Source organism: Thunnus albacares, chromosome 6, assembly GCF_914725855.1.
Source record: "Thunnus albacares chromosome 6, fThuAlb1.1, whole genome shotgun sequence".
NCBI classification, from domain to species: Eukaryota; Metazoa; Chordata; class Actinopteri; order Scombriformes; family Scombridae; genus Thunnus; species Thunnus albacares.
Window position 1 is genome coordinate 33,954,120 of NC_058111.1, and position 72,089 is coordinate 34,026,208.

The 72,089-nt window shown below is 39.2% G+C and overlaps 3 long non-coding RNA genes across 5 annotated transcripts; 1 reads left to right on the top strand and 2 right to left on the bottom strand.

Annotated features, from left to right (window-relative positions):
• Window positions 1-14,183: 14,183 nt before the first annotated feature.
• Window positions 14,184-21,417, bottom strand: LOC122983394. Its single transcript, XR_006403670.1, has 2 exons — window positions 21,178-21,417; window positions 14,184-15,016 (listed from the first exon to the last, which is right to left on the bottom strand). It is a non-coding gene; the product is annotated as an uncharacterized LOC122983394 (long non-coding RNA).
• LOC122983393 lies at window positions 20,439-31,315 on the top strand. The gene is made up of 3 exons (XR_006403669.1): window positions 20,439-20,449; window positions 22,813-22,814; window positions 30,837-31,315. It is a non-coding gene; the product is annotated as an uncharacterized LOC122983393 (long non-coding RNA).
• Window positions 31,316-33,517: 2,202 nt separating this feature from the next.
• Window positions 33,518-40,137, bottom strand: LOC122983388. 3 transcript variants are annotated; one of them, XR_006403668.1, is made up of 4 exons: window positions 39,536-40,137; window positions 35,778-35,935; window positions 35,411-35,460; window positions 33,518-34,536 (listed from the first exon to the last, which is right to left on the bottom strand). It is a non-coding gene; the product is annotated as an uncharacterized LOC122983388 (long non-coding RNA). The 3 variants fall into 3 exon arrangements; XR_006403666.1 differs by having other exon boundaries at window positions 35,411-35,589; XR_006403667.1 differs by lacking the exon at window positions 33,518-34,536 and having other exon boundaries at window positions 34,905-35,589.
• Window positions 40,138-72,089: the final 31,952 nt, after the last annotated feature.

Consider the following 72,089-nt stretch of genomic DNA (forward strand, 5'->3'; position numbering starts at 1 on the left):
ACATAGAGTCAGAGCTGGATGAGGTGAAAAGCCTCTAAACTGTAATGCTTGTTTCTGTCCCCAAGAATATCTGAATGACTAACCTCACACTGCTTCACAAAGGGTACTAACACCCACATAATAGTGCAAAGACTCTCAATTAGGATTAGAATAATACATTTTTGAAGATGAGTACTCTCACTGATATACTAATGCTGACAATAGTCACTATCTTGAGATAAAACATTATGTATTGATTTCTATTCTCTGCAGCATTTACACTATCTTGTAACACTCTAGAATATTATGAACGCTATGAACCTTATGTACACCAATATCCCTTTATTCCGAGATCAGTTTACTCCCAAAAATGGCACATACCAACAAACCAGGGGTGTAATATAAACTACTATTTGTATGTTTCTCTTTATTTTGCAAAAATACCTGTATTTATTAGTCATACAAAGAGCTGAAGTCATGACGTCACATCCGGACTAGCCTTTTCCACTAGCTTCTATAATCCAGTGCAATCTCTCATTTAGCATTTCTTTCATCTGTCTTTCTGAAGAAAAGAAAAGAAAAGAAAAGAAAAGAAAAGAAAAGAAAAGAAAAGAAAAGGTGTGTCTCTGGGGTTTGGGTTTACTTTCCATATTAAGACATATCAGTATCCTACAACACTTGCATGAAACCTTCGTCATTTTGATCAAATTAAACAATTATTTTGCAAGCACACAAAAAAAACTACAAGTCCCATGAAAATGTACTTTTCATTAGCAGTTACAACATGTAAAAATTCTGAGAAAGGCTCTGTTCCAGGGCTGGATTTTTAGTTATTTTTGTTACTATTGTCAGTGGAATCTTGAATATTAGAACTCATACTTCATTTTCAGTGTTAAATTGTTTTCTACTGCCAGTTATACTCATCATAGTATATGTACTGTATGTTCAGCTGCCAACAAAACAAACAAAATGATCTGGTGAAAACTGAAAAGCTTTTTCAAAGTTATTTAGGATGAACCTCACTGAATGCATCATCCATGCTGCACCATGCAAAGTCATGCTAGTTTTGACAAGTTTAGACAACCACCTGTGTTACTTTCAAACTGTGGAAAAAATCTGAATTTGATGATTACGTGGTGGTTGTAAGGGACATCTTTTTTAACAGATTTATGGAGGTTTATCCTCCATGGACATCAAGACTCTGTCACCACTGAGAGCAGTTTGACTGAGTTATGACTCTGAGAAGAAGTATGCTGTTCAGAGCACATTATGTTCATATTTGAATCATGTATTCATATTTGTTCACATCCCTACAACAGACATGGGATGTCAAGATTGAAACTCTGCCATTTTATCCCGTGTTTTTTGTCTTATTGGATGCAGGGCTCCAGACTAACTTTTTTCCCGGAACCATCCTGAAAAACAGTTTTAACCGTCCCACAGTGAATGTAAACTGTTCCAAAATCAAAATGTTGTTTCTTTATTTTGTAAAGCAGGATAGTTTGCAAAAATCACTAAATCTGCCACTGTTGATGTGAGTGTTTTCTTTAGATGCTGCTTTCACTAATTGTAAATGTTTCCATGGTGAACTGTGCCTTTGCAAAAGTTTCATATTTATGTAGCCTACTATGTCTGCTTCCTGCTGTGGTCCCATTCCTGCTCTTGATAAACCATGCAGTCTTGATTGGAGCATGCTGAGTGCACCAATTTCTCCAGCAATCTGTCTTGTATAATTGTAGAAATAATTGTTAATAGCATCTGTATATTTCTTAGTATTCCCTGTTAGTTTGCTTAGTTGTGAGTCAGTAATTTGTGCCTGACGAAAAATGAAGTTGTCCGCAAGTGAAGCGGACCGCAACTCTGCTCTGCTCTCTGCTATGTTCACATTTCAGAGAATGTAATTAATATTTTCCTCATTAATGATTTATTATTTCACCACCTACGACCCATCCGCTATTAATCAGACTGTTAATTTTTTATGACCTTACCCGCTCGATCTGCGGATTAAGCGCGGTGCCTGCGGATATTACTGCAATCCGCGGACTACTGTCCACATACAAGCTATGTTTAATCAACCCAGTCGCCAGAAGAAAACGTTGGCATTGAACGTTTCTGCAAACCACAGAAACATTGAATACATACGTTTCAACACGTGAATTACGTATCATATCAACATTTCTACAAACATAACATATTAACATTTCTACCCATTAAATAATGATGTTTTATGGTGTGACAACGCTGTGGTTAAAGTCTAGTTAGGTTTAGGCACAAAGACCACTTGGTTAGGGTTAGGGGAAAGATCATGGTTTGGGTTAAAATAAAAATTAAAAATAAAATAAAAACGGCTGATGTCTCACCAAAAAAAGCTGGTTTTCTCACCAGAAAAACGGCTACAAATGTCCTGACGTCTCGCTAAAAACACCCGCTTTTGACGGTTGAAACGGGAAGCGGACAAGCCAAGAAATTTACTAACCATCCACCTACCCCTCCTCCTCCTATATAGGAAAGATCAACTCATATAGATCACATGTGAACTACGTCACTTTAGAAATGTTGAGATGATACGTATTTTGGAAATGTTGACATAATATGTTTTGTTGACATTTTCATATGATATGTTTTGTAAAAATGCTAAGATGCTACATATTTCAAGTGTTGAAACGTAGATATTCAACGTTTATGTGGTTTGCAGAAACGTACAGTGCCAATGTTTTATTCTGGCGACCAGACTGCCCGGAGGCATCCTGGGAAAGAAAGAAAGACTAATAATAATAATAATAATAATAATAATAACAGTTATTGACCTCAAAACATAGAAATGCGTTGCGTTGACTTTCTGACACTCTAGGATCACTCTGGTACAGATATTCGTGCGATGAAGGGTATGGCATTGAGGTATGTGTGCGTGTTCCAACAACATATATACTTTCACTCACTTGTTGAGGCCCAGCCTTGAGCCGTAGCCTTCGTGATGGAGCTCTGGAGCTGGAGTCCAGCCTGCTAATCAATAGCAAATCAGCCCACTGGGGAGAGGACAGAAGAAGAATAGAAAAGGACAACAAAGGCATGCCCTGCTCTCTCCATTTCACTCGGCTGCATCTTTCTCCTCTCACCTTGCTCCGTTGACCTCTCGCCCCACGCCGGCTAAAGAAACTTTGTAAATGTCCCTCTGTAAACACAAAGCTACTTGATATTGTATGTTCCTTGACTGTGACAGTGTGTTAGCAGTCCACTGCCCTTCAACCACTCATTATCAACACCAATTCTTAACAAAATCACAATACAAGCTCATGCCACACTCTGCTTTTCACATCACACAAGCTGAGAAACTGCAACCGACGCGGCATTGTTTCCTCTCAAGTGTTCCATGTTTTCAAATCTGCATTCAGCAGATTGTATAAATTTGAGGGTTTTACAATAATCCTTTTGAATTCAACAGCACTTAGGAAGCACATAACTTCTAGTACTGTTGTGTGAATAGGAAAATGGTAGGATATGGCTCACCAAGGACATCATTTGACATGAATGAATGTAACAGCTCTTCAGAATAATATATTCTGCGAAAGAAAAGATGGAGTAAGTGGATAGGGAATGATGTGAACAATGTAAATACAGAAGAGGCATTAATGATGCTAAAGTACAACAGTCCTGCAGTACAACATGGTGCAAAAGACTGAAATAGAGGACAGTAGCCTGTAGGCCTGACCAGTGTTATCTCGCTGATTAATGAATACTGGAGGACAAATGAAAAGTTGAGGGGTTAAGAAGTGAAAACGAAGAGGTCCACTCCTACAGTCAATCAGTGAGATCTCTTTCTCTGTGTAGTGTGCAGTGCATGAGGACAAGCAAACATTCTTATATATAGATATACAGGTAAACCTTAAAGCAAGACTATGTAAGATGTGAAAGAAGAAATGACACATTATTCCTCTGACAAATGAAAAGTTGAATTTATGAGCAATAAAACAAGCCATATTCAACTCAGTACTGTACAAAATTATTCTAAATTATATCTGAATTTATCGTAAAGTATTGGGGCACATAAGGGGGGTAGAACCTGACAAATCCCTCACAAATATTATATATATTTTCTTTGGACCCTCCACTTGAATTAACATGCAGTAATTTAACTTGGGTAAGTTTGGTACAACTCCATCCATTACCATTATTTAACAATTTAAGATGCTGTACTCACTGTAAACCTTATTATCTTAATGGAACAATTATATAGCCATCAAATGTGCACACTAGAAGTGAAATTGGAAATTTCCCCCACTAAAATAAGGTTTGTACAGACTTGTTTGTGTGTTATTTAGGAAGATAATTTAAAAACTCAACTGATTAGATGGAAATATTTCCTTGAACTGCTGCACCTCATTGGCTTAATAAGATCACAGGCAAATGTATCTCATAAATGTTGATCACTGTGTATTTTGATATAGATCAAGATTCAGAAATTCTAAATATTTCATATTAATACATTAGCAAATTAAGAAGATTGTGCAGATAAAGGAAACTACATTATAAACTGTTATCAACAATGGACATCATCATCGATTTTGTCAACATACATATCATACCCATATATTTACTGTGCTTGTCTGACTGTCTGTTGTCTACAGCTATCATGATAAGTTTCCATATGATCATCAAAACATTTAGTGATACAGTGGGCGCAGATGACAGTGTGCACACACAGAGGATGGATGGGAGCACAAAAAGTCCATCCCTGAGGAGCTGAGACATATCCCAGCTGGAGAGCTTTCCCATCAATGCGGCTACAGTACAAGTCCCTCTTTTCTTCACACATCATGAGAATGAACTACTCAGCAGCTAAATATAGAGGTGAGCTTCAGAGTCTGAGTCTCGGGGGTTCTGGAAGAGTCTTATTTGATAATTTGACCTCATTTTACGGCTCCTATATAACCCTGCCTTAGTGGAATTACAAGTTATAGCCACATAGTGAAGGTATGTGTGAGAGGGGGTAAAAGGGTATATACTCTACATATACACACAAATATATATACATATATATATATATATATATATATATATATATATATATATATATATATACATACATATAAATATATATATATATATATATATATATATATATATATATATATATTTGTGTGTGTGTGTGTGTGTGTGTGTGTGTGTGTGTGTGCACAAATGTGTGAGTCCTCACCGCTGTGGCAGCTTCAACCGAGCAAGAAAAACTGGAGCGGATCCCAGTGGTGAGACTATTAGAGCCTGCGAATTATAAAACTATTAACCAGAATGTAGCTCCCAATTAAAAGATGATTCAATATCAAGATCTGATGGCTGAATTTTGATTAAGCAGAGACCCCATTAGGAGCGAAGGGAGATGGACGGCGGTCGGCGACTGGGCCTCCGCTTAAGAAGCAGTGGTCTAATACAGATTTGTCTCTTTTTGGGCAAATTAAGGTTAATTACTTTAAATAACATGGCTGGGAGCGAATGGAGGGAGAGATGTGTTTTAATTCTCTGGACAGTCAGAGGGCAGGTGGAGAAGGTAGACCTGCTTGTCTGCTGGATGATATTGTCAGGCAGGGGTGAATGAGCACACACACACACACACACACACACACACACACACACACACACACACACACACACATTTGTTTTACTATACTTATGAAGACTTTCCATTGACTGTATTCATTTCCCAAATCCCTAAACCTAATTTAAATTTAATCCTTATTCTAATCTTGACCCCAAACCAAACCTTTAACCTTAAATTTACTTTAACCACAGTTTCCACCCTATACCCAGTCCTTATCCTAATCTTAATTCTTTATCCAATCTCTAATCCTGAAGTAGCAGTCGAGTTTGGGTTTAACAAGATTTCTTTGAGAGTCTTTAGTGGGATTAAAAATGTCTTAAGGCAGTTTGGTTTGAGAGTGGTGTTAAAGCAAAGGTCGTTGGCTCGTTCAAATTAAAAGGGTTTATCCCCTTGGGAGCATGAATATGCTGAGTAAATTTAATTTGTGCACATAAAATCACATGGGATTAAACAATAGTTGACATGTTGACATACATATGTTTAAAGCTATGATATGTAACTATTCTGCATTAAAATGTTTAAAAACGACCAGATCTATGTTATATATTTGCTGAGTTGTGTACTTACATTATACCAAATGTTTCCAACAATTTTCAAACCTAGAGAAATCAATCATGTAACGATCCATTTAATTTAGTCACCTGTCAATGGCATCATACCCCTCTACCAAAGAGTATAAGCATACAAGATGGTCATCATCACTAGCATTGTGGTTGTCTGTCACAATGGTGTCTACCAAAGAGTATACACATACAAGATAAAATGTTGGTGTTGTGGTTGTCCGCCAGAAAGTGTCATAGGTAGATAGTGTGATGGGCTAAAGTGTTTTGACCTCAAGGTGGTGTTGGTACAACCAAAGAAGACAATAGTGTGCAAACTCCATATATTAACACTCCTAGTAATGAATCTGTTTGTTTTTCATGTCTTCTTGCTCCATCTCCCATTGGTGTTATGACCAATGATGTCTGCCATTGATTGGTCAAACATGGCAGTGAGGGGCAGAGAGATGGTCACACACTCAAACACACAAACATATACACACAAAAATAAACTGTATTAACAGACAACTGCCAATGTTGATTTTGTTGTGGTCAGTTGTCAGTCTGTTTACATGCTCCCTGGCTACACGCTTTGTTCAGAAGACTCCAAGGCTGTTGATGTTAAACACCTTGAAGGACATCCTTGCCTCCACATTTCTACACCAATAGCAGGCCACAAAAACCAGGCTGTCTTTGAATTAGTGAACCAGTTTATTGACATAGCCACTCCTCTCCTCCTCTCCATCCCCATTGAGTCTGATTTTTTTCTTTTTTTGCCCCCCAGAAACAAAATATCAATGGTTATATACAACAGTAACATTCTAGAGTCTGGCAGGACAAAGTATTAACTGGTATAACTGATGTGAGAAAAATGTATATCATACTGTATATAAAAACTATAAAGTGTAATATAATTCTGATATTATCCTTGTTTCAGCCTGCGGGGACATGGCTTGAGTAAAAAAAATACACCATTACAGCAGTGGCACAACAACTGTAGACCCACATAAACAACTGTAATGTGTTGTGGTCGCCATACACTAATAAGACGTAATAAGCCGTACTTTGTACCAATTAGACCAAAACTAGAAATATGTTCTTTATTATTAAACAAACACAGTTATGCACTAATTAGTAGGGATGTGCAGAAAGCCCAGTATTTGTATTTGTATCTGTATTTGTTGAGGCAGCAAAATTATTTGTATTTGTATTTGAATAAAAGTGGAAAGAGGCTTAAAAATCCTGTTTTTGTTTTTATGATGTTTTTAATTTTAGAAAATTAAAGTGTTACAGTAAGTGTTCATAAATAAAGTACCTTATGAGGGAGGTCCCCACACTGGGTCTTGAACTGGAGTCTCCCAGATAGTCCCAGACAGACCTCTAACTAACAAATATTTTTAAAAATATTTGTATGAAACAAATATTCATAAAAAAAAACATTATTTGTGCTTTGCCAAATAATGTTTTTGTATTTGGGCACACCCCTATTAATTAGACACCTAAATTATGCTGCAATTAGAGACCGCATATGCCGCTGAAAAAATTCACAACCCATGTTAGGGAGACAGACCCCCATCTCACGCTAATATATGTAGTTCCCCGTAAGAGAGCTGAGAATGTACATGCTGCTCGCAACAGGACCAGGAGAACAGAAACGCAGCAGAAATAACACTGTTGGTTAAGTTTGCTTTAATGTTGGCATGTACATTCTATAACACTCATGTTGATGAAGAGTTCAGTGATTTAGAGCTTCTGTTTTCCTCACAGGGTTCAGGCAAGGACTGTCGGCAGCTCCTGGAGTTAGCATTAGCATTAGCCTGCCTCAGTGCCTCGGTGGACACTCGAGCAGAGTGCATCAGATAGTATTAAAAGAGTTAAGAATTCAAAATTGTTGGATCATCTACAAGAAGCTGTACTTTTCCGGCTCAGACAGGACGTTGGTTGGACCATTTTAGCATGTATTTGGCATGTATAGCAGATATGTGATTTCACTTTAGTTTACAGTACAGTTCTGTTGTAATGTGTCACAAATTAGCCTATAAGAAAGTCTAATAAGGGTCTAACAGCAGGAAACAAAGATGCAGTGTCCTAGCAGCATCCATAGCCTGATGTTACTGGGGTTGGATAGTGACATGGCATTAAATGAAAATTCCACGGGATTCCAGAGATTATCCAGGCTACGAGGGACATGTGAAGCAGTGACCAGATGTGACTCGATGTGGTTTGACTTTAGTTTACGGTACAGATTTCTTCTAATGAGCAACAAATGACCCTGTAAGAAAGTGAAATTATAAAGGCCAAATAAATGTATTGTCCTCTGAGCTGTCAGTGTTTTGTCTGACTATTTATAGAGGCTCTTCCCGATATAATATGGCATTGAATTTGTCTAATTACAGCCTGTGTTGTCTAATTAAGCTATCAGAGGGCCATGTTGGTAGTATTATATGTGGTGTCTAATTACAGCATAATTTGGTAGTAAGGGTAGAATAGCATCTAACTGTAGCATATTTTGGATCTGATATGGCATTGTATTTGATTTCTAATTAAACTATGATCTTGTAAAATGGTGTCTAATAGTGTATGATCTCCTATTTGGTTTCTAATTAGAGTATAATTTGGTATAACAGTGTGTAAGTAGGTCTATATTTTGGGTCTAATATTACAGCATAATTTAGGTGTATGGTGTCTTATTAGGGTATAACTGCTTGTTTACGATCTAATAGAAAACATATTTCTAGTTTTTGTCTAGTTTGATACAAAGTACGGCTTATTATTTCTTATTAGTGTACGGTAAAGTAAAGAGCAACCTGTGTTGTAATAGCAACGTTGGTTTGTATGTTGGTTGCTCCACCACTTTGTTCCAGACTGCAATATCTCAAAAACTATTGGTTAAATATCGATGAAATTGACAGTCATTGTCCCCTCGGGATGAATCATAAAAGCTTTGTTGATCCTCTGAATTTCATCTATTACCATCGAGTAATGAAAGTCATGGGGAAAAAAGACAAAGTGTCAGTTAACAAAGCAAGTATTATAGGGGCAATTTAAAATATGAATGTAAAAACAAAAAATTAATAAAGCAAACAGATTCAATTCAATTCAATTCAAATTTTTTATATAGCGCCAAATCATAACATAAGTTATCTCAGGGCCCTTTTCGCATAGGGCAGGTCTAGACCATACTCTTTAATTCATAGAGACTCAACAATTTCCCCATGAGCAAACACTTGATGACAGCGGCAGGAAAAAGTTTACAGGAAGAAACCTCAAGCAGAACCGGGCTCTACGTGGGCGGCCATCTGCCTTGACCGGTTAGGTTGAGAGAGAAAGGAGAGAGGGGGAGAGGGGGGAGAGAGACTCAGAGAAGCATAATAACAACAATAATAACAAAAACAACAATAATAATAATAGAGATATGACTAGTGATAACCATAGCAATAATAGCAATGAAAAGTAAATAGATAAAAAGTAAATAAATAAGAAAAAATAAAAACAGATATAAAAGCATTGGAATCAAGAATTAAAAGCAGCTTTATACAAGTGTGTTTTGAGGAGTGATTTAAAATGTGGCATCAATTTAGCATGCCTGATCTCCTCAGGTAGGGCATTCCAAAGTCTGGGGGCTGTAACAGCAAATGCAGAGTCACCTTTAGTGTTTAGCTGTGACTTTGGAACGGATAATAGAGTTTTGCCTGAGGATCTCAGACAGCGTGTTTGGTCATGAGGGGAGATTAGTTCAAGGATATACAGACAGGGCCAAACCAGACAGGGCCAAAAGTGATTAAAAGTATTTTAAAATCGATTCCAAAAGACAGTCAATGTAAAGAAGCTACAATAGGTGTAACATGGTCACATTTTCTGGAACCAGTTAAGAGTCAAGCTGCAGGATTTTGTCTGAGTTGGAGGCAATGGAGAGACTTTTGGGAGAGACATGTATCAGGAGTTGCAGTAGTCGAGACTTGATGAGGTAAAACGCGTGAATAACCTTCACCAGATCGGTGAAAGACATCAGGTCAAAACTGAAATTCCCATCAGCTGTACTATATGTCTAGTGCTAATTAGCAAAAGTTAGCATGCTAACATGCTAAACTAAGATGATGAACATCATAAACATTAATCCTGCTTAACATCATCACATTTGCATTGTCATTAGCATAACCATTTAGCTCAAAGCACTGATGTAGCCTACCTAACTACAGCCTCACAGAGCCGCTAGCCTGGCTGTGGACCTTACCCACAATGTCCACAGCAAACGTCTGTGACGTGTTCCAGCTCCATCACGGCTGCCAGAGACAATCCACTGCTATTATAGGCAGTGTGTGTACAGTCCCGACGCCAGAGAAAAGTAACTGGCCGGGCATTTGGTTTTTATGGGCAGCCCATAAAAACCAAATGCCTATTGCAGCACCAAATAGAAGTATAAGCCCATGGTGAAGTATATGTATACAATACAGAAATTGCATCACCAAAAGGTATAGGCTGGCTCACTGTAGGCCATCTCTCTTATACATAACGCACACATATGCGCACTTACACACACACACACACACACACTAACAGATGAAACAATCTTTAAAACGTCTTCCTACTGGTTTTATTTGTGGTAAAGTCAAGGGCTCTAACAATGTCACTTTCCAGTGACATCAATGTTAAGTCAAGCATGATTCCATTTTAACTTAACAGGGACCACAGGATCTAACTGCTGGAACAAAGGATTGACGACTTGGAGCAGTACTCCCATGCTGATGACCTTATCATCACTGGGCTGGATACGAAAGATCGCAGCTACGTCAGGCCTGTAGCCGGTGACCGACAAGGGGAGCTCTAGAGCAACATGTGGTTCAATTCCTGACAGCACATTTCAGCCTGTCACGTTCTCCCATGCAAGGACAAAAAAAAAAAACAAGTTCACGATTGTTGTCCAGTTTGCAAGTTGAAAGAATAAGGCTGAAGTGTTGAGACAGTCCAAAAAACCTGAGGGTAGTGGGGTGTATGTAAATGAGCACCTGACGAAGAAAAATGCTGAAGTAGCTAGGAATGACGGTATCCTCAGAAAGCAAAACAAATTTCAAGCATCATGGACAAGGAATGGAAAAGTATTTATAAGGTTAAATGGACCAAGAGAGCAAGCCAAGGTGGTTGTGGTATGGAATCTGAGAGATCTGGATCAATATAAGTGACAATGTGTATAAATGAGGTCAGGTCACAGCATGTTGGGAAATGAACCCTAGCATGGAACGACACAGCATCGTACATAGGACAAAGAATCTTCAAAATCTTTAAATGTGTTTTGGTCATGTCATAGAGGGGAGCATGCCATGTCACAGAATCAGAATATAGCTTGCAGTGGAAATTTCTGCAACTCTTATTACTAAACCACTTTTGTTTTCCTCCATAAAATGACAGATGAAGATTTTTATTTTTCTATTGAAGAAACTGAAAGTAATGATCTTGAGAAAGTTTCTTAGTTGAGAATAGCTGTAACAAGAAAAAGTGTGAGGAGTTATTTCTAAGTTTACTAAATTTAACTGAATGTAAATCATCTAGTTTTGAAAATAAGCATTGATCCTGAGGCAAATTTTTTATAATGATTACAAATCAAATTCTGAATATTATTCTGAGAATCAGTTTAATAACCTTTATTAGGAGGGTTTTTCAATCATACATTTTAATAGCAGAAGCCTCTATACAAATTTTGTTTACAACGTTATCAATCAAAAAGTGGCTCATATTCATAGTCATTACCAAAATGCTGCACTGCAGATAGTCGCTATTTTATAATCATAACATCATCTGACAAAACAAATATAAATCCAGGTTAATGACCACAGGTCTATTGATATTTAAAATCAAACATCAGAAAATGAGGCAAGAAAGGATTGTCATATTCAAATACAGCCACAAGCATTTAAACAAGCTGCAATATATGTATGAAATATGCTGTAAAACAACTCTGAACTATATAATAAATGTGACTGTTAAAGAAAAGATGCTGTGCTTCTCTTTTTTCCCTTTATTTAGTGCAAGATATGTGATTAATACTGATTGAGTGCAGGATAAGTGGTTAACATGAAAATACATGAAACGGGACAGTGCGAACGGGTGAAGATAAGAGAACCAGACAGTAACCCAAACGAAACAATAGCACGAATAAAATAATAAAATAATAAAATAAATACATCAAATTTTGGGCTAATACTAGATGCATGTGGTGTGTGTGTATGTGTTTGTGTGTGTGTGTTAGTGTGTGTAGGTGTTATGTGTGTTTGTGTGTAAGGATATAGAGGGGAGAGAGCAAAGGGAAGAAAAAAGAGCAAGAGAGAGATTTAAAAAAAAGGAAAGCTGCAGTTTCGAGGGGATCTCTGGTTGGGTCCCAGGGACGAAGAGGCACCAGGATGAAACCAGGATGAGTCAGGACAGATTTTTTTTTCTCTCCCCCTCTCCACTCCTATCCAACCACTTCTTTATATAGTTTGTTTGCTTGTCTGTCTGTACTCCCCTTTCTCTCCTCCTCCCCTTCCTTGTTCTCATTGCTCTCACCTGCATTAGGCGACTCCTAGACCTGTAGGAGGTTGCTGGCCTGTTTCAGGTCAGGTCCCCTCTAGAACACTCCGCTTCTCGAACAATGAAACAGTAACGGAGCCACGAGCGAGCTGTGGCGCAGCCAGAACGTGATGTAGGGGAACCCAATGAACATAAGGAGTTAGTTTTGATTTCCTACTTTTAACCTAAAAATTGCAACATTTTCTAAAAACTCTGCTTTCACTGGATGATATGTGTAGAATGATTGCAAAAGTTGTTGAATCCATTTCAAATTAAGCCCTTAACCCTTTATTCCAAGTGCCATCTCAACAGTGTTAGCCACAGTAATCCACCTGTTGAATAATCAATCTACATTTCCCACCCGCTGGATTAATTTGAAGTTTGTAAAATGTGAGAAGCTCCAGCTTTGTCTGAGCTGGTGAGTTAAAACCCGTGGGTACATGGAACCCACACACACACACACACACACACAGCTCCCCATCCCCACCTCAGTGTCTGGTGAAGTGTCGCTATCCCATCATTCTTATGTGTTACTTTTCAATTTCTAGCAGAGAAGCAGAGTCTGGTCACTGCCAGCCCTTTGTGAGGGAGATGAAGAGCAGGAGTGAGAGGAAGATGGGATGGGAGGGTGTGCTGTATAATTGACACTGACAGAGAGCAGTCAGCCTTGATTAGTTCAGCCTTGGTAAGCAGTTCATTAACAGCCTGGGTTGAAGGGGAATGGCAGAGGAGAAGAAAAGATGGAGGCGAGTACAAGATGTGCAGAGACATTCGTGGAAGACACTGTATCTGAGAACCGACTGATAATTAAAGGTGCATGAGGCAATTTTGCACCTTGGTGACCTCAAGTGGTTGGAAAGTGGTACTTTTTTAATTTGTCCATGTGGACATTTAAAGGTTTTCTCAAGGTACCAAAGTATTTCAATATATTTTTCTAAAAATAACTCAAAATCTCATCAATAAACAAGCAGCTCATGTTTAAACCTGGCCAGTCTCTGGCATTTTATATCAGAGGGACAAGTGACCAGAACGATATCAGCTGGACTCACCTATCCAGCTGATATTGCAGTGACATGTTGGGCCAGACATAGCTTGCCATCTCGCTCAACAAACATAGGGAATCTGTAAATACAGTTTTATGAATCAAAGTGAAGCTGCCGGTATGCTTAATCAGAAGTGCTAGTCGGATGGTCGCACATCTTCAGAACCCTTCTGAACAAGTATTGCTTTATGATGGCTGTCTTTTCACCTCGCCTTTGAGTATTTGCATTCAGAACAACCAGGAACACTTTGGCCTTTCAATTGAACTAGCTCTCACAGACTAGCTGGTACGAATTAGCTCTTTTCAAGCACAACAAAGTGGCAACTAGAAGTACCTTAAAGTGCAATGCCACTGACGGCCACTAGATACTCCAACTGACTCCCATTCAAAAAGTGTCAGCTTCTCTCTAGAAATACAAAGTCCATTTTTTTTCAACGAGACCATAATATGATAGCACATACGTATATTAACTGAGACAACAATAATATCCATTTCAGTTAATGAATTTATTTCATTTCCAGCAGTGTTGTCTGTTTATATAAACAGCATGCTCACTTTGACTGAAATCACCAGAATTTGTCGACAGTACATTTCCAAATGGCAGTCCCCCTACTGGCATAGTTCTCTATACACTCCACCACTGATGACATCATGATCCCATCAATGTTTAAATCCAGTGTCCTGTCCTGAATGAATCTACATGTAATGTTATTATTTGAGGTTCAATAAACCAAATTATACAAGTCAGTTACCATCTTGACTTGACCTCAACGGTCTTAGACTCAATTTAATTGGTCCTGATTTCAGCCCTGCAAAGAGAAAACCATTTCATCTTCAAACACAGGCCACTCACAGGATGGTACATGGTCATGGTCAAGACTTCACCAACTTCATCAATGTATGACACAAAGAAATGCAAATAAAGTGCAGCAACATCTTGAGGAGAATCACATCTTAACCCTAACCCTTGAAATGATGCTGCTGCATACAGCAAATCATAAACCTGAGGATACAAAAGGTCTGTTTTTAGTTTTTTTGAGTGTCATCTCAAAAACTTCACCTCATACAAACTTTTTCTCCAAGGTTAGAGGAGCCACTCTCAGCCCATCCCGATGCTGTCTTCAGTTTTTTTTTTCCCTGTGAGAGATCTCTTTCCTCCAGTCAGTGAGAAAGAAGTGAAGAATGATGCTGCTGTTGATGATCATCGTGGTTTCGTTTGCAGTGAGGAACATCTTCATTACCTTTTCTTTTCCCAAAAGAAATGGTGGAGAGAAACAAAATGGAAAACTGGAGGGCTCTCCCTGCCGTGAATGGAAGGCACTAAAAGACAATAGAGGAGAGAATAAATTTCACCCCTGTCTGTTCATGGTAGGCGAGGCAGTGGAGAGATTGCACAAAAGGAGAAACACATCATAATGTTCTCTCAATGGTGGCTGACGTCAACACCTCTATCCTATTATGGTCTATTGAACAGGGTGTGTGGTTGGAGAGGAGAGAGGGGACGATAAGGATTACATTACTGTGTGTGTGTATGTGTGTGTGTGTAAGGAAAGATATTCTGAGTCACTAAAACAAAGGAAGATACAGTAGAGAGGACAAAAACAGCAGGGACAGCAGTGTGTGTGTGTGTGTGTGTGTGTGTGTGAGAGAGAGAGAGAGAGAGAGAGAGAGAGAGAGAGAGAGAGAGAGAGAGAGGGGGAAAGCAGAGGAGATAAGATGGAAGCAAAACATGAAAAGAAGAATATTTAGTGTCATCAGAGGGAGGTAGCTTTGTAAAGAATTACACAGGGGAATTAGGTTTTTGACCACTGTGGGTTTTCGAAGGCCAGTACAATATTTGTGCTGATATTCCAGATCCTGTTTGAGACAAAAATATAATGCAAATGCAAAAGTTTCAGAGAGATAATCCTTGTTTATGTCCCTGTCACCGACCAATTGTTCCACTCTGGTGGATCAGAACTTTTGCAGCATATTTCCTCTGCTGCTACATAACTTATAACTGTAGCAGAATTGTAACTAAAGAGCAATGACTAAAATAGAAAATACAGACTGAAAACTGACAATTATTTTCTTTATTAATCTACCATCATTCAATCTATGAAACATCAGGAAACAATGAAAAATGCCCATCACAGTTTCCTAGCGCCCAAAGTGATGTCATCAAATATCTTGTTCTGTCCAACCAGCAGTTGGAAAAACGGAGGAAGCTATCATATTAGCTGTGCGACACTATCCAATTTTATAGAGCCTTGCTCTGCTGTATGAAACAAAACATCAATAGCTTTCTGCTTCATATCAATCTGGCCACTAAGTCAGCCACAATCAATGGCAGCCACTTTGCAACCCAGAACTAGTCACCACATTTCCAAACTTTAGGACCGCCCATTCCAAATATTGATTAAATATGTATCTTCAATGTGACACATTGAAATAACAAAATGTAGCTACAAAATTTTTCATAAAAAATATGTTTCACAAACTCTTGATCCAAATACTGGAGGCCCTCATTCAAAAATATAAAGCTGATCAGCTTAATTATTATTTATTATGTAATGACAGTTGAACACAACACGAGACAAATGTTTTTCTTGGGAGATGGTGGAGACCAAACCTTAAGCTGAGAGGTAATATGTGGTAATATGTAATATGTGGTGGCTGTGTATCTGTCAACTTGTATTGATCTGCCCCCTAGTGGCCAAAAATAGAATGATGCAGCTTTAAGGTATTTATATTGATCACTAGACAATACAGTCGGCCTGTCAGATCAAACTATGTCCATCATTTCAGAAGTGGATGAAGCTAATTGGCCTATATCTCTCTGATAAAAGAACAGTACTGGCCCTGTATTTTTTAGTAGAGTCATATACTGTATGTCAGCCCAAAGCAGTACACACACACATAATGCATACACATGGTGGTGCTCTGAGACAAACATAACAAAAATCCTCTGAGGCCTGAGCGAGCAGCCGACAAAAGGGCCGTCCCGAACAGTTCCATGATCTAAATCCTAATCAAACATCATTTACAGCTTGTTTTATTTGGGCCCCTGGAGAGACTGTCCCTCCCCGCTTTTCGCCATGGCAACCCGGCTCTCATTTCAGAAGTGTCATGCCACATTATCATCCGGCAGGCTCACATACACTCCCGCCTGACAACTTCACCATGGACCCTGGTGAAAAATAGCCAGCCTTCTTACGCTGCCTCTTCACCTCCCTCCCTCTCTATTTCTGTCTATTTCACTCCCTGCTGTACCTTCACCTATTCGCCTCCTCCTCCTCCTCCTCCTCCTCCTCCTCCTCCTCTTCTGTGCTCCTTTCTCCTCTCTGCAGGTAACCAGTGAAGATTGGATGTGTGATATATACCTCTTCTAATTGGAAACAAGTCCAGGCACTGGCATTGGTAACAGAAATACGATTAGCAAAAAGATGGATTGGACATGTATGGTGTCTAATGTGCATGAAAGTGTAATGATTTTTCATCAAGGTCACACTGAAACGGTTATAATCACACAAACATGCATACAATACAGGGGCTACGCTATGCTGTGGATTCATTAATCAATGCTGGAGAATAAGTAGCCAAGTGCAAGTCTGGTTGGTGTTGTAATATATCAACCTGCTGATCTAATGCAGAACATTTATGAATGAGTACAACACTCACATGCCTGTATTTGTACAGTGATGAAAGAAAATACCTGTGAACCTCCAGCCAAGTATTGTTGTGTGGTTATTTTTTTTAGTTTTACAGTATAGCTAAATGCTTTCAAGGTCCGACTAAAATCACAATAAATCATCACAAAAATCATGCCAAAGTGATTGTTATAAGCTATTGGTTATACTTTCTCATTATTGACAGGAAGAAAACTATTCCAGACTGAGCATCTGAGCGCCAGTGTACGTGTTTCACAGACGGACCGCAGCAGGAGACAATTTAAACAAACTTGCAGAGGGAACAGAATAGCCTACAAGGACAGGCAGCATTTTGTTAGCAGCGGTGTTGAGGAATCCAAACTGACTAGTTTTCTTCATAAATGTTTTAGTCTAATTTTTGTCATGCAGTTGTATTATTTATTTTGAGGCTACAATTGGTGCCATTTCTGTTGTGTACAGTTACCATGGTTTCAGGTGTTGTTCTCATCTGTTGCGAAGTTAGTGGAAAAGGCAGGCAGTGTTTACTTGTTCACACACACACACACAGTGGCCATGTCACCCTGCTCTGCTTCAATACACATAATACACCTGTTCACTAAAAAACTGTTCATTTGTCTCTTCATTTACGTACTTAAGTTTTTACTTGTTGACAAAAACTGCAGTACATTTTCTTGTTTTCAGTGGTTACGTTTTATTTGGTTTCAGTCTTGTTTTTGTTTTCAAAAAGAGGGTCATCCGCAAATATATTTTGTCATAGTTTTCATCGACAAAATTATTATTCAGCTTTATTTACTCAGGAAATCTCTTCTGAACACTGATGCTATTGTAGTAAGATGACAAATGTGTTTAGTCCACTGTAAAAAAAAATTGAATGAAAAGTCAAACAGACAGTCAGTGTGGTCTACATTGTACTAATAGTTCACACAGCCACTGACCCTTTCAGTCGTGTGACGCTTGCCATGCAAGTCATAGCAGTCACTCAACAGTCTCCTAATTGGCTATCTAACCTGCAAACTGACATTAGCAAAGCAAACGTAGATATAGTAAATAGTGATGTTCATTTGGTTGCAACAAGCCAAGGTGCAGGACCAGATGTGTCTGACAGTTATATAAGAATAAAACATTAGCTCTATCTAATGTGATTTATTGCATTGTATTGTATAAAATATTAATCTCTCCCTTTTGAGAACTCATTTTATTTTTGATTTTTTTCAAATGAGAGCAAGATATGTGTACTGTAGCAGAGAGAAACATGCAATTGAATTTTAGTTACAGAAAACATTCAGCTGCCCTAAATCCAACTCAAAAAATCTTGATTTTCTACAGTTTACATAGATTTTCCAGTCCCCAGCTGAAATACAAGGTTTATTTATTGATCAATAATAATAATATCATCACGGCACTGACACCAAGTTTAACAGTGATAGTGAGGCCAGTGATTAGCTGCAATTAGCCAGGCTAATTTACTCATTCAACTCAAACTAATAGCTTGCATGATGCATGTGTCACATAAATAATGAGGAGCACATAAGCTTCTTTTTGTTACATCGTGTTCAATGTCTGTCAGGACTCACAGGATAATCAAGTATTTGGAGCCTTGTGTCACAACATAATGATGAATGAAGACTATGTTAAGATGAAAAGAATGTTCACATGCATGAAAAAGAGCAAAAATTCTTACCAGTTAAAAAATAGGTGGATGAGACACAACAATCAGCAGGTAGTATTTTAGATAGAGAAATAGAGCAGTGAAAATGAATAGTACAAGAGTTTTAGTGCAGTACATTTTTAATTTAACAGATGCTTTACTGATTTAACTAAAGTTTCTGCAATCATCATCTGGAAATAGGATGTCATCTCTATATATTCCTGCTGAGCTGCAATATTCTAATCTTCAAGAAATAGTTCAACATTTTGGGAGGTACACTTATGCACATTAGAGTATTAAGAGTAACATAAGAAGATTGATACCACTTCGGTGTCTGTGTGTTAGCCTAGCTTAGCATAAAGACTGAAAGCAGAAAATTGAAAAAACATATTTCCCAAAATCGCAATATAATTTGTGTCCACATCATTGTCATGTCAGATTTCGGGCTCATTTACTGAGAGTGCCAGTCAAAATACTGCCTGTGTCTGCACATATGTTTTGCTCTGGCATTTTATTTTCACATTTGAAATTTTCTATGTATTATTTTTTGTTCCAAGTCATTAGCATTGTAAAGAATACAGATTAACAAATACTGCTGATAAATTAGCTAAATGTTAGTTTATGGTTTAAAAAATCTACATCTTAGGATTTGTTAGAATTGACTGTCAAGGCAGCAACGGCAAAATTCTCTAAGAAAGGGAAGAAACTTTTAAAAACCTAATTTCTGCTGGGTTTTGTGCAGTGGCATCTACAAAGCATGTCAAGAGAAAATGTAATGCACTCACATTTCTCTGCTTTTACCAAAATTTAAGTCCCCTTCTTCTTAAAAATGTGTTTTCCTTAATGTTCCTTCATTTGGATGTTGTTCTCTTCTCTGTGCAGAATGATGTATGTGCAGTTTGTTTTCACATTCATCTGCTGAAGGAGGAAAGTCTCTTTCTGTCACTTTAAATCTGAGTTTAAGGTGTGTACATAAGTGCATGATTTGTGACATTACAACTATGTTGGAGCCAATTATGGTCCACTATGTAAGTGTGATGTGGAGACTTGAAGCCTCTAGTGAACGTACACTGAGAATGGAGCAGGAGACATGTTGCATTCAGAAGTTCAACTTTTGAAGTGAAAAAATATTTGCATACTCATAGATTCTGAATTTTTCCACGAGGGAGAAGGATTTAAGGATTTTAACCAGGGAATAGAATTTTTTTGTTGAAAAATCATATTGGACACAGATTATTATTCAAAGCAGAGTATTTTTATGTCTTAAAACATGCCAAGAGGGGATCTTTAATGTAATCCAATCAAAAAATAAAAGGGAAGTCAATATGAACTGGTTCAAATTTGAAATATAAATCAGGACTTGGAGAACTTAGCTGCTACTTCCCACTGTGATGTCTCCTCGTGATGAATGCTGATGATGTTGGTGATCCCTTGAGGTTTCTTCTGGCAGGTCAAGTTTTCACTTATAGTATCTAGTGAAAATATTGACATCTACTCAATGGATTGGCACAAAACTTTATACAGACATTTATGGTTGATGTATCATAATGTCTTTGGCCCCTGAGTTTTTCAACTAGCACCATCAGCAGCTGTACATGTTTGGTTCAGAATGAAATGTCTTGATCACTATTGTAAGTTTTGGGAAAATTTAAACTACCATGGTTTATGATCAAATACCTCAAAAACTAATGACATTCCCATCATCCTCAGCTGTTCTTTGCGAGTACAGATAATTACCAAATGTTAGCACGCTAACACAGTAAGCTAAAATTCTGACCATCTGCAATTCTGACCAGCACATTACCTGATAAACATCAACATGTTAATATTGCCATTGTGCATTTTAGCATTAAGCTCACAGCACTGCTGTGCTGTGGTTCAGCTCAAGTAGCAACTACCACAACTTGACGCTGAAGCCAATACAGAAGTACCTTAAAGTGTTGCTAGATGCTCCAACTGACTCCCATTTCGAAAGAAAATATCTCTGTAGAAAAACTAAGTCATCATCATCGTTTTTGTCAACAAGTCAATATGGTCTCAGTCACTAAATTCAGGCCCTCTAATAAGTTGCTGGTGGTCATTTTGGAAATGTTTGCTCCGTTAATAAGATTTGAAGACTTATAGTGGCTTTGATGTCTGCCCTGTGGGTGTTGATTGACAGCTATGATTGACAGTTAGCTTACCTGCTGCTCTCCCTGACTCTGGAACTCGCACTAAGTTGCACTGTTGTTGCACTGTTGTTGCAATATTTCAGTAAGTTTAATGTTACTTGATTATGAAACCTGCCCTGTTAGCACATTTAGCTAAAGTAGCTAACGTTAGCCCACATATGTACCACTCAGTGTTTCTATGGTAGCTGGGGCTGTTTCCAGCAACACATGCACTCCTTATTATGAAGATCCTGGCTCCAAACGTAAAAGATGGCACAGACCGTAAGCTGCAGATGTAGGTTTCAAACCAGCTCAAATGCAAACCAACAGACATCGAACCTCGCTACATCCATCTTTATATCCAGGCTGTGGTTCAGTCTCACAGAGCAGCTAGTGTGGCTGTGAACTCTCAGGCCCCATTAATACTCGATGTTAACATGTGACCTGTTGATAAGTTATTTGGATAGTGACATTTTGTCCATGAGCCTTTGCATTTTGTAAGGGTATTTGTTATCTCCATTGTATCGCTTGTGTTATCTCCATCAATATGCAGATTAGTTGGACTGGGCTAGTGGACTTGTCAACAAACATGACGTGCCCCAGGTCAAGGCAAACAATGCCATGGACTGAAGTAATTCATTTTCGGATCAGATTTTGTGAAGGATGACATGCTAGCTACTACTACAGATTTTTGCTGGGTAGTTTGAGCTAGCAGGAGCAGGTGGAGTTAGTGTACCTTCAACTTACTGGGCAGATTGTTTTCTTGAGAATGTGATTAAGCTGTACTGATTGCAGTTATACCTTGCTGAGATCTGGTCATGCTGCAGATCAGATCACATTCTGATCACAATGCATTCTGTGTATGTTTGCATTAACATGTGTTTTCCCTTACCAGATAGCCTACAGATTACATGTTAATCATCATCTCATTGAAACCAAGCAGAAACCTCCAGGGCTGAAAAATGAAGCCAATGTGGATGTGCCAAAAACCTGCATTCTATCTAATGGCCAGCAGGGGTGACTCAACTGTCTGCAAAAAGAAGTACAATTGTATGGAAGTCTATGAGTAAACTCATAGTAAACTGTTTCCTAATGAGTTTATGGTCTAAATCGCTAGTTTCAGTCTTCTTCAATACATCATGATGCTCATTATGTAAATTATGGCCCCATTTAGAGTAAAATAGATGATAAAGCAGCATATGCTTTAGGGTGTGCATGGCTACGTTGTGATTGACAAGTCGCTACCACAGCAACAACGTTGCTTACGTAATGTAACCATTGCTTATAGGCATAGCTGCTGCTATTTCACAGTGTGTTTTCAGTTCACCAATGTTAATTGTAACATTGTGGTCGCCTAAAAACAGTCTTGTTCAGTGTTTGGTTGTAATAAAAGACCCATCAATGAGTCGGATGATCGTTTTTTCTGGTGAGTACATTTTGTTGTAATGGTTTTAGGCCTGTTTTTTGCTAGCAAAAATTAGCATTAGCATTATCACTGTTAACCATGGATTGTAAATGCACTGTGCTAACCAAACTAGCAGCTGGCGCTATGGTCAGCTCCACCCTCTCGTCCAAATACGGTCAATTCTGGCTCCAAAAATCAAACATGGCGACGGCAAAATACAAGATGGCGATGGGCAAATCGCTACACTCAAGGCTTCAAAACAGCAGTTCACAAACCAATGGGTGACGTCACGGTGACTACGTCCATATTTTTTAAGTCTATGGTTGAAACCAGCTGTATCCACTGTACATCTCACAGCTACAAATGAATTTTGCTGTGCCACTTTCTAGTGTGGTTGTGCTCTTAGATGTTTATTAGACCTTTAATCATGGTACCACTTCTCATGTAGAAAGAGTAAAATAACTACATACTGTGTCGGTTACCAAACCTAATCAAAAAACACCTCAACTCTTCAGCACTACTTTACAAAAACAATGAATTTCATTCACTAAGCTGAACTGAGACAAACCTTAGGGGTGTTTTCTGAATCCCAAATTATATTTCCCATTGCAATACCATGTAGAGCAGCTGGTAGGCCCTCCCTCACTCTGCCTAATCATTCTGATAGGCTGCCTTCACACCAGGCTCTAGCACATATAGCCAGCTGGGATCTCCACTCCAACAATCATCAGAAGTGTCTAACAAAGTGCGCCTGTTTGTGTGCATGTAAATAAATAACCATATTCACTTTCAACTCTTGTATTGGCCCCATGACAAATTTACTGTAAAATCAAGCGAGGATGCTCCCGCGTCGGCCACAATAAAGCTGGCAAATTGCATCGAGATGCAAACATCCCAATAAAAAATCTCATTTCACCCCAAATAAACCACAGGTTCCATTGATTGCAAACCACCACTGTTTTCATATCAAGCAAATCAAAAGATATGACAGCCCCCCTCCCCTCGCTTACAACCAAAACACAGCACGGCCCCTCGGTTAATGGGCCCGGTTCATGCATTTCAGCATGCAATGCAAATTAGGGGAGGGGAGGACAGAGATGGGCTCGCTCTTCCTCTTCTGCTGTTTTCCAGCATCATTGCAGGGTTAGAGCCTGATGAGAGCCAATCACTTTAGCATAATATTTGCTTGCATGTGGATCAACAACACTGTGTACCCCTCTTTCCACAGGCATGGTGCTGAGATGAGGCATGTTAGCATGATGGCCAGCTGGACAACGCCACCCCTCCTTAGGATATAGGCAAGTTCAGGAAAAGGGGAGGGGAAGCAGGACTGGAGGGAAGTGAGGAAAGGGGGATGTTGGGGGAAAAACAGGAGGGGGAAAGGTAAAGGATGGCATAAAAGAGGAGCAAAGGAAAGAGGTTTAGGAGTAAATGAGAGGCAAAGGAGAGAAGATGGTGAAGCAAGGAGGGAAAGAAAAAGTGGATGATAAAGGGAAGAGGGCAGGTAAAGAGGATAAGATAAGGGGGTTCAGGAAATGGAGGATGGAAGGAAGAAAGGAAATGTTGGGGGAAAGCAGGAGGGGGAAAGGGTAAAGGTTGGAGGGCAAGAAGAAAGTGAAGAAAAGAAGAAGATGGGAGGTAAGTAGGGGAAGATAGAGGGAGGTTCAGGAAAGAAAGGAGATGTAGGGTGAGGCAAGAGGTAGGAAGTCCTACCTTGCCTCCCCTCTTTCCTTGTTTCCTTTGCCTCCTTCCTTTGCTCATTTTTTCCCTCCATTCTTTAACTTTTCCCTCTTGCCTCTCATCCTTTCCTCTCTCGAGCCCTGCTTCCTTCACCTTATTCTTTAACATTCCTAACTCTACCTTATTCACCTGCCCTCTTCCCTTTTTCCTACACACCCATCCTTCCCACCTTTCTTCCAACTCATTTTCCTCTCTCTTTGACTTCCTTGTCTCCTTCCTTTTTCCTTTTTTTTCTTTCCTGAACCTCCTTATGTCTCTCCTTCCATCCTTCCCTTCTTCCCTCTTTTCTCTCTTCTTTTTACTTCCTAGCCTCCTTCTTCTGCTTTACTTTCCCTGCATGCCTTACCTCCTTCCTTCCTCCCTACCTTCTCCCCCTTCTCTTCCTTCCCTCCTTCCCTGTCTTCTCTGCATCTTTTCCTCTCTCACCTCTTCTCACTTTCCCCCTCCCTCGCTTCTGCTTCACGCGGTGGCAAAATGAAATTCCCATCATCAGAGGCTGCAATTTTCACAAAACAATGTGAGATCACACGGCACACTGGAGAGCCTCCCTCCCTCCCCTCCTCCTCCACTTCTCACCCCCCCCCCCCACTCACCAGCCCCTGAGGCGACCAGTGCCTATGTAGATTGGAGGATTAATGTTCTTTCTGCATGTGTGAGTGTCAGTGTGTGTGTATGTGTGTATGTGTGTGTGTGTGTGTGTGTGTGTGTAAGACAGAACAACAATGGCAGAAAATTTAGAAGTATTGTAAGAATTGTATGTATATGTACATGTGACACAGTGTGTGTGTGTGTGTGTGTGTGTGTGTGTGTATGGTTAGTTGAAGGAAGCACATACACACACACCTGGACACACACACACCTGCTAACAGGACAGAAGGTTCAGACGGGGTAAATGGAGGGGGTGAGGAGGGCAGCGTCACCGTCTTTCTTCTCAGCATCTCTCTCTTTTAATATCAGTGTTTTCAAAGGATTGAGCTAAGCTGCCAGGGTCCTCTTGAACATGGGAGACACAGATAAGAAATGGGATTGTGGAGCAGAGCAAAGAGAGTCAGAGTGAGAGCGTGACTTTGCCAGGGGAAAGTTTTTCAGATGGAGAAACAAAGGGATGTAGAGGGTGGCATTGCATTTGCAAGACATTAGTCCAGAAGAAAAAAAACCCTTATTGTGTCACTGTGCCATCTACTATATTATGTAGACGCAGGATGGCAATGTGAACATGCTGAACAGCTGTTGCACTAACACCATGAGGGTGTGTCTGCTCGACCAACCTCACAATCTGTGTACAAATAACACAACTTTGCACTTTCAAATTGTGTGCAGTGCATACACCAAAAACCACTTGGATAGGGTTAGGGAAAGATCATGGTTTGGGTTAAAAAAAAGTAAAATGTGGTTAAAATGCCCAACGTGACGTTAAAACTCGCTGGTTAAATTTCCAGAGGTTATGCTAAAACTCTGCAGTTTAAATGCCCAACGTGACGTCAAGGATGTCCGGTTGGTGGTCTCGAAAAGTGCTCTCCTGCTGCTTTTGCAGCTTTTTGACAACAAATTATCTAGCCATCCACACAAGCCACCTCCTACTAATAGGCAAAAAAGTAATCTAATAAAATAAAAGAAAGTTGCATTATATTGACATCACTTCCCTGGGAAGCATGTACATATTACCTGCACAAAGTGGACTTTGGTGTATGCACTGCACGTAATTTGAAAGTGTAAAGTCGTGTTACTTGTATACAGATTGAAGAGACCAGGCTGGCTCAACACTCATCATAACCTTACTTATAACAACTGTCTGTCATGTGGCTCATTCCATTCGTCTCGACAGGGATGGTCTTTTTTTTATATGTAATTTTGTTTATTTAATGATTGAGAAAATGGTCTTCTCAGCTGTTTGGTACTAGATGCCAGATGAGTGAGGAGCTGTGAGAATGCACTTCCCAATCCAGAGATGGCTGCAACATGACACATTCATACCCTTTTTTTTTGAAGATTATTCTTAACACATAGAAACAGGTTATGACAATGACAAGAAAGGTATAAGAGAGAAACTGCTATGATAACAGGCTGGTAATATTTTATGGGAGTTATACTTTTTTTGATGCTGGCAAATGAATCGTTTAACATTTTTAAGTCATGAGGGGTTCAAGTTCTATGATAAAGTACTGTTGTATCTTAGAATGTGGATGTAAAAGAACATGTTTCACTTTTTTAGAAACACAGATGTGTACATTGGTTATTTATGCAAGGGTAAATTGTTTGCTAGTTCTGTTTGGTAGTATACTGGAATTTAAAATGCTCTAGATTTTTCTGTCTCTTAAATACAGAAGGTATAATGTATAAATGAGGTGGCTTTGGAGTTGTTGGAATGCACCTTTTCAGAGCTGGGATGAGTACTGCCACTGCTGGGTAATTAGTGGATTAACATTATTATTTTACCAATGAAAACTATGATTACAATTTCCAATTATCAGTGATCAGTGTTTTGCTTGTGATCATTGGACTTTTGCTTACCCCTGTATCACCATATATACTGTATGTATATAGGAGTATATGCTTGCTGGAATCTTTACACTTTCTGTGTGTGTGTGTGTGTGTGTGTGTGTGTAGTGCAGAGAGCTGGGGGAGTAGGAGCTGCTTCTCGGTCCCTGCTGTAATTTCCTGGAAGGCTGGCAGCAGCGAGGTCGGCCCTGCAGCCAAGCCGAACAGCCCTCACCTCGCTGACCCGAGCTGCTGCTAAGCTTTTCCCACAGCGGGACACTGGGCCTGCACCAAGCACTGTTTCTTTTGTTTCTCACCTCAGGAAGACTGGGAGGGTTTTACCTCAACTCACATGCACTTTTTTTTCTCTTAAACTCACAGGCCCACATACACACACACACATACACACACTCTAAATCTTTGTTTTCAGGTTTGGGAGAGGTGAAAACAAGCACAGAGCACTATATCCTCTGGATGCAGCAGAGGAAAGATTAGTAAGTCTGTTGTTAGGTGGCTGGTTATAGGATGAAACAGTGTACTACCAAATAGTTCTCTTGCAGCAGGGCAAAAAGGATAGTGCTGTTGATAGCTCTGTCTATCCATCACCTCACACCAAAATTTTAGTCCATGAAGAAATATCACAAAATCTATATCCATTATATGTGCTGTGGATATTCATGGTCCACAGAGGATGAAACTTGTGACCTCCCTGACCTTTTCTCTGCTGCTGGAATCAGGCTTTTTTTTCAAACTTTCCTCTTGTATATAAACATATTAAAATCTACTCAGATTTACCGCAGCATGACCTTGCAGGAAAAGCTTTACATTTACAGCTTTCCTGGTAACAGTGTATAATTATTGCTTTACAAATTACACATTTTTACTACAAATAATAATATACATGCTTTTTTAAATCATCAAATTCAAGAGTTGTTCTTCTGGGGAGCATACATCTGCAAACCCTGATCTCTGATCTTCTGAGCTATAGAATAAAGAGTTCATCTTTATTCTGCACCAAGACTCCTCAGGTCTGGCAAACAAGTATTCCACAGTCAGATGGGGGATCATGCTTTCATTGAAAAAGCCTCTAAAAACCCACTGTGTAGACTGGCATTTTTCTAACTCATTTTGTTACATAAAGGGAATTCTGAATATGCTCAACAAATGTCAAAGCCATCAGCCCAGGACATTGTGTGAAATCTCGTTTACAAGTGGAAAATTTGGATCGCTTTACAGAACAGGTAGTTTATCTCTTCACAAGAGCATAAATATCCACAACTAATAAGAGTCATTACATACATTACCTTGTAAATAATGTCAACATTTTGGCCTGAGGGTGCCACAAAAGTGTCCAGTGTGGAAAGGGTTCATCCTCTGGGGAACATGACCATGCTCAGAAAACATTATGACAATCTGTTTTTATATTTGGCCTGATTCATGAGCCAAAAGAAAAGTGAGGTCAGAAAACAACATCAAGATTTTTCCTCTCATTGATTTTTCATGTCTTTATCCACATGTCTTAATACTGTTTTTAGACTGCTTTCAGATTACATGTCTGCATGGCTGGAGCAAAAACGTTTTGTTTTGAATTTTCTTAAAGGGGACATATTATGCACATTTCCAGATCTATATTTTAATCTGGGGGTCACTGGAATATCTTGCATGATTTACAGTTCAAAAACTCCTTATTTATCGCATACTGATCCTTTATGCAGCCTCTCAGTTCAGCTTCTGTCTGAAACAGGCCGTTTTAGCTCCTGTCTCTTTAAGGCCCCCCTTCCGATAAGCCCTCTCTCTTCTGATTGGCCAGCTCTCGGAGGAACCTTGGGAGACTTCTGTCAGCTTCAGAGGCTACGTTAAACCATGAAACAAACTATAGTAGTAGGATGTCACTTCTTTTTCTTGTTCTTTACTCAAAATGTCAACTCCTCAAATACATCCGTACATGTTTAAGCTGAAATTCGATGCAAAATATGAAAGTTGACAACATGAACAACACATGGAAAAACCTTAGCCTTAGCCTTAGCAACGAAGGCTACAGAACGGATGACCGTTTATGGGCATGTACGTCAAGCTGACGTCCACTCCTCAGCAAGATAGAAAGAAACATTGCAAACGAAGCATTCAGAGCCTGGTTTTTGACTGTTAACCTCAAGTTTTAAAACTTTGACCATGTTTAAAATAGATACCAAACATCATAGCAGTATATAAATAATGGAAAATCCCATAAAGTACAATATGTCCCCTTTAATAGGCAGAGTGATTTGATTTATTCATATAATATCTTTTATTTCTCTATTCTGATTCTTTAAATCAGTTAAAAAATACAAAAAAATGGCATGAATGTACTGACAGAGATATACATCACTTTACTGGTGTGGTACACTGTGTATAGAAAGATGGTTAAACTTACATCCCTGTACATCTACAATCATACAGACACACACACACACACACACACATACGTAGCACTCCTATCCAGAAGGTGCCCATCAAACATCAAATTCCACACACCACATTTAGCGAACTCTTGACACCTCAGTTCACTCATAGTGGTTAGAAATTTCATGGCCGCAAATTAGCTAATAACTCATGGGCTGTAATGAACCAAGGGGCTGTCATGTAAAATTTATGCTGTATTTTCAATTGTGTGGGGGGGATATTCATTTAACTCCAGGAGAGAAAGGGAGGGGGCGAGTAGGAGAAATAAAAGGAGCAGAATTGGAAAACCGTTCCTGTCTATGTGCATATTCCTCTGTGAGAACTAAACTAATCATCAGTGACATTTTCTTATAAATAAAGCCATGTTTTGCCTTTATTTATAAGAGCCCATAGAGCATACAGTATATCGCATACTGTATATATAGTGTAGTAGTATATAGTGGTGTAGTATAATATAGTGTTGTTGTTATAAGCCATATGGGCTGACAAACATGGCTGTAGCATATGTGATGTGACCCACAGTTTTCTAAAGGGTTTCTAAAGTTTCTAAAGTACATGTGTCTTCTTACAAATAAAGTTAAATACAAGTGAGAACACAAGCAATAAAACACACCATTACCTAATTTACTACACACACTTTTGCTACTACAGCCTTACTTGGTCTGGTATGACCAGTAGCTTATGGTGGCTAATGTTAGCAAACTTTACATGGTGCTGTCTAACTGACTTTTACTGTATAACAAGAAGTAAACACACCAATACAGCTAGCTACAACAGCTAATCCAGGAGGCTAATTTCTATTTCTTTTTGGTCAGATTCAGAGACAATTGTTTGAAAAGATTTATGTAAAATTGAAGTTTAAAGCTTTAGGAAGCTCACACTGCTTGCTTTGCTTTATTTATATTGCTGGAATCCACGTTTCCTGAACCTAAACAACAATGATGATGAGTGCAAAGTCAGCATGACCCATAGTCAGAATGTACACAATGATGGGAATAAGACCCAGGTTGAAAAATACAGGAAATTGCCTTTAATATCAGGTGATGTCACAGTGTACTGACTTGAGTTCACCTCAGCAGCAAGGCTAAACCACTGGAGATCAGCAAAAACAGGATTTTCAGATTCTAGTAAGTTGCTCTTCAAACACATTTAAACAAGATGAATTGGCTATTGAGTTCGTGCATTTCTGCTTTTTTTGCCTGCAGTTTTGCATAAATTAAGTGAGCAGTGACAGATACCAGGGCGGGAAAACAATGTGACTGCTCTGGTTATATATGATTTTCACATGATCTCTGGGATATGCAGTGCAATACCACAACAGCTGATAAAGATGGGGACCACTGATGGATACAAAAAAAAAGTAGATGTTAGAAAATTTAGTAAAACACCATTTTATACAGTTTCAAGGACTCCAGAAATCTGATTTAAAGGGGCAGTGTGTAGGATTTAGTGGCATCTAGCGGTGAAGTTGCAGATTGCAACCAAATGAATACCTCTTCCCTCCCTCTCCTCTTCATGTAGGAGAACCTGTGGTGGCCGCGAACTTGTGAAAAACACAAAAAGACCTCTCTAGGGCCAGTGTTTGGTTTGTTTGTTCTTGGCTACTGTAGAAACATGGCGGTGTAAGTGGCAGGCTCCATGGAGGGGGACCTGCTCTCTATGTAGATACAAAGGGCTCATTCTAAGGTAACTAAAACATAACGATTCTTATTTTCAGGTGATCATACACTAGTTAAAACATACTTTTAAAATACAACACAATTTTATATGTGGAATACTGATACACTGAATTTTCAGTCATTGGCTTTCTCTGCCGTTTATGTGCATAAAACAGGTTTCTAATTGGCTTTTTGAAATTATTGATGTGGCATAAAAGACTTTACTGACCTGCTGCATGTATACGCAGATTTAGAGTAACTAGGTCACTACAGTGCATGTAAGTGTTCTCTGATTACCTGCGTAACCTGGTTTCACTGAATAACCTGGTTACTGATGTAACCACACTTACGGGAGTTTTCCAAATGCCTTGCACCTATCCATAATGTTTCACGTCCTCCTCCGCTCAAAAAAAAGTTTTTCCTCTTGTTCCTACCTTTGGTTGTTTGAGCTTCACTGTGCAGAATGATGTATGTGCAGAGTTGGATCGATGTTTTCACATTCATCTGCTGAAATTAGAAAGTTTCTCTGTGTTCATTGAAAAATTGATTTTAAGGGGTGGGCCCATGAGCATGATTTGTGACATCACAACTAGTTTGGAAGCCAATCCTGGTCTAGTATTCAATTTACACAAGTGTGATGTGGAAACTTGAAGCCTCCAGTGCACATACACTGAGAATGGACTTTTCAGTGAACTAGACGTCTTCTCCTCTTCTCATCTCCAGCAGTTAAACTTCCAGGTAACACTTTACAATAAGGGTACATTAATTAACATTAGTTAATGCAGTAATAAGCATTAACTAACTATTAATGAACAGTTAACTGGTATGTCTAGTAATCATTTACTAATGGTATTCATGTTAACTAAGTTATTAATTTATCCATTATTCAATGGTTTATAAAGATGCTATTAACATTAGTTAATAGTGTAATAAGCATTAACTAATAGTTAATTAATACAATAAGAATTACGTAACTGTCAACAAATGTCTTGTTAACATTTATTAAGGGTTTACATGTTAATTAATGCACTAACTAATATTAGTAAATGGTTGATAAAGATGTTAATTACCTTGTATGTCATGAAATTCACAGCTAAGCCATTTCATTAAGAGAAAACTGTTTTTTATAAATGTTTATATAAGGGTAATGATTGTCCACTTACTTGTCCATCATCCAACTTATGAATTATTTTTGGTTAATGTTGAGATCAGGGGACACATTCTATGGTCTTCATGTAGAGGTTTGCTTGTTCCTTTATCTTCATATAGAGGTTCCTTAACTTATAGCCTAACCTATCGTGCATGTTATAATGTATAAGTATTACTTAACCATAATTGGCCATTAATGAATGCTCTTTGTGAGTCTTATTGTAAGTTGAAAACATGTATTCCTGAAGTAACACTTCATAAATGCATAATGATGGTGAATAACTTTATGCTACATGAAAGAAAAAAGAAAATGCAATTGTATTTAGAAAATTTAACAATTTTAGTATTCTTTGAAGGGAATAACAAAAAAGTGATTTAAAGGACCAGTGTGTAGGATTTAGGGGGATTTATTGGCAGAAATACTGGCAGAAATGGAATATAATGAGTATGTTTGATAAGTTGTTATATGTTACATGTTGTTAAATGTTATATGTTTTTATTATATGTTATAATAACTATGTATCATAAGTATGTTTTAATTAGTGTATAATCGCCTGAAAATAAGAATTGTTGTATTTTCGTTACTTTAGAATGAGCCCTTTATATCTACACAGGGAGTACATCCTCTTCCACGGCGTCCACCATGTTGCACCACCATGTCTCTACAGTAGCCCAGAACAGACAAACCAAATACTGGCTCTAGAGAGGGCCTTTTGTGTTTTTCATGAGTTTCGTAGCCACCGTAGGTTCTCCTACATGCTTGGAAGGGGAGGGGGGGATATTCAGTTGGTTGTAATCTGCAACCTCACCGCTAAATGCCACTAAATCCTAAATCCTACACACTGGTCCTTTAACAAGTTCACTGTTCTTTGAAAATAACAACATTTTTTTTTTTTTTCACAGATATGCAACTTGCACATTACTTCAAAAATTAAATTTTCAACTAAAATTGAAGAGCCTCCAAGAGGAGTTAAACATGAAAGACATGCTTTTGAGTGGAGGTGACCTCTAAAAATGGGGACCATGTATTTTACCATAAACAGTATGTTCTGCAACATTTATTAAGTAAGACATTACAATTTACAGAGTAAATTAACTGAAACTGTACTGTAAAAGAAAACAATGTTTAATCCCATGATATAACAAAGTCCTTTGCACATCCTTTCATCAAAATGGATGGTTTCCTTTCCCATGCAATATAGACAAACTTGTACAATACGTTCCATAGTGTTACTAAATAAAACATGACATTTTATTAAATAAGTGCGCTGACACAAGAGAACTGTCAAAGAAAGTAACACTTAATGACATGGTAGTTATATTATACTACAAAAGTCTGCTTGTGATGTAAAGATCATAAAATAAACGTGATAATACAATCTAACAATATGTACCAACACAAAGCTTAAATTGTTGTTACCATGTAAATATGTAACAACCATACACTTAATGGAAAATGGGTTCAAAGAGACGAGTTTCTACTGTAGCACCTGTATTCAACTTAGGCTATGATGCTACTTTGTTAACCTAGGCTCTGAAGAGTAAATATGAAAAGGTTAAGTGGTTAACGAAACAGTTAGCAGGTTTATTACAGTGTGTTTGAAAAAATCCACAATGAAAAGAACTGTTGTAACCAAAAATTTAAAAAAATAAAATAAAATATCCTTAGTGTCTCTTTTTTTTCCTGAAATGTCTCCTTTTCTGGGTAGGATGAATTGGCCACATTAGCAGCTGGCCACACCACTTCCATGTTTCCCTCAGAATGTTTCACCACTGGAACTTGCTTGTCATCATGTTCCAGCAAAGAGTTAACTCCAAGCTACAACTCCAGGGCCATCAAAATACCAATCTGCACTTACACTATAGAATAAATCAGATGAATCATCACATAGTCTACTTTCAAATGAGATCACATCCACTTCCTCAAAACTCAATTTTACAATACTATTGTTAAGGGATTTTTCTTATAATTTTATAGTGTTCCACCAAATTTAACTTCATCTAGTATCAGTAAAGCAAGGCATTGCTAATACAAATGAAATACATTTCCCACAGTTCTCATATAACATAAAATTATAATCCCTTTCAACAGGATCTGACAAAACACAATAACTTTTGCAGATTTTAGACTAGCATAACTACATTCAACATATTATCATGAATACAACCAATAAAAATTCATTTGGACACACTGTATACATCAAAATACTTTGTAGTACTGTTCAAAATACTGTTCAAAATACTCTGTTTGGTTTAAGCAGAATTTCACACAAATTTACTGAATTGCTCATATTCTCTTATGCTAGCAAGACGCTACGCTATTAACTAGGCAAGATTCCAGAGTAAGAAAAAAACACCAATGCAATCCCTTGGCATATGTGACAAAACAGTTCTAAACCTTCCAAGAAACAAGACTGATAGACTGCAGTTTCACATGTTTCCCTTTCTCTCTTGATCGGTGGAATCTGGTACTAAATCTGTAATCTGGATGTAGCGTTGGAGGCAAGGCCCTGTTCATTCCTATGAAACAAGCAAACCTCTACATGAAGACCATGGAGTGTGTCTACTGATCTCAACCTTTACTAAAAATAAGTCATTATTTGGAGAATGGACAAGTAAGTGGACAGTCATTACCCTTAAATAAACCTTTATAAAATTAGTTTTCTCTTAATGAAATGGCTTAGCTGTGAACATCATGACAAACATGTTAACATCTTTATCAACCATTTACTAATACTAGTTGGTATCTTAATGAACATGTAAATTAATGACACATTTGTTAACAGTTACTTAATGCTTATTATTATATTATTATAGTTAATGTGTGCTATATTATTACCTTAATGTTAATAGAATCTGTATAAACTATTAATAATGTATAAATTAACCCCTTGGTTAACATGAACACCATTAGTAAATGATTACTAGACACATCAGTTTACTGTTAATTAACTTTTAGTTAATGCTTATTACTGCATTAAGTAATGTTAATTAATGTACCTTTACTGTAAAGTGTTACCAACTTCTATAATGAAATATACATATTTGCATATTTATAGATTCTGGAATTTTTAATGAGGGAGAAGGAGTAGATGTCATTTTAAGGATTTTACAGTGGTAATTCTACTTTTTTGGGGGGGAAACCATGTCAGACACACATTATTGTTCTGAGCAGAGTATTTGTATATGTCTTTATACATGTCTGGATGGGATCTTTAACAATTATGCTTACTCTATTACCAGTAAGCCTGCTGACCAACTCCAAAGGTGATTCTGAAGTATAGTTTTCAGCATTGCTATCAGTATAACTTATTCATCTTACTATATTTTTCTAATGATGTGTGGATACATGTGAGAATACAGACCGGTAATGACCTAATGTAAATCCACTCACCTTCAGATCAGTGGTCTTTGATGGGGCATGTTGTTCAGTTGAAATCATATCTGTGGAGAACACATATCACTGAAGCTGTTGCCCTTGTGGTGCTCATGAACTGCCTGACTGAAGCTGCCATAGAACGACATCTGTGCTGATGCAGACCAACACTGCAGATTTACACTGTATGGGATCCTCTGACAAAACACAGTATATCAGTTTTAGAGGAGCTGTACCAGCAAACACACACACACACACACACACACACACACACAATGTATAACTGTGCTTATTTCAATCAGGTGACATTTGTTAGCAACTAACATGAGGGAGGAGCAAAGCGCACCACTGGCTAACCTTTCAACTGTGAATTATGGGAATTTACCTTCATGCCTCAGTGCGTATGCTGCCGGCCTGCCTTTCGTGTCTAAATCAAAGGCTGGGATCTGCAACATCTGCACTTTCCCCTTCGTACAAGGGCATACGCTGCACAAACGCCTGATGACGGGTGACATTTACAGCACACAGAGGCTCGGACTCCCACTGCAAACATTGCGTACAAATAAACACACACACACACACACACACACACACACACACACACACAGGTACCCATGGCACCGCCTGGGAAGTGAAGCCAAGTCATTGTGAAACAGCAGCACTGGGGTCCATGTCTCCCTCTGCGTGTGTGTGTGTGTGTGTGTGTGTGTGTGTGTGGTTGAAAAGACATTCAGACAGCAACAGAAATCAAACATGTTAGCTAATCTAGACATGAAACAGGAACTTATCTTTACCATATTTCCATATTACTTTCATTTTTAGTCATGGCATAATGTTTGAAGAAAAATGATTATGAATCTGTAAAACAGATTACAAAATTGTAAATTTAATGTATATACGCATTGTTACATCTGCACCTGGGACATCATCTGCCACACCCTCTACCTCCAATTCAGTGCCTCTCTAATCTGTTGCCAGTCCCTGAGTGGCTCTCTCCCTCATTCTCCCTGAGCCACACCAGCTGCACCTGATCTTCGTAATCAAGCCTCTTCATATACTCAGCTCTGCCACTTCCACCCAACCAGATCATAGTCTCTGTTACCAGTTAGTGCTGCTACATTTTGAGCCTCTTTGATTCTTGGGAAATTGCAGTTTTTGGTTCAGCCTGCTTTCTGACTCTTGTCTCCTCTCCCCTGCAGTCTCGCCTGCTCTGCCTCCGGCCCCTGTTTCCTGCCCCTTGTCTGGTCAAGTCCTGCTGTTCTGCCTTAAGCCCTGCACAACTCAGTCTCCCTGGATTTCACCTTGGACCTCCTTCCTTGGCCCCTATCTGCCCCTGCATCAGCTCCAGCTCCAGCTCCTGGCTCTCAGCTACCAGCCCATACTTCCATACCTTGCAGCCTAACTTCCCCGTGCTCTGCAATAAATCTCACGCATGCATACACATGGCTGAATTAGAGGCCACAAGGAACACAAGGGCTCTGTTTACCCAGAAATCAACCTGTACCCCATCTTAGTTTGATTATAAGTTGACTAAAAGAATAAAAATACTAAAATAAAATACACCATGTAAATGTCATATCAACTGAAATATTAAATGTTTTAAAAATAGACTCTGACACAGTACCTCTTTACGAGACATGACCTCAAGGTTAGGTGCAAATGCAGAAGTCGCCATAAGGCCCTTTAATTTCAGTTATTATTCATCAATTAATCAAATTAATTGACACATGGTATCTCTTGGGCCTTTGGGGTCCCTGGCGGTCCGGGGCCTTGAGGTAGTTGCCCTCTTTGCCAGGGCCTCGTTCCCTGACAACAATCAATTTTAGAGGTTGAGAGTGTTTTCTAACAGCTATAGCTTCTATGAACGCTCTTAAATTTCTACACGTGTTTCCCAAAGCAGTACTCAAGAGCAAGTTAACCATTAAGAGCAGTTTCTATAATTCATGTTCCTTGGTGGAAGCCCGTTTGAAAAAGTAAACTTTGATTGAGTTAGCTGCTGCTCGAGGCAGACGTTACTCTGAAGATCAGATTAAAACTTAAATGAAGGAGGTTCTATAAATTTCATGAAAGTGTCATTCTGTCATCATTTCTGTATTATACTTGCTGTATGGAGGAGTGCGGAAAACAGCATACACACCACAAATAAAAAAGACACTGAAAATATACAATACTATATATCAGGAAACGTTTCAGCCTGAAGAGATGAGTATGTTAAGAGAGATGAGGGAGAGGAGGACAATGATGACAATGTTAAGCAGATCATTTTTTGTAAAAATATAAACAAAAACTTGAATGGGTAGGAGGAACTCATTAATCATACAATCACAAGAGCTTCTCAGTTATGATGGTTTCAGGAAACACCTCTTAAGCTTAAAGTTACTATAAGGAACTTTTAACTGGCTATGGAACAGTGTCATGATGCCTCTGGTGCCTCTATGTGACCTATATGAGCATATTCAATAATGCTCAAAATGTACCCCCCAATATATTGATATAAACACACACACACACACACACACACACACACAATGTTTGTACTGAAAATAAAACAAGTTAAATGAATAATTAAAGCCTATATGATGGTTTTTATTTGGTAGAACAAAATTGTGTTGTCCTATCCATGAACGTGTGTCTATTGTGCCGCTGTAATGTTGGTAAAGACTCATTTCAGTAATTAGCCTCTTTGGAAAGCTAGCCTTGCTAGGTGCTAAGCTAACTGGCTAGCCTAGCTAGCTTGCCCTGTATTACTGTGAACACACAGTTAACATGGTTTCAGTAAGAGTGATTACTGCAACAACTGATATTCAGTATTCTCCCAGAGAGGATGCAGATCCCATTTCACAGTCAAATGCTTTGAGTTAATGCTGGCTATCAGTAACAACTCACAGATATTCATGCATTTGTTTCTCTGTGCTTTATTTCAGAAACTACAGATATGTAACACTATGTTGTATTGATTGTAGTTCTTTTATTACTACCACTCTGCAAGTAAAGGCCTTAAACTAAACTTATGACTCTGTGCTCTCTGACCAAAGCCCTGTAGTGGTCAATCATCCAATAAACCAGTTTCAGGAGTCCAAACCCCCAACAAAGGGTAAAAGTAAAAAATAGGCTACATGCATTCAGCTTTATAAATATATATGTTCTCTAATCTGTGTACATTTTGTTTTCACAGACTGAGCTTATTATTTCTTCTTATTTCTAGCTGCAAGCGTGGATTTGCACAGTGTGAATAATGATGTCATTCTATGTAAGTCACTTTTTTGCTGTGTATTTTTTTTTACAGTGAATTAGCTAGGCTGCTTCTGTTTTTTTATTTATAACAAAGTCATTAAATTGTTTTCCAGCTGCCTGTAAGACCTACTATGAGATAAACAGGAACTTCCAGTACAGCCAACTAAAGCTTGTGGCTCAAGCATTAGCCATGAAGAGTTTAGCCCAGAGTCCACAGAGAAGGAAGAGGGTAAGATTTATTGTTGACCAGTGTCACATTATTTTTCAGTTACATTACTAGATGTAATGTGTCAACTCGCAGTGCATTGAGCAGCACCATTGTCTGTACTAATTGTGTTTACAGCTGCTGGAAGCAAGGCAGAGTGTACTAGCAGCAGATAACATGGACTTCTGCAGGGGCATCACAACTGATATGATCAGGAAACCCTGGGTTGCAGGCCGAGCCTTCATGGTCCTTCGAAGTCCTGTTGGTGTCCTTCCCCGGCTATTGCTGCTGTTATTATTATTGTTGTTATAAGTGTTAATCAATAGTCAATAGTCTATTTTGTGAGGGATGCCCCCACATCGAGTCTTGAATTTAGGTCTCTAGAAACGGACTTCACAGCGGTTAACTGCCAGAATTTAGTGAGGTTTGCATTCAATATCTTTGCCAACACTGACATTTTACCAAAATAAACAATATAAAAATAACTATAGGATCTAAGTTAAAAACCAAATTACCAGTGCTAAATTATCATTAATGTCTATGATGGAAGAAACAGGCACATTTAAGTACATTGCTCTGTGTAAGATTTTGCATATAATCAAGTCAATTTTATTTATATAGCACCAAATCACCACAGAAGTTATCTAAGGGCACTTTTCATATAAAACTAGTCTATGTGGTTTGTCCAAGTGATGTTGCCTTACCTAGCTGTCCAAGATGGCGGACCCACTCACACATGTGCAACTCACATCCACGGTTGACTCAGATCGTGTAGTGACAGGGTACATTGTTTCTTTGTCCTTTCTTGTTTACTTGCACTGATACAAAGACAACAGCCAATAATAAAAGATGAAGACTGTAACCAATCTTATTTAGGGATACAGTGGTGACTGGCTCCGCCCACTTCCTGCTAAAAAGAAAAAAACGTTCGTGAGCAAGCAGGTGAAAGTTTTGCGAGAAGGAGAGCAATGATAGTAGCTGTGTGCTTGGGGATAATAGTCACATGCTCCTTCAGATTCTGCACATGGTCAAAGTATGGTTTTCTCCATGTAGGCTATAATATTGCAATACAGCTGAGATATTCTGAGTGTGAGCACTTGCAAAAATAATGCACAGCTGTTTAACTTGCGCGCACAGCTCCCCTACATCCATGCCCATGAATCTCATTTGCACTCACGGATTGTGGCAGAGATATGCCCTCATGTAAGAGGCTAGGCAGAGTATTCATCCCCTGGAGGTCATGAAAATCCATATGAAATGTCATGACTAGTAATGGTTAAGATATTTTGCTCTGGATCAAAGTGTTGGACAGCTCCATCAACAGGCAAAAAATTATAAAACATTTATTTCTGCATGATACTGCACAAAGATGTGTACTCACATCCCTATTTATACATGCACCTCTGTTAACCCTGGCATCATGTAATGCTTACCAACCTACAATGTGTGCCACTGCAAGGAATATGGGTTGTTTTACAACTTTAAAGGAATAGCTCAACATTTTGGGAAATGTCTTTATTCATTTTCTTTCTGAGAGTGAGATGAGAGGATTGATATTAATCTCATGTCTGTGTGTTAAATGCAGGCGGGAACTATCATGATTTAAAGCGGAAGCCAATGCAGAAGTCCAGAAGTGCAGAAATGCAATACCACAGATGGCCACTAGATGATCCAATTGACCTCTATTACAAAAGCCTTCTCTCTAGAAATACTTATATTGTGTTTACACCAAACGCAAAGCGAATTTTAGCCTTGCGTTACTCACGCGAGTTTGAACGCAGGAACATTTGTTTTTATTCACGCAATTCACACAAGTTTAGCCGCGGGATCCTTTGTGCTTATTCGCCTTAAACAGCCAGTGAGCAATGGAAGGCACCAACTAGTCCCCACCTGGAAAATGGGAGCCAGACAGTAATGTTACTGAAGCTCAGCCTGCCTGCCAGCTCAGTCCTCCTGCTAACAACATTCATACCAACACTCATCTGTAAACACTGACACTTATCTGTAAATAGCTCCGGTTAGGTTGAGATGCGAAAGTGAAGATAAATCAGTTTAAAAGTTAAAAAAATAAACTCCTCCCACCGGTATACGGCTCTGGATTACAGCAGAATCCGGTGTGACTCATATGGTGGTCCGGTGTGTGTTTATTCCTCCAGAAATCAGCAGCAGCAACACCACCAACGTGCTCCCTGGCTCTCTCCTCCAGAGCTGGCCGCCTCTCAGCAGCTGTCTATCGGCAAGCCGCGGCTGAATCCCCCAGTCCATGATATGCGCAAAATTTTTTAGTGAAATTGGATATTTTCAGCTTGTGCGAATACACAAATTTCGCATCATTCGCGCCATTTGCGTTGCCAATCGCATCGCTCGACTTTATATGTAATCTCAACACGTGAAAAATTTGCTTCGCGTTTGGTGTAAACACAACATTAGTCAATCATTGTTTTCAACAAGTCATTATAGTCTCAATTTCTAAATTCAAGTCCTCCAATAAATGTGCTGGTGGTCATTTTGGAAATTATTGCTCCGTTAACAGACTATGATGTCTGTTGTGTGGGCGTCGATAACAGCTATGATTGATGGTTGGTTCACCTGCTGCTCTCCCCGGTTGTTGATGTTGATGTTACTTGATAATGATACCTGCCCTGTTAGCACAATGTTAGCTTAAGTAGCTAACATTAGTTCAAGTGCACCGCTCGGTGTTTGCAGTAAGCTAGCGTTAGCTTTTGTCTGAGAGGTAACAACCCGCATTTCTTATTTGAAAGGTCCTGGCTCCAAACAGAATGATGAGCATAACCTGCAACTCTGGGCTTCAAACTGGCTCCAATGAAACCAACAGGTGACACACCTTGGTACGTCCATCTTTACATGCAGTCTATGGATGTGATCAGGATGTGGTTAGCCCACCTTAGCATTAAGAAAGAATGAGGACATAGGAAACAGCTACCCTGGCAAGTTCAACCTTCTAACACCGCTACAGATGAGTAATTAACATGTCTCTCAGAGTTATGTGGAACTGTTTCTTGGCAAACAACAACATAGCACAATGACTCTGTGTAGTATTTCATCACTATTGGTGCAGGTACCATTGTGCATGAGAACAAACTCTATGCTCAACATCCACAATATCCGCAGATCGATAGACTGTTATTTGTCAAGAACTAGTTCCAACATGTAACTGCCCCTAAAATCACAACTTGTCACATTTTTACATTTCTGTCAGAGTATGGATTAATCATTTGTGAGCATTAGATGTGCTGGTAGTTTTTTTGTTTGTTTTTTTACTCTGGACAGAGCAGGCTAGCAGTTTTTCCCTGCTTCCAGGCTCTATGCTAAGCTAGGCTAACCATAGCCTAACTCAAGTCCCATACTATCAACACACAGACAAGAGATTGATATAAATTTTCTTACCTGACTTTTGGAAAGAGTATAAGAAACAGATAACTCTAATAAAGAGTGCTTTTTGGCATAATGAATTGAGGGGATATTGTTTTACTAGCACAATAAAGCTTTCATGTTTGTGCCATCTGCAGACAATGAAAGATTTTTTTTTATTCATATCTGTGATGTCAAATACAAATTTCTGAGGGGATGTTTGGAAGCTTTTTGTTAATGTAGTCTTAATTTTGAGAAACACTTGGGCCAGTGATACAACTGAGACACCATCTACCAATTGTCTCCCAAGTGGTTGATTTAAAAATGACGTATTGATGGATGTAAGTGACCCATGTAGCTCCTTTACGTTTAACTGATTACAAAAAGTCATCCATGACAGATGATATCAAAAAGAGCTGAAACTCTAATATGTGAGGCAGCAGACCTGAAAAGCAGATTGCAACAAAAGATGCTCAAAAAGCGAGTAAAGCCATAAAAGAAAATTGTCCTCGGGGGGGAAGGGGTGGGAGTGAAGAAGAGAGTTTCACAAACACAGGATGGAATATAGAGAGGGAACCTGAAAATAGGTGAGATTATTTCTTCCCTTCGCTGTCTGTCACGCCGCCTTGGGAAAGCAAGGCGACCGGTGAGCCTGACTTCTCAGAGCCCCGCGTCTCTGTCTCCCCACTTCACCAAGACATGGCTCTCATTTATTATTTGAACAGCTCAACAGGTAATTTTCCAGCTAAAATCCTGATTTCTGTCGACGTCTGCTTCTCTTCAGCATGTATTCTAATTACCAGTGGCTCGCTTTGATCTGAGGCCCCTTTGCAGCTTCACAACTTCCCTCCCAATCGCGTTTCATCAGGAGGCTGCCTAATTTCTTTTTGGCACAGTCGCTTTTTTTTTTTGTAATGGTGGATATACAGGTTCAGTTACGTGGCGGAGATAAAGGCAGAGGGTGGTGTTAATAGAACTAAACACTGGCAGGGGAGATATCAGGCGGTGGTATTTTCCCAGCATCCCTGCGTTGGACACGGTGTTATGACAATAATGTCTGGGATGGAGTGAGAGGTGGAGAGTCTGGATTAGAGTTGTACCTCATTAAAAGTTGGAACTAGAGGTTACAAAAGCTTCTGTTGACGCTAAGCACATGTGTAATTTCCATCTGTCTTCGAAATCAATCACGTGACTTAACAAGCATGTACCGGACCGCTAATGACGGCGTTATTTTGTGAGGAAACGACTGGTGACGGGGATGAGAGGAATCCTTTTGTTCCTTTTGAGGTCTTCTCTGTCAGTTCAGGGAAAAGCAAAAGTGACAAATCCTTCCTCCAGAAATATCGCTGCTCTTAGTGTCATTGCGCTCTGAAATCCACTAGTGACTCCTTTGTTTTTCATCCCCAGGCCAGTCCGGGATAACAGCCTGATCAAGAGCTTAACCTAAGTCAGAGTATCAGCACATTACGCTCTCTGCGTTACGTGGCGGATAAAACGAGGTTAGACCTTGTCTGCAAGACTGTAAAGACTTTGAGGATGAATTCCTGTGCATACTTATCTCGCTCTTATGTCATTAGTGCTCTGCTCGGCCTATTCATTCACTCATCTGCCTACAAGCTGGACTGTCATCATCTCTGCACACTGTCCACTGTCTTCAGCCTGGGCGGGATGTCAGGGGGAAAGCTTTTTGTCAGAGGGAAGTGAACGTTTCTGGCTTATCTCTGGGGGACAGCGCCGTTACAGAGCGCCACATGCCACAAACCTGTGACCTCCAACCCCCGTCCCCTCCCCTCCACCCCACCTCCTTCTTGCTGTGCACCCATTAAAGCAGAGTTAATTAAACCACAACTCATTGCCTCAGCAGGAGGGGAGGGGTGGAGAAGAAAGGAGGGAGGGAGGGGGGTGTACAATTATACATTGGCATTTACCTACCATTTTCAACATATAGCACTCGGCTGGCAGTCACTTCTCAGTGCACATGCCTCACTCGTGCCCCCGCGTCGCTCCAGTTCAGCGCTCAGAGATGGCAGACTGGGAGCCAGTGAGGCTTGCTTTTAACTCTTATGAAAAATCTGCACAGGGACGAAGTGAAAGTGGGTCTCCTGAGCCAGTGACAAGCAGAAACAAGGGGAGCCGTTTTTGCTTTCGAGCAACAATATGTGAAGGGACACACTCCGTCCATCTGCCTGTCTATCCATACAAGGTCATCAGGTGGGAGGGTGACGACGCTGTAGCAGCGCCACGCCGAGCCGACTATTGCGGCACTCTTGCCCCCTCGCCAGTCGTCAGATATGCAAGCCCGCCTTTACCTGCTGCGATTCCATTACCCCGGCTGCCTGTTCCGGCACTCGAATGTTTCTGTAGCATATTAAACAGATTAATAGAACAATGCTCCAGGGAGAGAGCAGCCTGTCAATCTCAGCTAAAAACACAAAAGCAGAAAATTAAAAAGGCCCATGGCTGAACTCCAGCACTGATAAAAAAAAAAAAAAAAAAAAAAAAAGTGCTGGAATCTTGCGTGGCGGAGAGAGAAGGGGAGAAAAAATAAAAAAACACCACAGATGGTAAATATTTATTCTGCTATCCTGCTTACAGAACACACACACACACACACACACACACACACACACAAAGTCACACACAAATAGATAGGCCACAGTGGAAGCTGGAATGACAATGGGGAAAATTAGCTCTGAAATTATCAAAGAATGTAGAGGAAAACATAGAATGCTTTGTTCCTTTTGTGTGACTATCTCTATATTGGGGATCAGCTATAAGAACTCCAATCTAGAAAACACGCTACTGCTCTCCGAGGACGCTGTGTTTCATGCCAGATGGACTTTTCTTTGTTTATCAGCGAATTCCACTATTGACTCGATGTAAAGTCTAAAGCGAATCCAGAGCGTTCCCACAGTACCGCCGACGCCTTCGCTACCCGTCTGGGGAGAAATATCTGAGGCGTGCATCTATAGGGCCGCAGCAGGAGGCGTAGAAAGGGAAGTATCCTCCAGTGACGTCCGCTCTCATCCTGGGAGACTCCGAAAGGAAAATTCAATCTGGTCTTCTGCTTGCAGAGATATTGGGAGATTGAGTGAGGTCTGCAGACGGTGGTGAGGGGCTCCGTTCGGTCTTTACAGTCACGCTCATGTTGCTTGATGGTAAATAAAGGATGAGACGAGGCCTGCATCACAACAGGCGGGGGTGGGGGGGGGGGGACAAACGGCAGGTTCAGTACAGGACATAATGTAAAATGTACCAGAATAAAACAGGCCTTGTAACCAAGCAGACATGAGGGTTGTATCTGATACCAATAAACTGATATGTAGCCCTCACCGGTGTTTCTTATTTTACTTTTCCTTATTCTCCACCTAGTTTTTGAGTTTTATTGAGGAAATTTCAATTTCAAAGCATTTTATTGTTATGATAGTGTATTAATCTGACAGCAGGTGTGATTTAAACTAGATCTAGAAGGAAAGATTACTCTCACTGCTGAATAATCTGTCGATTATTTTTTTTAAGTTTGACAGAACAAAAGTTGTACTTGCAAGCTATTTCCAGAGCTTTCAACCACATCTCATGGTCCAAGGTCAAGAATGAACTCATACTCAGTTTTTTACATTATTCAAGTCATCATTAAGTCTTACAAATATAATAAATAAACTGCAAACAAGGGCTGTAGCTAAATGTTGTTGTCTTTATCACTCAATCTGTTGTTTGACAAAATAAGCTTGACTCATGGACTACTTGCTAATCAAATAGCAAGATTTCTTTTCTTAAACTATACAATTTCCAAGGTAATCTCAGTTTTTTTTTACATTACAAAATTTACATTGACCATATAAAATGTCATAAAATAGTGAAAAATGCCTATCACAATTTTCTATAGCCCAAAGTGACATCTTGAAATTGTGGGTTTTGTTCAACCAGCTGCTCAAAACTTGACTGTATTCAGTTTACAATGAAATAAAACACATTAAAAGAGCAAAAACTCACATTTACGAAGCCCAAACTTGTTTTTTTTTCATATTGTTTTTCTTGATGAAATGTAAATGAAAAATCTATTAGATTGTTGTCCGTTGTTCTACTGATCGACTAATTGTGTTAGCACCAACAGCACAATAACACTGTAGGTGTTCATTCATCAGCCTGCATCAAAGCATGTCCTCTGTACTGTTTTTTTGGAGAATTTGGGAGAATAATGCAACTTGGTGGGACATTACATCCCACAATTAAAAAACTAGCACTTTGTGGATATTTCATATGAGATTCCATTTTTCTTTTTAGACTCAGTATATTTGAACTTTTAAAAAAGATTTCAGGGTAACAAATATGGTAAATAAATTGACAATGCTTTGTTTTTTTGTTTTGTTTTGTTTTGCTGGGGATAATATTTGATTGAGCCTTTTATTTAAATTGCAGTAAGTGGTTAAAAGAAGGGAGGGAAAGACAAAAGTGGTGAAAACGTTAACAGCAACCTATGCACTCCCTGCAATGGAAAAGCACATACACATATTCTAAATGATCGCGTGATATATTGCAGTTATGTAGGCAATCACTTTCAAATTTGCATTCATGTATACAGTACATATATACACATAAACACCCAAATATATGTACTCAGACACTACAGACACATACACACATAAAAGACTGAAACAAAACTTCACCTTCTCCTCCTTGAAACAGCATCGGACTGATAAAAACCAAGAAACAACACTAATGCATTCATGCAGTGCCCACAAGAAACATTTACATCTCCATGGCTATAAATAAAAGTTATAGACAATATACTGTAATCTAGTATTTGTTCAAATGGCTGAATTAATAAAGTAAGCAAAATCCAAATCATTACAAAACTTAAAGACCTTAGTTTTATGTCTGGTATAAATTCCTTTGAGGGTTCGGGGGGACTTGGACTCATAAATTCCTGGCTATGGCTCAGTGTGTGAATAGAATACAGTGTAAATATTCAAATAGTGTGACGTAAAAATGGAGTTTATCTCTGTACAGTATCAATTCAAAACTGAGTTTCTGAATTCTCTGAATTGAATTGTCAGTTTTCTGTTATTTCTGATCTCTACCATCTTTTGTGCATCAGATAGATGCATGCTGGGAACACAGTGGTTAAGTGACCTAATGTGGCATGTCTCTGAGAAGTGCTCCCACATTTCAAAACTATGTAGATCAACTTGCTCCATTTATTATTCTTTTCCTAACTGGCAGAAAGGGGCCTTCTAATCTTTATCTCCCTAACAATGAGAGAATAAAGAGTTAACACTATCAGTCAGCCAAACTCAGGTTGCTGTGCCCAGTGTTTCTGCACTGAAACACCGCAAATCATCTTTAATAGTCGTCATCTTGATGGTTCATTACGTTAAGCTATCTCTGCTAGCATCCTCTAATCCAATGGCTCTCCTATGGCCTGAGGGGCTATGAGCTGCGAGAGGGAGGGGGCTGCGTTCGTTGGTGTATGTGTGTGTGTGTGTTGGATGAGGAGGGGGACTTGTGCTCATTGTATTATTAGCAGGTTAATTGCCCTGGTGCAAAAGAGTGGCTGGACAGCAATAGGATGCCATTTTAGTTTAATTGTTAGCCGTCCTGTACTGTAAGCCCCAAGTTCTGCATCGGCGGCCCCACGGGTGCACGCGGACACACCACCGGAGGCTGGCAGCTGGCTATGTGATGTGAGGCACATCATCATGGGATGGTGTCAGACAGAGGAGCTGGCACACAGCGACACCTAATGGGGGAAGAGGAGGACAGCATGTCAGTCAGGACCTGCAGCGAGCAGCGTCTGCTCTGCAGGGTGTTAGATCCACTCTGTATACATTCTTTTACAATATAAATATGTGTTGCATTAAACTTCATTTTTTTCTTAAGATTTCATGAAATATTACTGATTATGTAAGATTACCATTATGCTTTATACTATATATATACTATATACATTGTTCTATACATTCTACTATATAGTATGTTGGACGGAACAGAAAAGAAAAATACTGAGTGATTTCTCACAGTCACGCAAGGATACAATAAAGTTGCCATGGTAACATTGTTCCTGCTCTGGTGTATCAAATCTTGTATCTGTTGAGTGTTTTATAGTGTGATAATTAAAAATATTGTTAACAGATGAATCTGCTGCTCAGCAGTGTAAAAATGACTCACATTCGGATTATAATTACTGATGCATTAACATGTAAGCAGCATTTTAGTGTCACCGGTCAAGGTGAAGCTAATTTGATCTCCTTTATCTACTATTAGGTTGTTTATTCAAGCATCATATTTTATAAAGTGATCACATTTTGTTTGTTAAATGAAATTAACATATACAGTATATACGATATACAGTATATTGCAGTGTTTCTCTCTGAAATGTCGAGGAGTAGAAAAGTAGCACAGAAGGAAATAAGTAAGTAGTTCAAAACTGAACTGAAGTAGAGTGCTTGAGTAAATATACATACTTTGTACCACTGTTCATTTGATTTCACATTTGTGCAATAAATAAACTTATGGGATATTTTGACTATTTAAGACTATCCTAAGGACATGACTTAAGTAAATTTGTGGAACTCATTTTTGTTGATTTCTTTCTCTCTTTGTCATTTTAAGGTATAGATCATTATTTATCATTATATCTATATCTTCTAACTGAAACACACCTGTGCACATACTTGTCCTGGTGTTATCCCAGTTCTGATGTGCAACATGATGAGCAAATTAATTGCAAGGTCACAAAAATGAGCAGCAGCCAGCAGGTACAGTTAGCGATACCTAAACAGTGTCCCAGTATAGATCTGGCCTTCAGACTCCAGGTGTTTCGTGCACCGTGAGCAGTAAGTTTATTTAACAATGAAATGTGCACACTGGATGTCAGTGTGAAAGACTTTTAAAAATAGACTGCACATCTGAAAATTCTTCCTTCTCTGCAGGACCCCTCCATATACATGCACATACAGTGGATGTCCTATACTGCCAGTGTGGTTGACGGTGTAGGTTATTCAGGACAGCCAGTCTCAGTTGTAGATTTGTGGCTGAGTCGTGTCATAATTCCTATAGTACAGGCCAAACCCAAGCTCTACTTGTGTTTAAAACACACACTCTATTTTGACTGGCTCTGCATTTTTACACATTTTACTGGAGCATCTTTTGTCATCAGTTTCCTCAGCTTCCTTCTCCTTTGGATGCACTGGATTAAATGACAAGTTTAATGTCATATTTTAAATTAAACTTTTACCCTACACATCACTGGTTCACTTTACCATGTGTATTTTGTGTATTTCAAGCTGGAGACACATAAAGACTAGTGATTTTCGAGTACACACAGACTCCCTACTTATCTGCACAGTCAGCAAGTTTTATCATATAGTGAGAGTATTGAGATTTCTAACCACATGCGCAGCAACATGAAAAAGTGACTTATAAAAGGAGTTATCACTGTCAGTTACAAGGGGACTTCAAAAGTGTTGCTCAGCAGCAAAAGATTGGTTGGAAATACAAAATGTATTATATACATTGAACAGGTTATTGGTCACCAAGGGTGTCATTTTAGGTTCAAAACTATGTAAATGCTATTCATTTATATGAATTTTTATTAATCTAACAAATAACACTATAACAAAAATCAGTTCATTGATAGACAGCTTGAACTGAGCTTACACAAATCACAAATTAAAATAATTTCTCTCAAGAACACTATCCTTCTCTGCTTGAACTTTAATTGATGTTTAATTTAAGCATCTTTTTTATAAGAAGGAGAAAATTACACGCCACCTACATATGTAATATTATTTTTCCTAAAAACATGCAGAGGAGAGTGCCTAGTCTTCTGAGTCCTGAGTAGGTTCTGCAGAGCTTCCTGTCAGGCTGCATACAACCCAAACAGGCTCCACCAATCAGGATCAGGCAAGCCTGTTATGGCCTCTGGGAAGCAAACCCCAGGGCAACAAAGACCCACGCACTCACCACTGCTCAGGAAGCTTAAAGTCCCCCTCCACTCAAAAATGCGTTTTGTTTTCAGTTTGAGCTTCACTGTGCAGGATGATGTATGATGTATGTGGGAAAGTTTCCCAGTACTCACTTCACATCAGAGTTTAAGACGTGTACATATGAGCATGATTTGTGACATTGCATTTTTGTTTGTTTCCATTTATGTGGGAGAAACATATGACACACAAATTATTATTCCAAGCAGAGTATATTTACATGTCTTCAAATGTCTGGAGGGGATTTTTAATATTTCTGTCAACACACAATTGAAAGTGAAACTGTCTTGAAAAATCATATTCATGTACTTTTCTTATATAAATGTGTATATTCTGACTCATGAAAACAGTTGAATTTACTCGCTATGGAGTGTAATTTTCTGCCTAGATTCACCCCCCCCCCCCCCCCCCTCCCTTGCGCGCACGCACACACACACACACACACACACACACACACACACACACACACACAGCTGAAATGAAATCTCCACCTTGCATTCAGACAATCCGCCGCTATCTTTGGGAGTCTTGCCTTGACCTTGTGTCCTTTTCCTACAGCAGCATCACCTGCTTTGTGCACTCGTCTGAGTCTGACACCTTTCCCAGCTCCTCTCTCTCATTCACACACACACACACACACACACACCTGATCTCCCCCACCTCCACCCTCCCCCTCTTTTTATTTTTCACCCGCGTCCCTCGTTCACATTCCTCTCCCGGGGGCTGCCGGCCCCGCGGATCATCTCCCAGGCTCCAGGTGCCCAGGCCGGGCCCTGTCTGTTTTCATTCCCCTCCTGGAGGACAAGTAATTTGGGGGAGAGAGAGGGGAGAGCAGATGACCACTGGCTCCTGACCTTTTCTCCCTCAATTTAACTCCTCGCCGCCGCGCCCGCCGAATGTGGCAATCAGGCTAGGCAGAAGTGACACCCTCATCTGAGCGTGGCCAAGCCCCGCACACAATCACGGTGTCACTTTCCATCTATATGCGGGGGCCGCGGGCAAGTGGTAGTGCTGGAATAGGGGACGGTGTAGGTGAGGGAGGAGGGGTTCAGGTCCAAGCTCCTGTTTGCATACTTGGTTTCCCAGTGCCGCCAGTCATGCTAGTAACCTAGCAAAAATATTTAGGTGGTCTTTTTTATCACGCTGTCACCAGTTGTACTTAATCCATATTTATTTAAAGGCAGATTTACAGAGTTTTGATGCTGTTAACTCTAAAGCAAAATGGAACTTTAGCTTCTCTTCCATCTCCACCAGAAGAGGATTCCTTCCCTTCGCTCTCCAGCATTTGATTACAGCGTCCACCACCATCTTTTCCACATGGTGGGTGAACCAATTACATAAGCCAAGAGAGGGAAAATCAAGAGATATTATTTTCACGGACCTGCTCAATATGAGGCGGCTTCATGACTGTTAGCGTTGTGCGATTGGGCCAGCGTAAGCCAGTGTGAAATACAATGAAACACAGAAAGCCGAGGAACATGTGTTGGAACATGAGTTGCCATGTAATAGACTGACTAGGAAGGAGGTGAGAGGGGAGGAACATGGGAGACAGGCTCGGTTTGGTAAGTTAGCGGAACAGCCACAGTGTCTGAGCGTCTGCAGAGACGGCGAGCCGCAGCAGGCCCAGCAGCCTGCTGGAACAAAGCATGGCGGGCTCCAGACAAAGTGGGAGAGGGCTGTGGATTATAGCTCGTTGATAGTGTTTCTCTCTTACATTTCCATGCTATTAGGCTTTCCACTTCCTCTTTTTAAAGCAATTTTTCAGACAGCATTACCCAGGGAAAATAAAATGAGGGGAAACTAGCATGAACAACACTCAACAAAAAGTTTGGAGAATGAAAAAGCAACAAGACTCTACTGAAAGTGATGCTCATTAGACATAAAGCATCAAAGTTACAATCTGTTACAGTACAGTTCTGCACTTAGGTGCAATTTTGAGGTACTTGAGTATTTCCACGTGATGCCACTTTACACCTCTCTACATTTTCAGGGGAAACCTCTGGCAAACGTTTTGCTCCACTACATTTATCTGACTATTACACTGACTTATTATAAAAAATGATTAGTTTATAAAACATCACAGCTCAAACTACTCAACAGTATAAAAATGAAAGAATTGTTAAAATTAGCCACTGTCACAAGGCCACATAATAATACATCTGTAATAATAAAAATAATACAGAAGTACAGTATACTTTCTTTTTGATACGGGCAACACACACCAGCTGTGTATGATGTCTCATAACATTGTTTTCTATGTCAGTGGTGTGTTGCAAGTAAAGTTTTCCTTTGGCTCATAATCTGTACTTCATTTTAAAGATAGTGTTTCCAAAAACCAGATACACATGGCTGACTAGTGCTCATCAGTCCTGAGTTTACATATCCGCACAGAGAGAGACAGAGCTAGAAAATCCAAATGATGATCTGCCTCTGAGGGGGACATTATCATCTGAAAGGATCCAGGTATTGTGCAGCTCGCCCCCTCTGTGCTGAAAATGAAATTGTCTGATGTGCAAGATTTACCTTTGTGGCATTGAGGCCCCTGGACGGTCGCTGAGGGTCGCGAGTGCCACGTGTCATCCGCTGGCACCACCAGGGTGCCTCCAATTTACACACCGAGCCGCTCTGCATTTCAAAGGAGCCCCAGCACCGGCCTCCTGTTAGCGATCGCTATCAGGGCACCGCCGAGGGAAGATTAGGGCCAGCTTGAAAAACTGCTAACCACTATCCCCTCCTCCACAACCGCCCGCCCTCCCCCTCACCCCACCCTCCCACAACACATTTACATTTTCATTTTCATATTAGATTTTCCTCCTCTGCTCGACCTCGCCTGTCACCACTCTCTCTCTCTTCCCTTTCAACCCTAGAGTGCGGCTCGGGCCGCATATTTTTGTCCAAAGTAGTAACAGAGCCTGACAGGTATTCTGTTTCTTATGTCCAAACCGGACCTGAGCCCAACTCAGTTAATATAAGCTGAAGCACTGAGTTTGTGTTACCCTGTCATGCAATTGTTGTTACCATGGTTACAGCTCGCCTGTTTACCCTGCTTACACGTGTGGGCACCTTGTTAATGACAAAAGGTCAAAAGGTATTGTTTTGTAGGCTATAGGTAGATTGTTTTAACACACACACACATTACACAATGCCATCAGCAGTAATAAATATAATAAAATTTGAGTCATACCATTGACGATTGTCAAATCTTCATCTTCATGAACTTTGGAATCAACTGTACCTGTTGTTAACTGAACTTTTTACATAATCCAACCATTGTGGTTTATTTGGAGTTGTTGTGGAGGAAGAGGATAGCAGTCACCATGGATGGCCTCGGCGCTGCTCTCCTCTGGTCGATGGTTCTTCCAGCAACGCTAAAGTTCCGCTCACCGCTGCTGCTGCTAGCTGGAATGGCCAGAATGCACCGAACAAGTACACCTAGCTTTGGGTAAGTGAGATGATGTTCTTGCCACCAGCCCAAAAGATCCATATCGTTGTGCATGAGGTGATTCTGTTTTGAATGCAGTTCTATTTCATCAAGGATATTATCCACAGGCAGACTTTCCCATTCTTCGAAGTCCCCTGCAACTTCGCAGGTCCATCACCTGTGGTTGCCGCTTGGAGGTTTATGCTGCTGAACTGTCTTTGAACCATCTGGTGTAGCTTGTGTCCCTCAGAACTAGTTCTGCCTTCTGAGCTGACTGTCTTTTGGCCAAAGAAAAGTTGCGATTTTGTGTTGGTCTGGGGATGGACTATGTGCCTTAGACTAAGGAGCTCCAACTACTACGGACCTATAACAAATATTTGATTATTGCATAATGCTCATTTTGTCAAAACAGCTTGTCTGACACCTGCATTACCCTTCCGTAGTAGAATTATCTAAAGATATAACATAAAAATGCCCCAGATTTGGTTGTGAGGAGACCTCTCCTTACCATACATAATCACATCAAGGAAACTGCAATGGCTTCATCTATTTACCAGACAAATTCTGGCTCTATACTGAGTAGTCACATCAGTGAATAATGAGCAAATGAAATTACAGCAATAAAACGAGTCCAGCCATGCAGCTACGTTTTGGCCTACATGTGCACATTCAGCTGGACCGCACTGGTTTTGAAACGCCCACATATCTGTGAGGCTTACAGCCATGCACATCAAACAATTAACAATTATTTTTAGACACTCAACACAATATGCACAATTGCCCACATGTTTCACTATGGGACTCATAGGTCCACACTCCAAATGATTTGCAATCATCTATGCAAGTATTTATTCAGATCTTCTTGTCTTGTTCTGTGTCCTTTGGCGATCCAGTGATTAGCCTGCAACTGGTTACTCACTCACATTTTCACCACCTTGTTGGTTTTCTGGAGGTTTAGATTTGAAATTTACCATAACCTGCTCAACTTTGCAAAGCCTCACTGGGTGCCTGATGTATTTACTATGCTCTTGCCATCATCACAGAAATGTGACACCAAATTGGTTTGACGCAAATGGCACCGATTGGCTTAGTATGTCTCTTAACCAGACTCATACCAATGGTTTGTGGAACATAACATGACAGAAAGGCAGAGGGATAACAGACCAGGAGGGTTTCCTATAATGTCATACAAATCGCCCTGTCTTAGTAGTCTAATCTGTAGTATTTCTCTCCCATAGACTTGCACTGAATTTATTCTCAAAAAAAAGCATCAATTTCCCTGTATGGTTTTTGGTAGTTTTAAACTTTGCCAATGACAAATTTTGTTTCATGTCCTTCATCCTTAGCTAGGCTACATGAATATTTACAGCCTGAATAGCCTATGTGTTGCGTTCATGAATCGAGCATAAATAACAAACCCCTGAACAGGAAGTAGCCCAGCGCAGACAGTGGGTTCATCACTTTTATTTATTTTTAAACTATATTTTCACTAAAAAGAACTTGAAGCACCATGTCAAGTAGGCTAGCCCAGCCAATGTGACCGAACCAGACCCGAACCCGAACATCATTTCTAAATTTTTGTCGAGTCCCGCCAGACATGGGTATCAACCCTCTAATCCCCTCCCCTGGATCACAACTACTCTCTCCTTCAGCTGCACCAACACACCACTTTACCCATACATGAGGGTGATATTATCTATATGTTGCACTTCAGTGGGTTTTAATTTTTATTGTTGTTTAATATGTTGTCTCAAGCTAACTGTGCTAGATTTTGAGTGTTTTTAAGTCCTAAATGTTGTTTATGAGTCAACTCTGAGATGGAGATTTTCTATTACTTGCTTTTGGTGATATTCACAAACTTAGCTCAGAGTCACCTAAACTCCCAAACAATCCAGCACATGCATGAGTTTCTCTCATATCTACAATGGAATTGCAAGACCTTAGATCCTACACTTTCCTCACAGATCTCTAAAATGAATCAGGAGATATTTAGTGATCTTGTGATCGCAAGAAATGACTTCAAGAAAGTGGCCTATATCAGGAAAAGAGAGAAGAAAGGTGGCGTGCGTCAGCATTTACAGAAGCAACTGCATAACAATTGCATTCCCCTGCCTTCTATAATCCTGGCCAATGAATTCCCTCAGGTGTTTGTCACCGCTGTTTACATTCATTCTAAGGCCAATGCAGAAGTCCATCTTCAGAGTGGTACAAACACTCAAATCTACCTCCCCTGATGCCCCCGACATTATACTGGGAAATTTTTCATTGTAACTAAAAGAAAACATTTCACAGTTTTTATCAATGTGTCAGCTGTTCTGCGTACCATAATAAAACTCTGGACCTCTGTTATGGCTCCATAAAGGGAGCATATAAGTCCAAGGTAGGCCCTGCCCTTGGATCCACTGATCACAACACTGTGCATCTTCTATCTGTTTACAAGATGGTGTTGCAGAGGGAGAAGGTGTGCAAAAGTCAGGTGAGGGTCTGGAATGAAGATTCCTCTCTTGCCCTGCAGGGGTGCTCGACTGCATAGACTGGTTAGTGTTTACAGAATCCTTGGACAATATGGATGAGTTAACATTGTGTGTAGCTACGTCGCTTTTTGTAGAGACAATCTTATTCCCACCAAGGTTGTCAAGATTTTCCTTAGCAACAAACCATGGGGCTCATCAGCCCTTAAGGGTCTGATTCATAAAAGGAAAAAATGCTTTTAACACTATCCAGCCACATCTGTTAGCAGAAAAGCTAATTCATCTTTTTAAACCAGATTTTAATCTAGTTGGCTGCATACTGGACTTCTTGACTGATAGGTCCCATTGTGTGTAAAGGGCTCTTTTTCTAATCAGCTGCACTCTTCCACTGGTTCTCCTCAAGGCTGCTGTCTCCCTCCACCACTCCACATCTTGTACACCAATGACTGTTGCAGCACCATACTAACAGACACATTATCAAATTTGCGGATGATTCTTTGATTGTAAGTCTTCTTAAAGGGGAGGAGCAACATCATGGGCCTGTGGTCAATGTTTTTGTATCTTGGTGTGATGAGTCCTTTCTCCATCTAAATGTGTCTAAAACTAAAGACATGATAATCAGCTTTAGAAAGACTCCTCCTAGTCCTGTACTAACCAGCATAAAAGATGCTGACATTGAGCTGATGGACAGCTATAAATAGCGGGTGTTATTCTCAATAACAAACTGTGTTTTGAATCTCATGTTGCTTCCATGACAAAAAGGCTCAAAAACGACATTTTTTTCCTGAGGAAAATTTGTTCTTTTAATGTCTCCTCTGAGATGATTACTCTCTTTTCTAGATGTTTTATTGAATCAGTTTAATATTCTATATTTGCTTGGTATGGTAATTTGACTCTGGCCAATAAAAACAGGCTCGGTAGCTTCATCAAAGTGGCCAGTAAGATTTCAGGGAGGAGTCAAGCCCAGCTTACTGACGTTTATAATAGGCAGGTGTTCAGAAAGGCTACCTCCTTTCTGGAGTGCCAAGATCATCCCCTTCAGACAGAGTTTGATCTGTTAGCCTCAGGTCATCAGTTGAGGATGCCTGTTATGAGCACCAAGAGATATAAGGTTTCTTTTGTCCTTGCTGCCATTTAATTGTTAAATGGTAGAGTATTTTAATGTTGTCCAGAGGTTGCTTATTTGCACAGACTGTTTACTTGAATTCTGCACTTTAACCTTGATGCTAAATGAATTCCTTTAAATCACTCTGCCCACTACGTCCTGTTGTTTGTTGTTGTCCATCGATATTTTGGTGTTTTGTTTCCGTGTAACGGACAATAAAGATAATAAATAATTAATAATAATAATAAACAATAAAATGTATCAATACTACACTGGTTGTCCTTTTAATCTGAACTAAATCTAATGACACATTTTGAGCAGATTCCACAAAAATGTGCAGAAACATGTTTTAATAGTACGATAAATTGTGTTTTAGGGTCTCATGATAACAATGCTACTTTAGGGGCAGTTGAATGAAAGATTGTAACAGACATTTTGGATGCCTTCTCAAACATTTTCAATTTCAAACTGTAGTTTAAATAATATAGTTATTAAACTCTGGACTTGGTCGACACATTTTTGGAGTTATGGCTACCAGTGTTGTTGTGCCTTCTGATTTCAGCAATTCTAGTGATGCGTAAAATGTTACCTTAAGCCTTGGGAATGCTGGTATGAATGTAGCAGCCTGAATGATCCTTAGTACTAATGTGTTAAAATGTGGAAAAAAAACAAGAATAATGAATTCATAGATACATACACACTGAAATGTATGTAAAAACAAACAACTTTTTAATAACTTTGGAATTTGTAGTGGTGTGTCATCCAGTGATATAACCACAGGAACATGTTTTAAGTAGGAGGAAAGTAAATTCAAAAATGCTGTCATTTTAAAAACAAACACAACTACACAGTTCAAATATATAGCAAAATCAGTGGATTGTGGGATCCATAGAACAATGTAAATGGGTTAGGGTTAGATAAGGATTAGAGATGATGACACACAGTTGTCATTCATGAAAATGAAATACTTCTAAAGTACCTCACATAAGTAAAGAGCAGCAGTGTACAAAACATTCAGCTGGCAGCTTATCATGTTCAACCAGCGTAGACCATCGCTTTCATCATGAAAATAACAGACGTTGCAGGTGGAAAATAATATCAGCAGTCACAAATTAACACTATTTCCATCAGTAACTTGATGACAGACAAAACTTAAACTTCAGATCAGATCAATCACTCAAGTTGCTCAATTTAATAGTTTTCAACCAGGACTGTCAGTATTTGGATTAAGTAGCTTGTGAGCCAAAGTCAGATGACTACACGTTATTTAATTGTGACAGATATATGTTAAATCAACATTGCATATCTTCTGCTGATATAAGTATCAGATAGGACTTGGTATCAGCAGATACCCAATATTAAAGGACTCAGATCAGGGCCTGAAAAACTTGATTGGGACATCCATCATATATATACAGTATATACTGTACATACTGTATATATGACTCTTTGGTGTAAAAATGAATCTAACATGGTCATACTAAAAACTACATCAGCAAAAAAATATCAGCAATCTAGCTTCAGTTAAATTGAAATGTACTTTTTGTTCTTCCAGTACTTGCAAAAATGCATTATTTTGAAGTGGATCTAAACCAAAATTTAGTGTGTAGAAAACCATTTTTTTCATGAAGGATCCTTTAACATTATAACCTTTGTTTGTCCACCACCGGACTGAATTATAACACTTCGCAGAGGATTTTTACTTCTCTACTTTACAGATATTATACTGGCCTTGACAAGCATATCTGTCAAATTGTAGTTTCTCCCCCTGCAGCTCACCTTCATCCCTCCTTCAGGAAGAAAAAAAGAACAGAGGAAGAAGAGAGGCAGTCAGCTCATACTCCCCTTCAAAAACTCTGCTCCTTACACTTTCTCACTCTGTTTCTGTGTCTTTCTCCCAGCAGCCCCTGCCTCTCAGCTAATGGAATAATTAATGAAACTTTTGATGTAAAACAAATAATGGAGTTAGTTGGCTGTGCTGCTTTCAAGTATTTCATCTTTAGGAGCGAAAGAGTGTTTGAGTGAGAACATAAATAGATCAAAGACTTACTCAAATCTAAGCATTAAAAAAAGGAAAACACATTCAAAAAGTATCGTGAAATTAAATGAGCTCCAGATAATGGCGAGTTCACACATGCTCATGAGAGCCAGAGAGTCCTTTTCTGTGAATTGAAGAGCGAGCCCGGGCCGTTGTAAACTCATGATCTGAAGTTTTTTGCACTTGAGAAGGAGAGAAAGAAATTTAAAGAAATAAAAACTGACATGAAAGCTGACAACTTTTCTCCTTGGGAAAAGCGTGTTCTGTCATAGATGATAATAAGTCAAAATGCAAAGAAAGAAAGGAAGGAAAAAAAAGAGGGACTCCGGGCCCTTGAACCCTGCGGCTCTGAGCAGAGGAGAGGCTGTCAGCTGAGGCAGGCTATCCCAGCATCCTCCACTCTCCCTCTCTCTGTTCCCCTCTGAGACAGACAAGATGCTAATAGAGGCGAGTGAATCCTCCGTTCTGTATGCCTCTCTGTCTCTCTGCCAGACATTGTTTACTCTCTCTGGCGGGAGATCTCATTCAGAGGGATGGTGAATAGACTTAAATACTAGGCAGAGTGGTGTGTGTGGGTGTGTGTGTGTGTGTGGCAGAGAGACACAGACTGGGACAGACAGGAGAGCTGAGGGTGAGAGAGAATGAGAGTCGCATGCAGAGGTGCAGTAAATTCACCTGATTCACTTGCAAAGCCCTTCACACCTTCTGTTCTTCTCTTGCTTTCAAGTTGACACTGATGGTGACATCAGGAGGATTCTGACATCATCTGGTTGGATCCTGAAGAAGAAAACTTGGATGTATAAAACTACAGTGGCTCAGCACTTCTTTACAGTGTGCTGAATTAAAGACATTATGAAAGACTCCTCAGTCACTGCAGTTACTAGAATCAGTGAGAGTAGCCATTAGGGGTGTGCCCGAATACAAATACATTATGCGGCAAAGCACAAATAATAGGTTTTTTACGAATATTTGTTTCATACAAATATTTTAAAAAATGTTGTTAGTTAGAGATCAGTCTGCAATGAGGTGATGAGTGAAGTTTTAGCTCAGTAGTCAGTGCTGTCGTCTATGATCTGGGAGACTCCAGTTCAAGACCCAGTGTGGGGATCTTCTTTGCAAGGTAGTTTATTTATGAACACTTATTTTAACACTTTAATTTTCTAAAATTAAAAGCGTAATAAAAGCAAAAACAGGATTTTTAAGCCCCTCTCCACTTTTATTCAAATACAAATACAAATACAAATAATTTTGCTGCCTCAACAAATACAGATATAAATACAAATACTGGACATCCCTAGTAGCCAGTAAGTATGTTAAGGCTAGTCAAGTGGGTGCATGCATTTGACTGGTCTAATATTTCATATCAAGCAATATCCTGAGTTATATGTTATATATATATTTTGTTCCCATCACCACATAAGAGTCACAAACATTTAAGTTGGAGAGATTGATTTATTTTCTTGAATTCTAAAACTTCCTGGTCTGGCAAAAAAATGTGCCATAGTATTTGGGTACACAAGTGAGAGCAATTTTGAAATGTGAAATACAGTATTACTTAAAATGTAATGCTTGGCATGCTGTAAATCCAAAGCATTTTATTAGGTGTGCTGCACAGCAGTGGTGATATTATAGTCAGCTGTTAGGATGTTGGCATGATCCAGTGGGAGGAGCCAACCCTGCATAAAAGGACTCCAGAGCAGGGGGATTTCTGCTGGTAAGAGTAGGTCCAGATTGCTGATGTCTTGTAAATATTGTAAATAACATTTCAACAAGTGAGCAAATCACCTTTTCGTTTGGAGCACAATAAACACACTATTCCACTAATGGACATTGCCTCGGTCTGCCATCCTTAAAGTAACAGTTTTTGAGTTTTTTCTAGTTAATTCTTGGCTAAGCTACCCTCACTCAGGGATGGAGTGTGGCATGCAGTCAGTGGTCATAGCAGTTGGAAGAGGGTGTGCTGCTTCCAGCTGGTTGAAGTATATTTGTATTGTTGCAAGAAATTGTTTTTCTGTCACATCACAGCTCACCTCTCCCAGCCCCTTCACCCAAGATATCTTTTTTTTCACTTATCGTGAGAACGGGGAGCGTTCTAAAAGGCCTCCTACATAATACTTTGTATACAGTCCCATAGTATTCTGTCTGTACTGATCTGTTGTGGCCTTGTGTCAAAGTCTGTTCAAATGGTTTTTCCCGTACTGTTGCCTCTGTGGCTGCATGGGGTTAGGGTTTATTTTGGATTATGGTTAGAAGAAGCAAAGTAGAGCATCCTCACACTGGATTTTAGCTCCCAAAAAATGTATTTCACTTAAAAAGGCAACCTTTCGAATACCTTTTCTCCAAATAGTCTTACTAAGGATTTGTATTTTTGTGAAATTGTCTTCCTGAAAGCCATTTTATCATTCTATATCATGTCTATTTTATGTGTGCTTTTTGACTATGATTCTATATAAAGTTGTATTGTTGTATTGTATTGATCCTATCAAAAAAGAATGAATGTGCTGACAGCAAGACACGTACCACTGGAATTGTATCATGTTTCTACAGATATATGCTATTGGAACAATCTGAAAGATAATATAATCATATAACAATTCTACATGTGGTTAAAGGATGATACTGCAATATGGCTGTCATGGTAATGTGCAAGGAGTTACTCAAAAAAAAAGGTTGTGGAACGATGATGAGCTACAATTCTAAATCCTACAGACAGTGAACCCTGAAGGCTGCAATGCTCATGTGGTCCTCTCTGATCACAACTACTACATTATAGTTTATTATCTCAGATGTCAAACCAGCAAAAAAATCCACTTTGATGTGTGGAGGATTCTACTCCAAAATTTGTACTCAGCAAACATACTGTAGGTAAATAAAAATGTTTTAATGAAATAAAAAAATAATAATTTTTGGTTCCAAAGAAATTTAACATATTTGAGTTCACAAGGAACAAGCACGCCAAGATCCCAAGATTTCATTTAAATTAAAAAAAAAATTTAAATTAATTTAAAAAAATCTAATTTAAAGATGCAAAAACATGCAAAAAGAGAACAATGGAAACATCATGCAAAGTATGAAATTTATCTTAAATAATTAATCAATAAACAATTAATCTGTCAATCAACAAACAACCACTAAACCAGCTGCAGCAGAATACCAGATCCATCCAAAACATTCTGGAAAAAATCTGGCAGCTACTATGTAAAAATACTTATACCATGATCCAGCCCTGACATGAACACAAACACACACACACACACACACACACACACACACAGACCCAGCTGTCTGTGGATGTATTTGTGCTTGGATTAGGCCTGAGATCAGCACTCAGGAAGAGAAGAAAGATGGGCAAGACGCTGAGGGAAGGAAGGGAGGAGAGGGAGAGCCTGATTTTACATTTTCTGCATGTTGTCGGTGGCAGACAGCTGACCTTCAGCGCAGACACGCTCGGCTGGGTAACAACGGCGAAATGAGGACCATTTCAAAGGACTACATGAAATGGGCCACGTGCTTTAAAGTTGTTCAATTAGATTATCCTTTTCATTTTCTTCCTCGTGTGCAATCAAGGGACAGATACAAAGAGCCGGCAACAAGCAAACATCACAGATATGCTCCTGAGTGCACGCAGTGAGGGAGGAGAGAGGAGGAGATAGAGTGAGGGAGGGGGAGGGAGGGAGAAACAGAGGCTTGAACAAATGCAGCAGCTTCAGCATCCAGGCAGTAAACTGGACACTGGCAGTCATTTTACAAATTACCTAAATCTTTATGATGGAAATGTGTAGTGTTCATTATGTTCAGTAGATACACACATATAAGTTCTACTGATTCTTTGAAGTGGGGGGTATATAATCTCCAGGACACCAAAACCAAAATAAATCAGTTTTATTACAACTTGGGTCTGGATCAGCTGTCATGAGAAACTGACTAACTGAAATGACTCGCCTCATTTCTCAAAAAATGTGTTTGTTCGATTCCTCTTTCCTCACATCTTTTCCTCGCATCTCTTCCTCATGTCTTTACAAGAGAGAGATGAACAGCTGAAATACACCAGGCATGGACGCGGCACGTCACGTAGGTGGGGCGGAGCGGGGTTTTACCTGCTACACAGACTCCGTCTGTCACTGCATACATATTGAGTTTTGCCAATTGATAATGTAGTTAGTTATGCAGGGTTTGGAAGCGTAGACTGTATGAACTGGTACTGAATTAATTAACTAGACTGTTTTAACTACAGGATCATGGATACACAATGATTTGATTGACTGATACATTTTAATGTGCAACGTAAAAAAACAAAACAAAACAAGATTGCACTGCTGCGTCACATTGCTTCTGGTGATGTATTTATTTTACTTATTTTTTTGTTTGTACTCATTGTTTTACACAGTTTTACGTAGGCCTTCCAACAGGTAAAGGAGAAAAAAAATTAGATCAGCCACGTGATGCCCAAGCAGGTGTGTGCGGGTTCTGTTGTCAATGTAGCAGCTTCATTTGATCGTAATGGACGCACTCTGCTGCCATCATGTTGCGACAGACATGTCGTACCGCGTCCATGCCTGGTGTATTTTGGCTGTAAGACGTGAGGATAAAGGTTGGTTTATGGTCAATCAGAACTGGTTTGTACAATGTGTTGTTCAACTACATCAAAAATTAAAAGTGTTAAATTAAAATTGTTCTGAACAGTTAATCTCGAAGGAAGAGTGAAAAGCTGGCTGTCAGAGGGAGGGGGGAGACGTGATATTGTTTAAATGCGAGGATAACAGTGCATATTTTTAGACAGTCTCTCCAAGAGGACATTTATAGTTTCATGCGGCTGTCCAGATTAAAAGTGGTTACGTGAAGAATGCAAAAAGAGAGCGAGAAAACCTCAAGGAATTTCTCACCACCGCACAGCTGAACAATCACTCTGTGAAGTGGATGTGAATGTCGGATTGTATTTTCTTGCTGTTATATTATTTTTTGTTATTGTTCTGTAGGGTTTGACAGACTGTACTATTAACCCACCACTAGACATGACTTTGACACCCCTTTTGAAAAACTTCTGAAACATGGCACCACAGATGTCCTGACCCTCTAACCCTGGACTCCCTGCATATCCCTGCACCTGCAACAAACAAATAAAGCAGATGCAAAGTCTTAAACCACAATTATTCTGGATTACCCCACCCCCTCCCTACCCCTTGGAATTTTGCAACACTTCCACCAAAGTGTGTGCATAATAGCATCTATGGTATGGCACTCAACAAAGGAGAAGACTACTGGACATCAGTTGGAGAATGTGGAGGACACACTTGGAACTTCAAAATCACACAAAATGTTCTTTCAAATGACTTACCTTGTGAGGTAGCTGGATTTGCGAGATCACACGAGAATCCATCTTGTTAGGCTTCAAGTTATGCGCTTGTGGCCAAACCACAGTGGTTCAGATAAATCAGCATCTAATGAGGAGCTACTGGCAGCTACGACTGTGGTTTAGGTTTGATGACTGCGAGAAGTGACTGTTCGTTCAAAAACAACAATGGCAGCTCCAAAAGAGGTTAGTGTAGATGCTGCTATAACATCAGTTATATCAGAGCTGTGTAGTATTTGTATAACTACATAGCTAGCTACACTGTCTTGCTTGCTAGCTTTCAAAGTTCCTCAGACTGCGGCTTGTTGTTGTGTTTCCTCTTCGGCGCTCTCCTACTACGTCATATGGCTCGTTGATCTGATTGGTTGAAGTTAGCCCGTGATAGATAGTGATAAACAGATGGTTCATCCAATCATCTGCCAAGAACTTGTGTAACAAACCATCTGGCGTGTCAGGTTATTGAATGACAACACCCCTCCAAAAATGGAACCACACAATGGCTCACAAGGGAAGTGGAGTGTGGCGACCACTCATGGATTCCTGGATATCAGAATTACGTCATTGCCCACACAGTCATTTACTAATCCAATCACAAACCCCCAAATTACCTGTGCTGTATTAATGTGTATTACTATGGGTCAGAGCTGCCAGTGTCGCTTGGTCAGTGAAACAGAAACTGACTGCTTGACTGACTAACAGGTCTACGGTACTATCAGTACTGACTTTATTTTGCTAATTCGTAAAACTGGATTGAACTGAGCTAAGTTTACAAGACACAGGTTTACCAGAAAAACTTAAACAGCCTCTTTGTCAAGTGGACTGAACTGTGAACTGTGAACAGACTTATATACACACACACTCTCACACACACTATTCTTGGTTTGCTTGCTTGGGTCAATGCATTGGAAATTGAATTGGTTTGAATTTGGTGCAGGGTATTTTATTGCTGTATTTTGCTTTGCTATTATATTGGTTTGTTATTGTTTTGTAAGGTTTGACTAGACTGGGACTATTAATTTATCATTATTATTTTGTGATGTCATGTGTCATGTGTAAGTTTTCACCATGTGATATGATTTATATTAGCTACAGTGGTTTTATACTCCTACATGACACTGACCATCAAATACTTGCTGGGTTTCTTTCTTTAACTTCTCTGTTTAAGCTAGAGCTGACACTGTTCCTGACATGGTCACTCAGATAGTGGCTCATCACATATTAACATTCAGCACTGTGAGCGTGTTCTTATGCACCTACATGCATCTGTCTGCATACATCTAGGGGAGGGAATGTGGTGTCTGTGTGTGTGTGTGTGTGTGTGTGTGTGTGTGTGGTGCTGGTAGTGGTGAAGGGTGGGTGGAGGAGGGCTACTTTCAGGGGATTTGCAGTAATTATATGACAAAACGCTGGCGAGTCTCTTCGGGTGCTGAGCAGAGGCTCACGGGTCAGGGGACCGAGCACTCTGGGCCGGGTAATTTGTAAATGTCATTCAGGTGGAGTCCTCTGTTAGCCAACAGTGAGGGGAGGGGAGGTGGGGTGGAAAGCAGAGGAGGGACAGGGGAGGGTGGCGGGGGTGCAGCAGTCTTTTCTCGTGTAGATTATTCTACAACAGATGCCAAGTCCCTCTTTTGCTTTTGTCTGCAATGACAGCTTTAGATTTCCTGATGTGTGAAAAACATATTGTTTGACATATTGCATGTGTTATTACCAAACATGAATAAATATAGAGGAATATTTTTCCCCTGATGTTGTTATTTCAGTTTCTACGTGAACTGCTACGTTTCATACGTGAAGTGACAGTCCAGTGGGTTTTGTTGTCATTATATATATATATATATATATATATATATATATATATATATATATACATACACATATATATAGTATGTTACTATTGCAAATGAATTCATTACATGTATAAAATCAGTTGAGGGTTTTTGGTTTTTTCAGACACAATCTTCAAGTGTGATTATGTTGAACAGTGTGTTTGACTGCTGACTTTGTTTCTTAAACCATGTTTTGTTCCTATAAACCCTTAAGCAGAATGCATTACTCTTGTTAGACAATTCAGAACCAGACAGCAATAATTGTATGGACGAACTTGAAGTCATATTGATATGGATGAGAGGTGGATGTGTCAATAGGTACTCATTAAATTTATGATCTCATTTAAATGTATTTTTTCCATTACCCCGGCACTGTGTAGGTGGAACGTTGACAGAGTCTCCAGGTGTCATGCGGATACATGCTACTACTGAGGCATGTAAACATCTGAGCAGGATAGGCATGTATCTCCATTATTTTACCACTGGGTTTGGCAAGTGGTCAAAGGATGGAAACTGGCTCCCATCAAATAACTGATTCACAACAAAGCAATTAAATAGCAGTAGTTGTTTTTGGACCTGGTACATTGCTTCTGCAATTCAATATGGCGCTTAGAGCTACATGGTGACATTACTGCAGGACCTCAATACAGGAATAGGAATAATAATTAATAATTAATAAACCCCAAGGCCCAACAATAATTCTACAGTCATATCAACTTTAACCACCTCCATTATTAACCAAGTGTTTATGGGGTTCCTGGTTATGTTATAAAATAACCTGTTCAGGATTGGAACATCCACCCTGTGGGAGCCAAGATGCTATCAGAGTTTAGGCTAACATTAGTGGCTTTGTCCTGTGTTCTTTATTTGGTTTCGGGAAGTTAACACTTAAGCAACTCATGTCCAACTTGCGTTAGAGTTACAATTACAAGATTAAAGCATAAATCTAACCATTGTGTTGGGGACTCGCAGGGTTTTGGGGGGCTTTGTTAATGGTCAGAAATCCTTCTCTTTTGCTTCTTAAGTGTATTCATGTTTCCATAAGCTTTGTGTGGGATTATATGCTATGACTTATCAGTAGCTAAATGCACGAGCTTGCTTCTTAGACCTGTGATAGCACAACTGACATGTCAGCCATCCTGCCTGCATAAAGTGTTCTTCCCTGGTTTTACTTCATCAGTACAGTACAGTCAGATAGCTCCTAGTGATGCACTATTACCATTATATTTGAATGGGGACATTTATTTTCTTCTTAAGTGTCCAATCAGCATTGCCTCAGAGAGCTATTCATGTACATCTGTCTTCCAAATATATTCTCCAACCACAAAGCCACAGCTGCATATTTTTTAGGTCAAAGAGACACTGATTGACATTGAGTTTAAATGGCATGTTTATTAAGACGGGTTGCATCCTTCCCACAATAAGTCAAGGTCTCCATCAGCTTCTCAACAACAAACCATGTGTAGACTTCTATGGTTTGATACCATCTGCTCTTTTCAACATTCTCCATTCAAGGTGTGTTTTGGTGTCCAGCGTATTTAATTTTGATTGCAGATGTTGTCATGAAACAAGCAACCTCCACGTTTAAATACTCCAGATCAAGGTTGGTTCATGTCTACATATGACATTCAACCTAAGAACATGTCATTTTTACTTGAAATTGCAACTGACGATTTTGTGTTTTATTGCTGTTATTTACTGTGAGGCCCAGTTTAATTACAGCAGCATCCAGAACAAAAGCTTTAACACATGAAGCAGTGACCCTGAGGAAACTCTAATTAATGGTCAGAGTGATGAATTCAGCATTCAGCATTAACAGATTTTTAAGACCTTATGACAAGGTTGAATGGTATCAGTGTTTGTGCAAGCAGCAGGTATTTGAAGCAGAGTTAAAAGCATCAAGGTAGTGTACAGTGAAATACTAATAACGAAGCAGTGGCTACTCATAAACAAAACCTTCACACATGACTTGAAGACGTATCATGCAGAGATCAAGGAGACAGAGAGAGGTGCTGAACAATGTAATTAAACTGGAGTCAAAAGGATGGACCAGGCAGCTGCTGAAGAGACAGGTGTGGAATTGAGTCTGCAGCCCACTATCAACTACCACAGCCTTGCTTAACTAGGGGTGCAAATTTCAAGTAGTTTCTTTCATCAATCAGTGGCCATGTTAATAATCAATAGCTGATTAATCATTAAACAAGACTAAGAGTCTACCGCCAAGCTAGCGACTGTGAGGCTGCATTTCAACACAGTGGTGCTTTGAGTTAAATGCTCAAATGAACAAAATGAGAATGTGGTTTGGAGCATGGATTAACTTAGAATATAACTGCCATCTGTCAGAATTATTCTTTAAACCAAAAATACACTCTTCATCCACCCATTTTGTTCAGTGAAATTCATTGTACATTAAATAACCACCAACTGCAATAAATAAATGAATAAATGGCTGTCAATGGATCACCTGGTAAAGGAGGCATCCTACAGTATGTGAGTTATCCCATCATAGAATTAAGATTTGTTCAGTCAACAGGAAAAAAATATCTCAGTATCAACATGTAGATGGTGTTTAATGTCAGATACAATCTAGTGGACAAGTCAGTGTTTTACTTTGTTTCATGATTGAAATTAGTTGCAACTTATGGTTCTTACCACCTTTTCCATTTGGAGCCAGGACCTTCCAAATAAGTAGTGCTTCATTTCTGTCAAGAAAGCTACTAAATTTAAGTTTTGTTTGTTTGTTTGTTTGTTTGTTTGTTTGTTTGTTTGTTTTATTTGAATGACAAGTTCCTACAAAAAAAGGAAAGGTTATCTGTAATACATTGCACTATTCACAGGAAATAATCTGCTCAAAATGTCATCCAAATTACTAGTTACTAATTACTACACAAGCCTCCTGCAGGTGTTGAATTCTCTATTTGGGTTCATTGTACAGTTATTCATTGTTCTGTACTGTTGTTATTGTTATGCACAAAATATAATATTAAATATCCATTAAAATATATCAAAAGAAGTACCGTATTAATGTGCCAGTGTGGGTTGGCAGTTTGTCAAAATGGGGTCCCTTAAAGGATAAGGCTGGCAATTTTCTATATTTTTATTACTGTCAACAATCTCTTTGCTGTTTTTTACACTTTGGAGCCATTTCTAAACAAGCAATGGTAACCACTCTCTACAGGGATGAAGGAACATGTCACCCAGTGCAGCAGTGAGGCTCATTGACATGTTTTTAATAGTTTTTGGACAACAACGAAGCTCTACCACACAGAGGAATACAATATATTAGGCTTTGGATACACGCACAACACTTGGTAGAAGTTTGGCTCTGCACATGAAATCTGTTGACAAAAAGAAAAATATAGAAAATCGTCAGCCAAATCCTTTAAAATAAAAGGTTGGGAACCACTGGACTAAATCATAAAACTTTATCAAAAAATACAAAACATTCCCATCATCCTCACTACCATAGAAAGATAGATCACTGTAATCTGCTGTCTGAAAAAGCTTTAATACACTCTACTAAACATGAACTGACATGAGAAGATACATTGTTGCAGCAATTTAATTTAATTCCATTCTCAAAAGAATTAGAAAACAAGTATTAGGTGAAATTCTATCACAGTTGTACAGGAAACACTGCAGTTACTGAACAGCGACACAGTGCAGAATAAACACAGCTTCCTTAACCCACAACTTTTTTTTCTTTTCAATATTTGCTTTTGCTGACTTGCTTTAATATTTCACCTGTTTACCAACTTGAAAAAAAAGTCTGCATTCCACATGGTTCCACATTTGTATCAGCACAATTATTTTACAGATGTGAAGACAACTCACATGTATTGTCATGATCATTAATGCCACTGTTGTCCTACCATGTTGTTATCATTACAAATCTGTTACTACACTAACCAGCTTGTTTGCTTGAGCTGTTGGGTTTTACATAACTTAAAATGAAGAATAAAGATTCTTTTCTATACAACAATAAAATCATAAAGTACCTTTAGAGGATGTTGATATGAGTAAAGAGTGGATAACTTTGACAGATAATTTCAGCTGATAAAACATAGTCCTGAAAGATAATATATTCTTTAACCTTGATAATATTACCTTCAAGATATTAGATCCACCTTGAAAAGTTATCATCTTGTGTGAACAACATATTATCTTGCACAACACTGACTGGTTTTTTTTTATTGTAAACTAGGATTCCTCAGCAGCTTGAATTCAGAAGAGAAATTTGGAAGTGTTTCACTCTAAATGGATCATTTAAAAATTGAAAACCAAGGACCTATATCCAGTGGTGGAAAGTAGTACTGTACTTAAGTACATTTTTGAGGTACTTGTACTTTACTTAAGTATTTCCATTTGATGCTACTTTATACTTCCACTCAGAGGGAAATATTGTACTTTCTACTCCACTACATTTATTTGACAGCTTTAGTTACTTTTCAGATGAAGATTTGACACAATGGATAATATAACAAGCTTTTAAAATACAACACATTGTTAAAGATGAAACCAGTGGTTTCCAACCTTTTTGACTTTTGATGTCTTTCTTTTTCTTTTTTCATCTCATGACCCCTCAGATTTATCTGGTGACCCTTTGGAGGGGACTGACTCCAAGGTTAGGAAGCACTAGACTAAACTAGTTCCACCTCCAGCAGCTACAACAGTAACAGCCTGGTCATGATGCTTTTATTCTTAGCCAAACAGCCAGGAGGAGTGGCATCCCAAGGTGTGGCGTTACAGTGATACGTGCCATTGTGTGTGTGTGTGTGTGTGTGTGTGTGTGTGTGTGTGTGTGTGTGTGTGTGTGTGTGTGTGTGTGTGTGTGTGTGTATGTGTTTGTTCCTGCATGCATGTACACTGATTTGCAAGAACATCCTCAGGGTCAATGTGGATTCTGTTCATGAACACGCTAACCTGCAGTAACACATTTAGCTGCTGTTTAGAGAGGGTTCCGTTAAAGTGGTGCTTTCAAACGTTTAGCACACAACCAGTATGTTAACAAAAGTTTAACATTGTGCTGTTATGACAAGTAAAATTTTTGTCTTAAATGCGTCAAAATTCTAAGAATATTCTATTTAATATTTTTGCTTTTGTTCTCATAATTAAGAATAAATCCCATTCACAAACTCCCAATTTATAAACTCTAATTATTTAAGCAAGCTCCAGACATCTCCTCAGGCAGTTAGCAGCAGAGGCAGCAGCTGCACACTTTCAATATTTTGGAAATACATGATGATAAGTTGATAAAAGATAATCTGAAGCCTGTCCCAATACACACACTGCCTATACAACATGACGAATTTCATGACATAATGGATTCAATGTAGATACAATGAAATCTTCACTTTGGGATTTTCTCTGATGTTCACATTAAACCTATTATACGCATAATAAAATGTGCAGTTTGATTCACATGCAAACATCTTTAGGACCTCCACACATGACTGTTAAAATGGTTAATACATCCTTCTTGAACTTGTATGTTTTTTATGTCTAGCATAGATATCCGACATTATAACAGTATATAAATGCACATTATGCCCCCTTTAAAATAAAATATATGATTAAATGATAACATATGATACGGTTATAGGTTAAACCACTGAACAGTACGTAAAGTTGTTCCAATAAAACTTCAGTTTAAGTCCCCCCATTTAGCATTTAAAAGCAGTGCACCAATA